Source organism: Nicotiana tomentosiformis, chromosome 1, assembly GCF_000390325.3.
Source record: "Nicotiana tomentosiformis chromosome 1, ASM39032v3, whole genome shotgun sequence".
Classification (NCBI taxonomy): Eukaryota; Viridiplantae; Streptophyta; class Magnoliopsida; order Solanales; family Solanaceae; genus Nicotiana; species Nicotiana tomentosiformis.
Genome location: NC_090812.1, coordinates 145,678,836 through 145,750,924, shown reverse-complemented (window position 1 = coordinate 145,750,924; position 72,089 = coordinate 145,678,836). Strand labels below are relative to the sequence as shown.

The 72,089-nt window shown below is 38.2% G+C and overlaps 2 protein-coding genes and 2 long non-coding RNA genes across 4 annotated transcripts; 1 reads left to right on the top strand and 3 right to left on the bottom strand.

Moving 5' to 3' along the window:
- Nucleotides 1-36,274: 36,274 nt before the first annotated feature.
- Nucleotides 36,275-40,077, bottom strand: LOC104085191 (protein trichome birefringence-like 4). The gene is made up of 5 exons (XM_009589172.4): nt 39,238-40,077; nt 38,275-38,467; nt 37,457-37,650; nt 37,165-37,323; nt 36,275-36,872 (listed from the first exon to the last, which is right to left on the bottom strand). The coding sequence occupies exons 1-5, from the start codon at nt 39,966-39,968 to the stop codon at nt 36,524-36,526; spliced, it is 1,626 nt and encodes a 541-aa protein (XP_009587467.1). The 5' UTR covers nt 39,969-40,077; the 3' UTR covers nt 36,275-36,523.
- Nucleotides 40,078-44,706: 4,629 nt separating this feature from the next.
- On the bottom strand, nt 44,707-48,856 carry LOC104085190 (uncharacterized). Its single transcript, XR_683787.4, has 3 exons — nt 48,833-48,856; nt 47,555-47,666; nt 44,707-44,984 (listed from the first exon to the last, which is right to left on the bottom strand). It is a non-coding gene; the product is annotated as an uncharacterized lncRNA (long non-coding RNA).
- A 24-nt stretch (nt 48,857-48,880) lies between these two features.
- Nucleotides 48,881-49,597, bottom strand: LOC138891346 (probable E3 ubiquitin-protein ligase RHC2A). Its single transcript, XM_070202077.1, has one exon. It carries the CDS (start codon nt 49,595-49,597, stop codon nt 48,881-48,883), a length of 717 nt encoding a protein of 238 aa, XP_070058178.1.
- A 1,880-nt stretch (nt 49,598-51,477) lies between these two features.
- On the top strand, nt 51,478-57,917 carry LOC138903650 (uncharacterized). Its single transcript, XR_011412988.1, has 2 exons — nt 51,478-51,875; nt 57,745-57,917. It is a non-coding gene; the product is annotated as an uncharacterized lncRNA (long non-coding RNA).
- Nucleotides 57,918-72,089: the final 14,172 nt, after the last annotated feature.

Genomic DNA, 72,089 nt, shown 5'->3' with positions numbered 1-72,089 from the left:
AATACAGTTAAGCCTAGTTCCTTGATTAGTTGCAGAACTTCTATTATCTAGCTTCATAACTCGTTCATGACTTTTATTTTGAACGTTGTGAGCTCAGTGCGTAATCAATATAGACTTGGGTTTGATGCCCATGAGTCTCAGTCTAGATTACTCAGCATGTCATAAACAACTGATGTTTCAGTTTTCATAATCAGTTCAAGAATACATGTCTCAGTCTAGTCCTATTTAGTATTCCAGTATCATGTAACTCAATATGATTCAGTATTTCAGCATCACATATTGTAGTATGATTCTCAGCTTCTGAATTTAAATCCCTAAATGTTGAACACCTGTATTGGACTTGTGGCCGTAGTTTATATGCTTTATGCATACTTGGGCCTGAGGCCGTAGTTTATGCTTTATGCATTTTTGGGCCTAAGGCCGTAGTTATGTATACATATACTTGGGCCTGAGGCCGTAGCTTATGCATATATATATTGAGCCTGGGCCCGTAGTTTATTTAGATAAATAGGTTGTTCATCATTCAGAAGAGGGAGTATTCATATCCTTACTTCCTTTGTTCAGTTCAGTTATCATTTCAGTTATCAGTTATCAGTTATCATTTCAGTTTTAGTTTTAACAGTTATCATTTCAGCTATCAATTATCAATTCTCAGTTATCAACTCAGTATAAGTTTCAGCATTTATATTTCTTTCTTTCAGTTGCTTTACATACCAGTGCAATTCAAATTTACTGACGTCCCTTTTTCCTAGGACCTGCATCTCACGATGCAGGTAATGATTTACTGGTTAACGATTCAGAGCGCTAGGATTCTCGTACCAGCTATTTGGTGAGCCCTAGTTCTTTCGGGGCATTATCATTACCTTACAATCTTTAGTATTTTTTAGATAGTCAGTGTTTTCAGTACTTCATTAGAGGCTTCATAGACTAGAGTAACAGTTAGCTACAGATACGTTTCATACTTATGTTAGTATTTTCGCACTTGATTTATATCATTCAGACTTTCAGTATATCAGCATGTGTTAGTTTATCTTCCGCATTCAGTATGTTATGATATTACATGTTGATTTCGCCAGTCAGTTAATTCGCTCGGTCACATGTAGTCAGGCACCGGGTGTCGTATTACGTCCAGGCCCAGGTTTGGGGCGTGACACATAAGCACCAATTCTTACCTTTCACTTTAAAGGAGTTTGTTCTATGAATTTTGCCCTAATTGTTTCAATTTTTGGTCTTCCCATGGTAAATTTGCCGCCTAGTGTCCATTTACAGTCTTCTGCCATAACCCTATAACAATCTGGTGCTTTGAAGATTACTGTTGACTTTCCATTATGAGTCGTCTGCCTCGTGATTACCATCGATTTGCTCGAATTTAGGGTTCCAGAGATAGCCTTTACATAAGATCCTTTCGATTCAATGGCTTCCGTCTAGGCACTATAAAAATGGGGGGGGGGGGGAGGGGTCCTTTGGCTGTGCTATACGCGGCTGAATGTCAGTCGTAGGTGGTTCCATGGAGGTGTCGCGTGTAGGTACGTGTAGAGAATGAGAAAGTTATCGTTGAGAGGATATTTTTAGAGAGAGAAATTTTTTGTTCAAGTGTTAAAAAAGAGCTTAAAATTAGATTTCTCGGGCTTAACCATGGTTAACTATTTTATATATCAACTTAATCATGATCAATTGAAATGTAAATATTTGGTGTGAGTAAGTTTTTATCCCCCTGCTTCCTTTGTCCATAATGTATTAATGTAAAAAATCTTTATGCAGCTAGTTATATAAGTTAAGTTTCATATTCAATGTGACTTCAGCTAAGACTTAGTTTAAAAGAAATTTTTTACAATACATAAAAAAATAATTATAGATAAAGTGGATACGTACCCTAATTAAATTAGGTAGATTTCCTACTACAATAAATTAAATTATATTAATTAGGTAAAAATATTTTACACTTAGTCATTTAATTATAACCTGACTCTGAAGTTTTCTACTAGGTAGAGTGTTTCAAAAATACGTTAGAATACAGTGTGTGATAGTTCAATTCTACATAGTTCTGTGATCCACCTTAAGTCAATCTATCCAAAGAGTTTACCCTATAATAAATTCAACTAAAGTTGCGCTTGGTTTATTTCTCAATTATGAACACGAACTTACTACTTAAATCACAAAAGGCGCTTTTTCTCACTATTTATTCAATTCCAGTGGCGGTGCAAGTGTATATAAGGTAAACCCCAGATATAAATACAAGATCAACCAAATAACAAGTGGGGCACAAAGTTAATTGTATTATTTCCTTATAGAAGTACATCTCTTTGACACACTAGTATATTTCACAATCAATTCCGGAGCAAAGGCAGAGCCATGATTTAATGTTTATGGATTTTAAATTTGCTGATAAACTCATAGCTCGTCTGTTATTGAGTTTGTAATTAGTATATAGTATTATTTAATGAATTTTCTAAATATAAATATAGTATCTAAGGCGCACAAGCTATTGACTTCGTCTGAACTCGTATCTAACATCTAGCTCTACCTCTATTCAGGAGTGTCTCAAATAGGTAAAATCTTTCTAGTAGCACTGTATCTCTTGCAGCTAGTATATCAGCACTGGAAACAACTCCACGGCATGCATCCTCAACAGCATTCTTAATTTGTGTCTATCACTTCGAAACCTCTTGCCGAGTTCAAGTTCGCTGCTGCAAACTTCTCACTTTTGTTACTAAATCTATTGTTTTTTGTTTGAACTTGGAACTATGTATGCATAAGCGAAATGAATTTAAAGTGTACTGATAAAATAAGAGCAGTCACTTTGAACTAACTAACTTCATATATTGAATTGCCTCACCCTTTTTTTTCAAGAGAATAATTTAAAACTATGAGTCTTAGAGGCTTCAATTACCAAACAAATAAAAGGGAATACAGAAAGGAGATTCCTTTTTGGATTTTCCCTCAAACTACAAAGGCCACATCTAATAAGACACGACAAAATATGAGAACACCATATTCCACATAAGATAACAAGTTTAAGTTCTGAGCACTATGGTGCATGAAATGTATATTACAATCAAATTGCTTAAAATGCAATACGGACAATTTTAATTAAAAAGGTATTGATTGATAAGCTAAAATAATTTGTAACTAATCTGGGTTAAAATATACTCATAGTGGGAAAATATTACCTGAATCCTAAAATAATGCATTTTCTAGGAAGAATCGGATACTTAAATAGTGCATCAATATTAGCAGAGAAGGCAAAATGACAAGCTACCATACCATCCCAAGTTATACTTGGCTTTCTAGTATAAAACTTAAAGTTTGAAAATTTACAACTACGTGACATTTAAAGCAAGACGTAAACCTATATTTTAGTACTAGTTCTGGTAAAGAGCACTTCCCCTTTAATGGGTTTTACGCAGCGTGAATCTGAAAAAGTTGGTGTCCTAATGCTCGTACTGGACACCATGTGGAACTCATAAAAAAAAAGGGGGAGGACAATATATTGGGCAAGCAAGATATCAACAATTTTAGCACATAATAATTGGTTATTTTGCAACATATAAAAACTTTAGTTGATGGAAGACTACTTTATTAAGCAAAAAAGAAAGCTTATTTAGAGAAGGCCTCTAAAACTCACATTAACAAAGCAGGCATGGAAGTGAAGGCGAAGCAAAGAAGCTGCCATTCTCATTTCATCTTTGATCGCACTGTGGTCTGTGGACTTCTTAAGTAACAACTTTAAGTAGAGCTGGACATGCTTTTGCATAGAAATCAGTTGTTAATTGAGACTTCACTACTACAAATAGGATCGGTAGAAAATCACAAGATTGAGAAGAAATTATAATCAGTAATCGTGTGTTTTCACATGTCTGACAAAGCCACAAGTGACTGCATTTATACAAAACTAGGTTGAGTATGCTAAATGATAGCTTCTACAAATGACTTAGAGTTCTACTACATGTATGACTATTACATTGAGTTAAATACAAACTCTACAATGCAATCTAACTATTCTTATCTCGTGTAAGCTTATCCTTATCATGATCAGCTTCTTCAACACTTCCCCTCAAGCTAGTGAGGGGTGGAGTTACCACTCCTAGCTTGCTTCGAAAATCTGCAAACATCTACTTAGTCAATGCCTTAGTATGAATGTCAGCTAGCTGATCTTTTGATCTAATAAACCCTTGTGACAAGCTGACCACTAGCAACCTTTTCTCTAACAAAATGATAGTCCATCTCAACATGCTTTGTTCTGGCATGCATTACTAGATTGACTGTCATATATAGTGCACTCAAGTTATCACAGAACAATGTTGGTGCAGTTTTTAAACGAACTTCAATGTCATTGAGAATATAGTTATCCATATCATTTCAGCTGATGTCGAGGCCAATGCTCTATACTCAGCTTCTGTACTAGACCTTGCCACGGTGTGTTGCTTCTTGGATGTACAAGATATGCAGTTAGCTCCTAGGTAGACATTGTAGCATATAGTTGATCTCCTTGTCATAGGACTCCCTCCCTAGTCTGCATCAGAGAAACCATATAACCTGAATGGTGACTGAGACAAGATACTTAGACCATACTTAGTTGTGCCCTTCACATATCTAAGGATCCTTTTTACATCTTGGTAATGAGTGTTGTTTGGACTTTGCATGAATTGACTTGCCAAATTTACTGCATGAGCTATGTCTGGCCTTGTGAGAGTTAAATACTGTAGACTGCCAACAATACTCCTGTATAGTGAAGCATCCATTGGATTATCCACAGCCTATTGTAGACCAGGCTTCTATGCTAAAGTTGTGCTTATTGGTTTAGCAAGTGCCATGTTATTCTTGGCAAGTAATTCTGCAGCATATTTATTTTGATTCAGATGAATGCCTTCAGTAAAGTAGGTGACCTCGATACCTAAGAAGAAGTGCAGAGGACCAAGATCCTTCATAGCAAACTCCTTTTCTAGTTCACCAATGAGTTATGAAATTAGTGCAGTGTGACTCCCAGTGACAATTATATCATCAACATATATAAGAAGCATGATTGTGGCTCTTTTACAGTGCATCACAAAGAGTAAGGAGTCTACCCTGCTATACTTAAACCCAAGGTTATGCAAATGTAGACTGTACCTGTCAAACCTGGATCTAGGTGCCCGCTTAAGGCCATATAGTGTTTTCTTTAGAAGGCACACACTGTCAGGATGTCTAGGATCTTTAAAACCTGGTGGCTAGCTCATGTACACTTCCTCCTATATATGTCCATGCAGAAATACATTCTTTAAATCTAGTTGTCTGATACACCAGTGGCGACTCCCAGCTACTGAGAGAACTACTCTTATAATAGTTACTTTAACAACTCGACTGAAGGTTTCTTCAAAGTCTACTCCTTCAAGCTCTGAATAACCTTTGGCAACTAGTTTTGACTTGTACCTATCAATGGATCCATCATCCTTTAACTTGGTTTTAAACACCCACCTGGAGCCAACTATGTTCATACTAGGTGCCTTGGGCACCAGTGTCCAGGTTTTATTTTGGTGAAGTGTATTTATCTCCTCTTGCATAGCTGCAAGCCATTCTGGTGAGCTAAGTGCCTTATTTATAGTCTGTGGCTCCTTAGCTACTACCAGAAACATGTGTCTCACTAGCATGTGTTTTTTATTTCTATCTTGTCATCATGTGATGCTTATGTGCATTTGATGCATGCTCTGTTATTTCTGCATCATCAATGGATTCTGCTTATGTTGGTATAGCTTGTGTATCCTGATTAGATTCAGTGTTGAACCAAAAGAGACAAGTCAACTTCAAGCTGAATTCCTATGGATCATAAACTGAAAACACATTAGAGTCTGAAGGTGCATTGTCCTGAGCTGAGCTGTTTGATTCTTCACTTGATTCAGTGGACTGAGGTTCAGTTGGGGAATCAGTAGTGATCCAAGAAAAGCTAGGAGTTGTTGCAGTCATGTGATCATCTGTTCCTGCAGGAAATACTACTAAAGGCGATTCAATAGGCTCAGCATTGTAGACAGTTGTTGATTTAGGCTTAGCATTCTCATCAGGAGCATCACCAAGAGCATCAACTGGAGCATCAGGTATGGACCGATCACTTGCTGGTGGTGCATTCACATCAGTTGTAGGCTGATTACCTTGATTAATTAATGGTGATCCATTCAACACTTCCCCTGAATTAGAAGAGTCCACAACTAAGCCTGAGGTATTCTGCAACCTAGAGAAAAACTCATAGAATGTAGCAATATAAGTAGAGTTACGTGAACTGTCTAGTGGTGCACCTGATTACACATAGGGCAATGTGTTTGTAACGACCCGGCTGGTCATTTTGAGTATTACAACCTTACTTCCCCCTTTACTACTCAAATTGTACTTTACAGTTATTGTTTGAATTTTCGGAGTAAATGGTTTGGGTCCGGTGAGGTTATGGAATGAATTGGAACACTTAGTTCCAAGGTTTAAAGCTTAAGTTAAATTAGTGACCGGATGTCGACTTATGTGTAAACGACCTCGTAATGAAGTTTTGATGATTCCAATAGCTCTGTATGATGATTTTGGACTTGGGAGCGTGTTCGAAAAATATTTGGAAGTAAGTAGTGGAATTTGGCTTGAAATGCCGAATGTTAAAATTTTGGAAAGATTGACCCAGGGTTGATTTTTTAATATCGAGGTCGGAATTCGATTCTGAAAATTTGAATAGGCCTGTAATGTGAAATGTGGCTTGTGTAAAAAATTTGAAGTCAATCGGACATGATTTGATAGGTTTCGGCATAGTTTGTAGAATTTGGAATTTTGGAAATTTATTAGGCTTGAATCCGTGAGTAGTTCATATTTTTGAGGTTGTTAGGTATGATTTGAGGTCTCGCGTAGGTCCGTGTTATGTTATGGAACTTTTTGGTATGTTCGGACGGGGTCCCGAGGGCCTCGGGTGAGTTTCGGACGGTTAACGGATCAAATTTTGGACTTAAGAAAATGCTGGAACTGCTGCCTACTGGTGTGATCGAACCTGCGAAGATTTTGATCGCAGGTGCGAAGCCGCATATGCGTGAAATAAGCCGCAGAATTGGCCAAGAGTGGGACTGGGTAGTGCTCGCAGGTGCGAGGAATTTTCTGCATCTGCGATGCCGCATCTGCGAAGGTGTTGGCGCAGATGCGGACTAGGGCTGGCCTGGGGCAAATGCAGGTACGAAGGATTTGCGCATCTGCGAGCCCGCAGATGCGAGAAGGGCGCCGCAGATCCGAGGTTTTGAAAGGTTGGCATTGTCCGCAGGCGCACAATTTGTTCCGCAAATGCAAATGCGCAGGTGCGAGCCCAGGCACCGCAGGTGCGGAAATGCCTAGGCAGTGGTTAAAACGAGGGTTCCGAGATCTTTTCTCATTTTGGAGCTCGGTTTGGGCGATTTTGGAGAGGAAATTTTGCACACAACTTGGGATAAGTGTTCTTAACTCCCTTGTGATTATATTCCATGAATTAATCTTCATATTTGGTGTAAGATTATTGAATCTTCAAGAGAAATAGAAGGAAATTTCTATAATGTCACAAAACGAATGTTTCAAGTTTGAATACCGATTTGGAGTCGGATTTGAGTGAAATTAGTATAGTTGAACTTGTAATTGAATGGGTTGTCGTATTTTGTAAGATTCGTCGGATTTCGAGACGTGGGCCCCACGGATGATATTTGGGGCATAATTTCGGATTTTTGTGGAAAATATTAGCATTTTGATATGAAATTAATTCCTATAAATTGTGTGGGCTGAATCAAATTAATTGTTACTATATCTGAACCGTTCGGAAGATGATACGCGCATAATGGGATTTCTAGAGCATTGTTTAGCTTGCTCGACATTGGATTCGACTCGTTTGAGGCAAGTAACTCTTCTAATCTTGGAGTTGAGGGTATGAACCCTGAATATATATATTTTGTGAATTGTTAGGAGGTGACGCACATGCTAGGTGACGGGCGTGTGGGCATGCACTGTAGAAATTGTGACATAATTATTTCTGTGGAAATTTTATAGTCAAATAATCTTGGTATTTTCCATGTGGTTTTATGTGTTAAAGAAATTGAGCTTAAAAGGATATTAAAAATCATGTTGAGGCTATGTGCCAGTATTATTGGGACCCACAGAGGTCATATTGCTGTGAATTATTGTGTTAAATTGAAAATGCATACTCAGTCATATTCATTTCATTGTGTATCATATCTCAGTCTCTATTGTTATTTATTGATACATCATATCATCATTTTGGGCTAGTTTTCAAGACATTGTGAGCCCGAGAGACTTGAGAGATTGATGACTAAGTGAGGCTGAGGGCCTGATTTGTGAGGATATTTATAGGATTGGGTTGCACGCCGCAGCATATTTCATATTTATGGGATTGTGCTGCACGCCGCAGTATGTTTGACATCGGCCGAGGGCCTGATTGTGAGGATGAGTGTGGATCGGGGTTTCCCGCCTGCAGCATACTTTATTATTATAACATATGAGTTGTCCGTGCAGCACGTGAGTTGTCCGTGCAGATTATAGTGCTTGGGCTGAAGGAGCCCCTCCGAAGTCTGTACACACCCCCAGTGAGCGCAGGTACCTGCTGAGTGCGAGTGCCTAGTGTTGAGTGACGGGGAGGCAAGAGTGATTGTGAGGTATGCCCAAGTGGCAAGAGTAATTGTGAGGTATGCCCGAGTGGCACGAGTGACTTTGAGCTTTCCCCGAGGGGCTGTATATGAGTGATGTTTTGCCCGAGGGGCTTTTTATGATTTTATCACTAAGTTGCATTGCATTGGCATGCACACATGACATACAAGCATAGAGAGATATTTCCTCATGCTGTACTACATCACATCATTCATGATGTCTCACACATTATTTTTACAGATGGGCATAGTGATGCATTTGTTTTACACGGGTTATCCGGAAGGAAAATGAAACATCTTATTTATTATTGAAAAGATTTTTGGGAGAAATTATTGTTTTCAAACTATTCATATTTTTGGAAACTTCGGAAAATGATTTGGGTTTTCACTAATGTATTTGAAAGGAAGAACTATTATTTTTGAAATCATGATTTGGCTGAGCATTTTATCTCTGAGTTACTTCTGGTATTATTTTCTTTATGTTATTATGGACTGTTGTGGACTATTGGTTATGGATTCGACCTTGGTAGAAGCTCGTCACTACTTTCAACCTACGGCTAAGTTTGTTACTTACTCAGTACATGGGGTCGGTTGTACTGATACTACACTTATGCACATTGCGTGCAGATGTTGGCTGTTGTTGTTGTTGTGCTCGATGGTTGCGGGACTTGAAGATGTACCTGCGTTCCTGTTGTAGCTTCCTCTTGTTCAGGGTAGCCTTAGATTTATAAAAGCTCTGTTTATGTATTATTCAAACAGACTACATATTTATTTCATTTCCGCTTTGTATACTGTATTCTTATAAGCTCGTGATTTGTATTACCAGTTCTTGGGAATTGTACAAGATTTAGACCTTTATTCACTTAAATTGCTTTAATAATTATTATTGCAATTTGATAGTTGGTAATTGGCTTACCTAACGGGATGGGTTTGGTGCCATCATGACTAGTTGAATTTTGGGTCATGACAAGGTGGCATCAGAGCTCTAAGTTCATAGGTTCTACAAGTCACGAGCAAGTGTCTAGTAGAGTTTTGCGGATTGGTATGATGACGTCTATACTTATCTTCGAGAGGCTATAGGGCATTTAGGATATATACTTCCCATCTTTCTTTCCTTATCGTGCGAGATTGATTCAGCTTGAGACATAACTCTTTGAATTCCTTCCACGTATTCGTATGCGCACATGAGTGCTTGGTATCAGTTGTGCATCGCCGGCTTGTGATTTTATAAACGAGGTTCAAGATGTGTATTCTGTGTTTTGGTGATGGGCCAGTTTGGAGGACTTGAGGCCAGGTTTAGACCGCAACTTAGGCTCGGTAGCCTTAGTTGTAACCTGTACATTTGGACTCATATGTCCGGTAATATCCCTATGAGTGGAAGTTGTGGCTCGATGAGTGGCAGAATGACTTTGTGATAAGTATGATGTAAATATGGGATGTGTTAAGACGATTTGAATATGAAGAGAAATGTTTCCTTAAAATGTAAAGGAAAGGCCATTGGGTGCTTGATTTTCGAATTAATGTGACGTACAGTCTCTAGTATGAATGTTTTGAAGGGTCTTTCACATTGTTAAATTTTGGGGTAAAACTAAATTCTCACATCTGGTTAATGAGTTTGGACTCAGATAGACTAAGTGATTGCATAGTAATTGTGAATGCGAAAGGGTATAACAAGATACCAGATTGAAGCTAAGCAGGTGGATTATCCCCTGCGGAGTAATCTATGTAGGAGTATTCCTTATGATGTGAGTGAAGAGTTTCTTTTCTGCCAACGGGGTGCATGGGTGGAGATTTGAATCTGAATCTGAATCTGGTTGAGAAAGTTGACTTGTGTGTTAAGAGGATGAATATGAGCTTAGCGGATGATTGAGGTATTTTTATGGTTGGCGTTGTATGAACTTGGGAGGAAGTTTCGTTGGACTGACTATGTCATTATGGCAGTAAGAGAGTATTGGTATTGTGAGTTATGGAATGCTTTAATCTATGGATTTGAGCCAAGTGGGAGATTCTGCTATTGACAATTTGATTTCATGGTTAAGTGTTAAATTTTATGTTTGGTCGGAGGCATACTTGTGAGTTAGCTATGACTTGCAGAAGTTGAGATCGAGGATGACTCAAATAAGGAAATTCCTGATTAGTGCGCACGGAGTATGAATTTGATTGGGGGTATTAGAGTAGAGTTACTTCTTTGAGTATTATTGTGCTAATGGGGCACGTGTCTTTTGACCCATTTGGGCGGTGCAATCAGATGTGAGCAAAGTGGGCGACTCCCGAGAAAATTCTAGTGGGTTTGAGAATGTTTCCATACTTGTGTATGGATTCTACATTTTTGTGTAAGGAAGGTAAGAAGAACAATTTCAAATTCACATAAGGTATTCTCAGAGTGAGTGTTATAGTTGTGGTATTTTTGAAGGTGCTTAAGAAGAATACAGTTGCTTATAGGCCGTAGGGCGTATGCTAAGGTTTGTAGGGTGAGTTGTGGTTAAAGATCGTGGTATTTTAGCAAGAAGAAGTATCAATCTGAACACAAATTCGGAAGGAACTCGGAGAAAATAGAACATATGGGTAGTAGGTTGGATCAGTATGGTAATGGATATGATCGGTTCTTTGGGTGCTTATGACGTGAGGGTTATCTACAGGTGCTTTGTGGAAATACACCTGGACTTGGCGACCTGTGTGGCTTGTCCGAGTTAGAGGAATTTAGTTTTAAGGGCTTGATTATGTGCAAATGGATTCCAAAGTATTCTTGATGGTTTCTACCGGTGTAGAGAACGTGTTGTGTATTGTAATTTTCTCCTGGAAAGAAGCAAGAGAAAGGTTTCTAACTAAAATGGTATGTAAATTATTGGTGACTCAAAGTTAATAATAAGATTCTTGATCTTTTCACATGATGGCAAGATCGATGTTATGTGTTGTACAAAAGCTAGATTTTCATGTACAAGGTGGAAGTACAGTCTTGAAGAGAAGATAACGAATGTTGGACAACATGGACGGTTTCAAATAACTAGACGAATACTATTACTACATGGTGGTATATGAGAAAGGAGCAAACATCAGAAGGTGCATTGTATTTTGACTTACAGATGTATAAATTAGTATTGCGGTACTCACATAGTTGATAGACTATTGATATTCAAATTTTGTCAAGTAGTGCGGAAGAACTTTTAAAGTATTTCTCGTGGGATGATCGTGTATGAGAGAGGTGTTAGTCATTCAGGCGGTGGAGATGGAATCAAATATGGTGATTCGCGAGTTCTATGGATTTGGAGATTGGGAGTTCTTAGGAGCAGATTGTTTCATGGTTGTGGACTGTGAAGTTGTGGCCGGAGCTAGCTAGATCATAGAATGTGTTATGATTCAGTCATTATGGATTTTCGGAAGAATTTTTATCTATTTGTGGGTAACCCGAGTTGATTTGGCGGTCCATTGGTAGGCCCAATTAAGATATGTATTCTATACCGAGCCAGAATGCTTGGCTCCATACTGCTATTGTTGAGGGATGTGTCATTCGGCTGATGTTGAGCTTATTCGTGTTCTGAGATGATCTGTGAGTTACTCCTTTATGCTACGAGGAGTTGTGATTCATTGGTTATGTGCAAAAATGGTGCGGTTCTATTTGAGCTTTATAGTGGAATTTGAGCGTGATGAGTATTTGGGTATTGCATGATCGATTGCGTAATGGTTATGTTCTTTCAGGTTTTATGGGGCATTTTTGTCATTTGCCTCTCCGTGGTTATTGATTTTGAGCAGGGTGGTTTGGGGTATATAATATGGACCAACATTTATATGGGGACACCTATTGCAGCGGAGCTATGTTAAGGTATGAACCTTGTGTTAGAATCGAAAAATGGTTCTATGGTGTATGATGAATTTTCAGCGTTTTGTTGTGGCGGTACTTGTTAATCTTGCGAGGCAGTTCTCTCGTTTAAGTCATTTTCATGACTGAGTACATTTGAATTGTTGCATATTGGTGCACGGATGGCATGGGTTGTGGCTCTGAGTTATATTGGTGCGGCATGTCCGTGGAATAGTTGTGTTTAGTAATATAAGGTCATTAGACCTAGAATGGGTACTATCAGGTTCGATTACGATATGTTTGGAAGTATAATATTGAAAGTCAGTTCAGAAACGGATTATGGTTCTGGTTGGGGCGAGAGAGCTCCGTGACTTGTTGATCTGGTAAGTGGTCATGAAATTTCGCATGTTTCGTTTATTATTAACAGTATACGAAGGTTTTGGGATGAGATTTGGTTCGATATGGATTTAATACTAGTATGCGGTTGGTTTTGGAGTAGTCACTGCGATCAGGAACGGTGCTACGAGCATGCGAGTTATGTAATATGTTGGTTGATTATATCTATGGTTATAGTTATAGCTCGATGCAACTTGTTCAGAATTATACGGTGTGTAAATATAAGATTTGTGTCTTGAAAGAAATTCAAAAGGTTGGAAATTAAATTCCAAGGTTTATGGGCTAGAGTTAAATTAATGAATTCAGTTGGATTGTTTTGTTAAGCGAATAGGGTGACGTGGGTTCACCCCTGGGTACGTGTGTGGTAAGATAGAACAATGATTTGATGGCTTGGAAACAACTCTTGGCACGTTCGAGGACGAACGTATGTTTAAGTGGGGGAGAATGTAACTACCCGGCAGGTCGTTTTGAGTATTACAACCTTGCTTCCCCCTTTACTGGTCAAATTGTACTTTAAAGTTTTTTTGTGAATTGCCGGGGTAAATGGTTCGGGCCCGGTGAGGTTTTGGAATGAATTGGAACACTTAGTTCCAATGTTTAAAGCTTAAGTTAAAATAGTGACCGGATGTCGACTTATGTGTAAACGACCCGGGAATGAAGTTTTGATGATTTCAATAGCTCTGTATGGTGATTTTGGACTTAGGAGCGTGTTCGGAATATTATTTGAAAGTACTTAGTGGAATTTGGCTTGAAATGCCGAAAGTTAAATTTTTGGAAAGTATGACCCATATCGGGGTCGTAATCCGATTCTACAAATTTGAATAGGTCCGTAATGTGAAATGTGACTTAAGTGCAAAATTTGAAGTCAATCGGACGTGATTTGATAAGTTTCGGTGTCATTTGTAGAATTTGGAAATCTAGAAATTTATTAGGCTTGAATCCGTGTGTAGTTCATATTTTTGAGGTTGACAGGTATGATTTGAGGCCTCAAGTAGGTTCGTGTTATGTTATAGGAATTGTTGGTATGTTCGGATGGGGTCCCGAGGGCCTCGGGTGAGTTTGGACGGTTAACGGATCAAATTTTGGACTTAAGGAAATGCTGGAACTGCTGCTTACTGGTGTGGTCGCACATGCGAAGATTTTGATTGCAGGTGTGAAGCCGCATGTGCGTGAAATAAGCCGCAAAAGTGACCAAGAGTGGGACTGGGCAGTTCTCGCAGGTGCGAGGAATTTACCGCATCTGCGAGGCCACAGGTGCGAAGGTGTTGACACAGATGCGGATTGGGGCTGGCCTGGAGCGAACGCGAGTGCGAAGGAGTTGCGCATCTGCGAGCCCGCAGATGTGAGAAGGGCGCCGCTGATGCAAGGTTTTGAAAGGTTGGCATTGTCCGCAAGCGCGTAATTTTTTCCGCAAATGTGGATACACAGGTGCGAGCCCAGGCACCGTAGGTGCGAAAATGCCTGGGCAGTGGTTAAAACGAGGGTTCCGAGATATTTTCTCATTTTGGACATTTTGGATTTCGGTTTGGGCGATTTTGGAGAGGAAACTTTACACATAATGTGGGATAAGTGTTCTTAACTCCCTTAGGATTATATTCCATGATTTAATCTTCATTTTTGGTGTAAGATTATTGAATCTTCAAGAGAAATAGAAGGAAATTTCTATAATGTCACAAAAAGAATTTTTCAAGTTTGAATATCGATTTGGAGTCGGATTTGAGTGAAATTAGTATGGTTGAACATGTAATTGGATGGGTTGTCATATTTTGTGAGTTTCATCGGATTTCGAGATGTGGGCCCCACGGGTGATATTTGGGGAGTAATTTTGGATTTTTGTGGAAATTATATGCATTTTGATATGGAATTAATTCCTATAAATTGTGTGGACTGAATCAAATTAATTGTTACTATATTTGAGCCGTTCGGGAGTTGATACGCGCATAATGGGATTTCTGGAGCATTGTTTAGCTTGCTCGACATTGGATTCGGCTTGTTCGAGGTAAGTAACTCTTCTAATCTTGGAGTTGAGGGTATGAACCCTAAATATATGTATTTTGTGTATTGTTGGGAGGTGACGCACATGCTAGGTGATGGGCATGTGGGCGTGAACTGTAGAAATTGTGACATAATTATTTCTATGGAAATTTTATAGTTAAATAATCTTGGCATTTTTCATGCAGTTTATGTGTTAAAGAAATTGAGCTGAAAAGCATATTAAAATCATGTTGAGGCTATGTGCCAGTATTTTTGGGACCCACTGAGGTCATATTGCTGTGAATTATTGTGTTAAATTGAAAATTAATACTCAGTCATATTCATTTCATTGCATATCATATCTCAGTCTCTGTTGTTATTTATTGATACATCATATCATCATTTTGGGCAATTTTTCATGACATTGTGATCCCGAGAGACTGGAGAGATGGATGACTGAGTGAGGCCGAGGGCCTGATTTGTGAGGATATTTATGGGATCGTGCTGCACGCCGCAGCATGTTGCATATTTATAGGTTCGGGTTGCATGCCGTAGCATGTTTGATATTGGCCGAGGGCCTGATTGTGAGGATGGGTGTGGATCGGGGTTGCCCGCCTGCAGCATACTTTATTATTATAGCACGTGAGTTGTCCGAGCAGATTATAACGTTTGGGCCGAAGGAGCCCCTCCGGATTCTATACACACCCCTAGTGAGCGCAGGTACCTACTGAGTGCGAGTGCCGAGTGTTGAGTGACTGGGAGGCAAAAGTGATTGTGAGGTATGCCTGAGTGACAAGAGTGATTGTGAGGTATGCCCGAGTAGCACGAGTGACTGTGAGCTTTGCCCGAGGGGCTGTATATGAGTGATGTTTTTCCCGAGGGAATTTTTATGATTTTATCACTGAGTTGCATAGCATTGGCATGCACAAATGACATACAAGCATAGAGAGGTATTTCCTCATGCTGTACTACATCATATCATTCATGATGTCGCACACATATTTTTTACAGATGGGTATAGTGATGCATTTGTTTTACACGGGTTATCCGGAAGGAAAATGAAACATCTTATTTATTATTGAAAATATTTTTAGGAGAAATTATTGTTTTCAAACTATTCATATTTTTGGCAACTTCGGCAAACGATTTGGGTTTTCACTGATGTATTTGAAAGGAAGAACTATTATTTTTGAAATCATGATTTGGTTGAGCATTTTATCTCTGAGTTACTTCTGGTATTATTTGCTTTATGTTATTATGGACTATTGTGGACTATTGGTTATGGAACAGACTTTGGTAGAAGCTCGTCACTACTTTCAACCTACGTCTAGGTCTGTTACTTACTTAGTACATGGGGTCGGTTATACTGATTCTACACTTCTGTACATTACATACAGATGTTGGCTGTTGTTGTTTCTGTGCTCGATGGTTGCGGGACTTGAAGATGTACCTGTGTTCCTGTTGTAGCTGCCTCTTGTTCAGGGTAGCCTTAGATTAATAAAAGCTCTGTTTATGTATTATTCAAACAGACAATGTATTTATTTTATTTCCTCTTTGTATACTTTATTCTTAGAAGCTCATGATTTGTATTACCAGTTCTTGGGGATTGTACAAGATTTAGACCTTTATTCACTTAAATTGCCTTAATAATTATTATTGAAATTGGATAGTTGGTAATTGGCTTACCTAATGGGATGGGTTAGGTGTCATCACGACTAGTTAGATTTTGCGTCGTGACAGCGTTCTCATAAAAGACCATATGTCTTGAGACAAACACTCTCCTGGTAGGTGGGTGGTAGCACCTATAGCCTTTATGAAGGTTGTTGTATCCAATAAACAAACAAGGATAGGTCTTTGGGGAGAATTTTATTTTTTCTTTCAAGTAAGGAAAACACCTGCATTCAAAATCCTTTAGACTATTATAATCCAGATGCTCTCCAAAGAGCTTAAATAATGGAGTTACCATTTGTAACACTGATGAAGGCATTCTGTTAATTAAGAATACAGCTGTCAAGAAGGCTTCTACCCAAAGAAACGGTGGCAACCTTGCATGAAACAGCAAAGTTAGACCAATTTCTACTATATGTCTGTGTTTCCTCTCAGAGACTTCATCCTGCTCAGGTGTGTGAGGACATGATATATGTCTAACAATCCCACAGTTATCTAGATGTTCAACAAATGCAATGCTATTAAATTTACCACTTCCATCACACTGATAAATCTTAATAGTCTTTGTGAATTTTTTCTCGACCATCTTTTGAAAGTAAACAAAAGTGTCATAGAATTCAGATTTCCTTCTTAGTAGATAGAGCGAGGTATATCTTGTACAATAATTAACAAATACCACATAGTATTTTATGTGTTAAGATGATTCAACAGGTGTTGGACCGCAAATATCATAGTGAATTTTAAGCAAAAGTTCTTTTTCAATCTTATTTCTCAATTCAAACGGAAGCTTACATCCTTTTCCTAAGTGACAACTAACACAAACAGTAGGGAGTTTATTCCAGTACTTGACATCAATACACCTATTACTACTAAGAATCTTTAAAGACTTTAAACTAGGGTGTCCTAATCTAGCATGCCAAATATTGTTTGTATTCTTATACTCCTTTGATGCAGATAGGGCATAGAAGTTATTGTCCTCCAGTCATATAGATCATTCTTCTTAGATCCCTTGGCCAGAAGTCTCCCTGAGTTCTTGTTCTTTACAAAAAAATCAGATTCATCAAACTCACGTATACAAGAATTGTCCTTAGCAAGCTTACTAACTGACACTAGTTCCTTTTTAATCTTAGGAACAACAAGATTTTCCTTTACTTTAAGTCCAGATTTTGTTGTATTGCCAATATGTGTGATGTTAAATTTAGAGCCATCCCCAACTATTATCTTATCAAGTCCATTATAAGTTTGAAGGTTTGACATATTACCTGCTGTGTTGGTTATGTGACTGCTTGCACCAGAGTCAATATACATTGCTTCATCTTCAGCCTGTGTATTCTGCAGATTATTAGTAGAAAAGGCCTGTGGAAAATCCTCTGTAGCCTGGTATGAATACTCCCACTTGTAGAAGCATTTTAAGGCCATGTGGTTGTTCCTTCCACATATTTGGAAATTTTACTTGCCTTTTGGTTAATTTAAATTTACAGTTTTCTGAGTAGCTTGATTAATCCGATTGTTACCTTGTCCTACAGGTCTAAAACCTCTTCCTCTTGAGGAGAAGTATGAGTTTTCTCTTATGTTAGAGTAACCCCCAAGACCTCTTCCTCTTTGAGAAGAAAAGGCCATATTGTAGCCTTGTTAAGCCATTTCTTCTTCATCTTCTCTCATGTCAATTCCTTTAAGAGCATTGACAAACTGGTTCAGGATAGGATATGGAGTCTTTCCTAGCATGCCAGCCCTAAAGGTCTTGTACTTTTGTCACGACCCAAAACTAAACCCTGTCGTGATGGCGCCTATCGTGGAACTAGGCAAGCCGACTCATTTCAAAACAAAATGATATTTTCGTTTCAAAGATAATTTCAATACTATTTAACATAAAACCTTCATTTAAGGAGTTCAAATCAAAGAAAATAGAAGTGCGGAAAAGAAAATTCCGACATCAGGGTGTCACTAGTCATGAGCATCTACTACAATCTGTCTAACAATATCAAGGCTAACTCAGCCTAGAAAATAGCTAAATACAACTAGAGGAAGATAAGAGGGAGAAGAGCAGGGGCTGCAATCGCCAAACAGCTACCTTGCTATCTCCAAGAAAATCTGCAACCAGAACACTCAATAACCGCAACAGTGTCCAGCTACACCTGAATCTGCACACAAGGTGCAGGGAGTATGTGAGTACGCCAACTCAGTAAGTAACAACAATAAATAAAGACTGAGCAGTAGTGATAAGCAATAAAGCATATAACGTTCATATCATTAAATCGTAGTAAAGTACAACATGCTTTAAAAAACAGTGTTTGAATCAAATCATCTCGTTTAAAGCCGGTTCCAGTAAAAATCATTTAAAGATATTTTTCCAACAGTTTTTCAAATAAAGGCTCAATGCAAAGGTGAGCAAAAATGATGAAATCATAAACAACCCCTCGGGCAAAACATCACTCATATACAGCCCCTCGGGCAAACCTCACAGTCACTCGTGCCACTCGGGCATACCTCACAATCACTCTTGCAACTCGGGCATACCTCACAATCACTCATGCCTCCCAGTCACTCAGCACTCGGCACTCGCACTCAGTAGGTACCTACGCTCACTGAGGGTGTGTACAGACTCCAGAAGGGCTCCTTCAGCCCAAGCTCTATAATCTGCACGGACAACTCACGTGCCATAATAATAAAGTATGTTGCAGCAGGGCAGCCCCGATCCACACTCATCCTCACAAATCAGGCTCTCGGCCTTACTCAGTCATAAACCTCTCAATCCACTCGGGCATTTCAGTAAAATAGGGCATTCGGCCTAAAACATTTATATGCATCAAAATAGAGTCATAAAATTGAGTTATGCGGTAAACAAGTATAAAAATGACTGAGTATAAATTTTAATTCGAAAATAATGAAAGGATAGTAAGAAAAGGCTCGTAAGGGTCCAAACAAGACTGGCGCAAGCCCCAAACATGGCATTCAGCCCAATTTACAGAAATTCTTTCTAAAACATATAAGTATCATATAGTTTCAACAAAGTATGCAACTTTACAGTCTCTATGGGACGGACCAAGTCACAATCCCCAACAGTGCACGCCCACACGCCCGTCACCTAGCATGTGCGTCACTAAAAATAGTAGAATGATACAAAATCTGGGGTTTCATAGCCTCAAGACTAGATTTACAATCGTTACTTACCTCAAACCGGTCAAATCTCTACCCCGCAATGGTCTTACCTTGGGACTCGGCCTCCAAATTCTCCAAATCTATTCACAATCAGTACAATACCATCAATATACGCTAATGGAATGAATTCCAATGGAAAAGCTACAAAATTAGACCAAAACCCGAAATTGGCTCAAACCTGCCCCCCGGGCCCACGTCTCTAAATCCGACAAAATTTATAAAACTAGAAAGCTCATTCACTCACAATTCTAACCATACCAAATTTATCAAAATCCGACATCGTTTGGTCCTTCAAATCCTTAAATTACTTCTTAAGAATTCCAAACCCTAACCCCCTACTTTTACTCCAAAATCCGACTAATTAATGATGAACAAGGCCATACATTCAAGAAATTTATACCATTATGGGTTAGAATCACTTACCCCAACGTTTCTCCTTGAAAACTTTCAAAAATTCGCCTCTCTCCCGAGCTTCTCAAATCCAAAAATCGAAAATGAAGACAAAACACACGAGTTGGGGCTTTCTGCCCAGCATAGTCGCACCTGCGGCCATATGTCCGCTCCTGCGGAACCGCACCTGCGGTCGAATCCTAGCACCTGCAATGACCACTTAAGCCCTCAATTTCGCACCTATGACCCCAGGTTCCACACCTGCGGGCGTGCACCTACGTAACACTTCTGCTTCTGCGGAACCGGCCCAACTCTTCCTTTCCGCATCTGCGCTCAACGTTTCGCACCTGCAGGCTCGCAGATGCAACCTCCAACTCGCACCTGTGCAATCTTCTTAGCCCATCATTTCTCGCACACGCGCACTCCCCACGCACACCAGTGGCCTCGCACCTGCGATACTTTCTTCCGCAAGTGCGAAAATAGCAGTAGCAGCAACTCCAGCTGCAAATTCCAACTTCGACAAATCCGTTAACCACCCGGAATTACCCCGAGGCCCTCGGGACCTCAACCAAAAATACCAACAAGTCCTATATCAACATACAAACTTAGTCGAATCTTCGAATCACTCAAAACAACATCCAAACACCAAATTACCCTCGGATTCAAGCCTAAGAACTTTTAAATTTCCAAATTCGGCAACCGATGCCGAAACCAACCAAACCACATCAAATTTTGCACACACGTCACAAATGACGCTATGAACTCATTCTAACTTCCGAAATTCCATTCCGACCCCGATATCAAATTTTCCACTGCCGACCAAAAATCGCCAAATTTCCAATTTCGCTAATTCAAGCCTAATTCTACCACGGACCTCAAAATCACATTCCGGACGCACTTCTAAGTTCAAAATCACCTAACGGAGCTAACGGAGCCATCAGAATTCAAATCCGAGATCATTTACACATAGATCAACATCCGGTTAACGTTTTCAATTTAAGGTTCTAAATAAGAGACTAAGTATCTTATTCCACTCCGAAACCACTCCGGGCCCGAACCAACTAACCTGGTATATCATAATATAGCTTAAGAGCATAAAGGAAACAGAAATGGGGGAAACGAGGCTATAACTTCCGAAACGACCGGCCGGGTCATTACATCCTCCCCCACTTAAACATACTTTTGTCCTCGAACGTGCCGAGAGTTGTTCCAAAAGCCAAGAAATGGCTGTGTAACTTTCCCATGCACCTACCCGGGTGTGATTCCACGTCACCCTATCCCATACAGGTATGATAGCACATCATAACTGAAATTCCTCAATTCAACCAAGCCCACAAGCCTTCGAATCAAATTTCCGACATCCGAAATTTCTTATAAGATGAAAAGTTTGCATCTACATACCGTGTAAGTCTGAACAAGATGTACCAAAAGACGTAACCATAACTCAAATACTCAAATTCAAATACCGCATAGCTCGAATGCTCGAAGCAATGATTTCAAATCACATTATAGACTCAAATCAACCCAGTGCTGGTAATAAACCTCATATCAGACAAAACCTCATTCTAAAACCTTCATACACTAACGATGAAGAAAGAAACATACCGAATTCATAACCATTCATTAGACCAGCAGGTCATGGAGCTCTCGTTCCTTCTACAAGAACTATAGCCAATTTCAAAGCCGACTTCTGATATTATCCTCCCAATTATACCACAATCAAATCTGATAGCATCCATTCTAGGCCCTATGACCTCGTCTCATTCAACATGACCACTCTAGTGACATGACATATCAATACAATCTAAAGCCACAACCCGCGCAATCCGTGTATCAGATAGCAACATTCCAAATGTATACAATAGTAACAATGGCCCAAACAGGAGAACCATTCCGCAAGCTCGACGAGTACCACCCAGACGCAATGCTAAGAACCCATCACACACCGCAGAACCATAACACATGTATCTTACACAAGGGATCATATTTCCACATAACTCTGCTGCAATACGCGACCCTATCAAAATACTGGTCCATATGAAACACCTCAAGCCACCCTGCTAAAATAAATAACCATGCGCAATTCGACATCAAGTACCCAAAGTGCATTACCATAACCACGGAGAATCAAACGACACCATGCCATATAAAACCCAAAAGAACATAACCAATATGTCATCAACCAAGCAATATCCAATACTATTCTCGCTCAAATTCCGCTATAAGGCCAAAATAGAACCGCACCATATGTGCATGTAACCAACGAATCACAACTCCTCGTAGCATAAAAGATTAACTTATAGATCATTTCAGAATATGAATAAGCGTCACATCAACCAAATGGCACATCCTTTAACAATAGCAGTATGGAGCCAATCAATCCGGCTTGGTGTAGAATACATATCCTAATTGGGCCTACCAATGGGCCCCAAATAAACTATGGTCAGCCACCAATAGATAAACAACCTCCGAAAGTCCACAATGACGGATTCATAACACCTTCTATCATCTGGCTAGATCTGGCCACAAATTCATAGTCCACAACCATGAAACAAGCTGCTCCTTAGAACTCCCAATCTCCAATTCCATAGAATGCATGAATCACCATATTTGATTCCACCTCCACCACCCGAATGCCTAACACCTCTCTCACACACAATCATCCCACGAGAAATACTTTAAAAAAAAATTCTTCCATGCCACCTGGAAAAAATTTGATTATCAATAGTCGATTAACCAGGAGAGTGTCGCAATACCAGCGAAGTACCCATAAATCAAAACACACTGCCCCTTTCTGAAACGTACACTCTCATCAAGATATACCAGATAGTAATATCATTTACCTAGTCATCGGAAATCATTCATGCTGCCTAAGAAGGTTGCAATCTCCTAGTACAGGTTTGGCTACTAGAACACTTTCAGAGGGCAAATTATCGCTAGGAGCTCCTGCGTAGGCCACTGAATGACTATATAGCCAGTCATCATCCAAAGAACTTTACATTCTGTCCTTCCCTTCAAAACTGAACTGTGACCTTGTACACGTAAATCCTATTCCCGCACAACACACCACATCTATTATGCCATCATGTGACAAGCATAAGAATTCCATTATTAACTCTGAGTCACTAGGAAATTACATACCTTATTAGTTAGAAACCTCTTTCTTGCTTCTTTCTAGGAGGAAATCATAACACACAACACGTTCCGTACATCGGTAGAAAATATCTGGTTCAAACCATGGTAGAATCTATCATGAACACTTTGAAATATATTCTCACATAACCAAGCTATGTCGTGATTTTCAAAACAAACCGATATTTTCATTTCAAAGATAATTTCAATGTTATTAAACATAAAAACCTTCGTAAAGGAGTTCCAATCAAAATTAAAGTGCGGAAGGAAAAGCCCGACATCAGGGTGTCACTAGTCATGAGCATCTACTACAATCTGTCTAACAATATCAAGGCTAAATCAGCCTGAAAAATAGCTAAATACAACTAGAGGAAGATAAGAGAGAGAAGAGCAGGGGCTGCGATTGCCAAGTAGCTACCTTGCTATCTCCGAGGAACAAACTGTAACTAGAATAATCAACAACTGCTACCATGTCCAGCTACACCTGGATCTGCACACAAGGTGCAGGGAGTAACGTGAGTACGCCAACTCAGTAAGTAACAACAATAAATAAAGACTGAGCAGTAGTGACGAGCAATCAAGCATATAACGTTCATATCAGGAAAATCTCATTAGAGTATCTCATACTTTTAAAATCAGGATTTGAATCAAAACATCCCGTTTAAACCCAGTTCCAATAAAATCATTTAAAGATATTTTTCAACAGTTTTCAACAGAGGAAAAAAATGCAAATGTGAGCAAAATGACAAAATCATAAACAGCCCCTCGGGCAAAACATCACTCATATACAGCCCCTCGGGTAAACCTCACAGTCACTCGTGCCACTCGGGCATACCTCACAATCAATCTTGCCACTCGAGCATACCTCACAATCACTCATGCCTCCCAGTCACTCAGCACTTAGCACTCGCACTCAGTAGGTACCTGCGCTCACTGGGGATGTGTACATACTCCGGAGGGGCTCCTTCAACCCAAGCGCTATAATCTGTACGGACAACTCACGTGCAATAATAATAAATTATGTTGCAGGCGGGCAGCCCCGATCCACACTCATCCTCACAATCAGGCCCTCGACCGATATCAAACATGCTGCGGCGTGCAACCCGATTCAATAAATATGTAACATGTAGCGTCGTGCAGCCCGATCCCATAAATATCCCTAAAAATCAGGCCCTCGGCCTCACTCAGTCATAAACCTCTCAATCCACTCGGGCATTTCAGTAAAATAGGGCATTCGGCCCACAACATTTATATGCATCAAAATAGAGTCATAAAACTGAGTTATGCGGTAAACAAGTATAAACATGACTGAATATAAATTTTCAATCGAAAACAATTAGAGGATAGTAAGAAAAGGCCCCTAAGGGTCCAAACAAGACTGGCGCAAGGTCCAAACATGGCATTCAATCCAATTTACAGAAATTCTTTCTAAAACATATGAGTATCATATAGTTTCAACAAATTTTACAACTTTACGGTTGCTACGGGACGGACCAAGTCACAATCTCCAACAGTGCACGCTCACACGCCCGTCACTAGCATGTGTGTCATTAAAAATAGTAGAATGATACAAAATCCGGGGTTTCATACACTCAGGACTAGATTTACAATCGTTACTTACCTCAAACCGGTCAAATCTCTACCCCGCAATGCTCTTGCCTCTGGACTCGGCCTCCAAATGCTCCAAATTTATTCACAATCAGTACAATACCATCAATATATGCTAATGGAATGAATTCCAATGGAAAAGCTACAAAATTAGACCAAAACCCGAAATAGGCTCAAACCTGCCACCCGGGCCCACGTCTCGAAATTCGACAAAATTTACAAAACTAGATAGCCCATTAACTCACGAGTCTAACCATACCAAATTCATCAAAATCTAACATCGTTTGGTCCTTCAAATCCTTAAATTTCTTCTTAAGAATTCCAAGCCCTAACCCCCTACTTTCACTCCAAAATCATACTACTTAATGATGAACAAGGCCATAGATTCACGAAATTTATACCATTATGGGTTAGAATCATTTACCCCAATGTTGCTCCTTGAAAACCTTCGAAAATTCGCCTCTCCCGAGTTTCTCAAATCCAAAAATGGAAAATGAAGACAAAACACATGAGCTGGGGCTTTTTGCCCAGCATAGTCGCACCTGCGGCCATATGTCTGTTCCTGTGGAACCGCACCTGCGCTCGAATCCTTGCACCTACAAGAACCACTTAAGCCCTCAATTTCGCACATACGACCCCAGGTTCCACACTTACGGGCGCGCACCTGCGTAACACTTCCGCTTCTGCGTCTGCCCAGGAATCTCATATTTTGCCCATTTTCTGGATATGCCCCGTGAGTCTTTAGTATCATCCGTACATGTATCTACTCCTGTGGGCGATACTATTATTGTAGACCGCGTATATCGGTTATGTGTGGTGACTATTGGGGGTCTGGAGACCCAAGTGGACCTTTTGCTGCTCAGTATGGTCGACTTTGATGTGATATTGGGTATGGATTGGTTATCTCCATGTCATATTGTTCTAGATTGTCACGCTAAGATGGTGATGTTGGCTATGTCGGGAATTTCGATGGTTGAGTGGAGCGGTTCTGTAGATTATGTACCAAGTAGGGTGATTTCATATTTGAAGGCTCAGCGCATGGTTGAGAAGGGTTGCCTATCTTATTTGGCTTTCGTGAGGGATGTTAGTGCAGAGACTCCTGTCATTGATTCTGTTCCGGTGGTACGTGATTTTTCGGATGTGTTTCCTGCAGACCTGACTGGCATGCCGCCTGATAGGGATATTGACTTTGGTATTGATTTGGTGTCGGGCACTCAGCCCATTTTTATTCCACCGTATCGTATGGCACCGGCGGAGTTTAAGGAATTGAAAGAACAACTTCAGGAACTCCTTGATAAGGGGATTATTCAGCCTAGTGTCTCACCTTGGGGTGCACCGGTACTATTTATGAAAAGAAGGATGGTTCCATGAGAATGTGTATTGATTACAGGCAGTTGAACAAGGTCACAATCAAGAACAAGTATCCTTTGCCTCGTATTGATGATTTAATCGACCAGCTACAGGGAGCGAGGGTGTTCTCAAAGATTGATTTAAGGTCTGGTTACCACCAACTGAAGATTTGGGATTCAGACATTCTTAAGACAGCTTTCAGGACCTGATATGGCCATTATGAGTTCTTGGTGATGTCTTTTGGGCTGACCAATGCCCCAACATCGTTCATGCATTTGATGAACAGTGTATTTTAGCCCTATTTGGACTCATTCGTTGATGACATCCTGGTGTACTCTTGTAGCCAGGAGGAGCACGCTCAGTATTTGAGGATTGTATTATAGAGATTGAGGGAGGAGAAGATTTATGCAAAGCTCTCATTCCATGAACGCCCATGAGAAGAACTATCATGTCCATGATCTTGAGTTAGCAGCCATTGTTCACTCCTTGAAGATTTGGCGTCATTATTTGTATGGGGTTCATTGTGAGATCTATACTGATCACCGGAGTCTGCAGTATCTGTTAAAGCAGAAGGATCTGAATTTGCGTCAGTGGAGATGGTTGGAGCTTCTTAAGGACTATGATATCACTATTTTGTACCATCCGAAAAATGCCAATATGGTGGCCGATGCTTTGAGTCATCGGGCAGAGAGTTTGGGGAGTCTAGCATATCTTCCAGTAGTAGAGAGACCTTTGGCATTGGATGTTCAGGCCTTAGCGGGCCAGCTTGTCAGATTGGATATTTCGGAGCCTAGTTGGGTATTGGCTTGTGTGGTCTCCAGGTCTTCTTTTTATGACCGTATCAGGGAGAGTCAGTATGATGACCCCCACTTACTTGTTCTTCAGAACAGGGTTCGGAGAGGTGATGCTAGGGATGTGACTATTGGTGATGACGGCGTGCTGAGAATGCAGGGCCGGATATGTGTGCCTAATGTAGATGGGCTTCGTGAGTTGATTCTTGAGGAGGCCCACAACTCGCAGTATTCCATCCATCCGGGTGCCGCGAATATGTACCAGTATTTGAGGCAGCACTATTGGTGGAGGCGGATGAAGAAGGATATAGTTGGGTTTGTGGCTCGATGTCTCAATTGTCAGCGGGTTAAGTATGAGCATCAGAGACCGGGTGGCTTACTTCAGAGATTGGAGATTCCAGAGTGGAAGTGGGAGCGTATCACCATGGACTTTGTAGTTGGGATCCCACGGACTTCGAGGAAGTTTGATGCTATTTGGGTTATTATGGATCGGCTGATCAAGTCCGCGCACTTCATTCCAGTTGGTACTACTTACTCTTCAGAGCGGTTGGTTGAGGTTTACATCCGGGAGATCGTTCGCCTGCATAGTGTCCCAGTTTCCATCATTTCAGATAGGGGTACTCAGTTCACATCGCAGTTTTGGAGGGCTGTGCAGCGAGAGTTGGGTACTCAGTTTGAGTTGAGCACAGCTTTTCACCCTCAGATGGACGGGCAATCCGAGCGCACTAACCCGGGCCCAAACCAACTAACCCGGTATATCATAATATATATTAAGAGTATAAAGAAAATAAAAGTGGGGAAAACGGGGCTATAACTCCCGAAACGAGCGGCCGGGTCATTACAACTTTGGTCCAAGTCCTCTAGAAAAATTGATCACTTTGATATCTTCATCAACATGCTTGTGTATGGATGAAAGACCATCACATATTCCTTTTAACTCTTTCAGATATTCATCAAGCCTTTTGGTTTCTAGCTTGATGTTATGCAATTGCTTAAGTTGAAATTCATGATCCTTGGTTGCCTGCAGGTATGCTTCCTCCAGGCATTCCCATATTTCTATGGCAGTTGAACATCCCACAATGAGATGCATGCTTTCCTCAGTCATTTTAGCTGAGATCCAACTCCTAAGGAGCATATCATTTTCCTCCCAGTCAGTGTTGTCATCACCTTTGTCGACAACTTTATCAGCACCGACAGAAGTAGATGTACTGCTTGTGTCTGGCTTGCCTTCCTTGATCATATTTGTCACCTTCATTACCTAAATCAACTGGAGTATTTGTGTCCTCCAGATTAAGAAGTTCGATGGTTTCAACTTAACCGGACAGGAGGCAATCGGATGATACAGGGAAGCAGGTGATAGACACAAAGAGGTTGAGGGTGTTGCTATGGCCATGTTTGATCTGGTTTCTGGTGTGGGCAGCATAGCTTCATAAAGCTCTGATACCATGTAGAAAAGCACAAGATTGAGAAGGAATTATATTCAGTAATCGTGTGTTTTCACATGTCTTACAAAGCCACAAGTGACTGCATTTATATGAGTCACAAAACAATCGAAAAACTAGGCTAAGTATGCTAATTGATAGCTTCTACAAATGACTTAGAATTCTACTACATGTATGACTATTACGTTGAGTTAAGTACAAACTCTACAATGCAATCTAACCATCTTTATCCCGTGTAAGTATGATCAACTTCTTCAACAGGATCACCAAAGTCAGAAAGAGAGAATACAAAGTAAAGTTGCATGGCTACTTCATGTTTCAGAAGTAAAATAATTCTAATTAACGGATAGAAAACTTAGCACTTTTGAACGAATAAAGAATGCATGGTGAACTACTATCAATCTTAATTTATAATATTCCCACTTCCCACTTTATGTGAGGCGATTTTGAGTATAAGGTCAAACAATCTATATTTTTTGTGTGAATTCGAGTATAGAAGGTATGAATAATAGGTATGAATAATTTAACTTAAAATATATTATAAGTTAAAATATCAAACAAATTTAAAATATTTAAAAGGTATGAATAAACAATGGTCAAAGGAAAATTCATTTGACTTTCCAAATATAATAACTCAATCACAGGAATAGAAGGAGTAGTGTTTAAGGGCCATTTAAGGAATATACTATCTAAGTGTTGTGATGTATGGCAGCTCCATTTTATATTATTACTCTAAATTTAAGTGGAGATAAATGCATGTTGTTATACTTGAACCCTAATTTATAATGGACTTTTATTTATTTATTAAAAGCCATCACCTAGGAAAGAATTTTTGAGGTATTTGGCTTGACTCCTACCATGCATATAGAAGGTAAAAATAACAAGAGAATGGGGAAATATACCTAAAATTCCATATACACAAGACTGTAGCTGAAACAGCTAATCAATGATTCACAAAACTCTTTTGAGTATGTACTTTTGACTGGCATGGGAGAACCAACACGTTATGATGAATCCATGCAAGATACTCACAAAGATTAGTGTGTAAAAGTCATAGAAGATAAGATGAAGTCTCTCCATGAGAATGTCACATATAAGTTAGTGAAATAACCGAAAGGTAAGAGAGCTTTATCAAACAAATGGATTTTCAAAGTAAAGCAAGATCAACATACCTATGTGCTTAGGTACAAGATGATGTTAGTTGTTAAAGATTTTGGCCAGATGAAGGGATTTGGATTTGATACAATTTTCTCCCCTGTTGTGAAGATGTCTTCTATTCGTATTGTTCTAGACTTAGCTGCAAGTCTAGATTTAGAGTTTTGCAGATTGATGAGTTCTACAAAACATTGGCAGGCATGAAGCATGTCAATAATTCCTCTACTTGATATACATTTAGCCCCTTGGCTGAATAGGGAGTTTGTTGGGATCATGCCCATGTTGTCCAACCAAAGGCTTAATGGCCTAATCCTATTCTATTTGATTTTTATTCCTATTTGGAATTGGATTTATTATTTTTCCTATTTGGAGTTGGTTTTCCCTTTAATAAAAAGCACCATTGGTTATGTATAAATAGAATAACTTTGGAAAATTATTCTAGGATCGTTGATATTAGTGTTTGAAAGACTTTAGGACTTTAAGAGAGGTTTTAGAAAGCGACCACTTTGTGTGAAAAAGAGAGAAAATATTTCTTTGCTCGAGAATTTTCTGTGCATACCAGCCTTCTCCAAATTACAATTATGCTTCGTTCACTATTGGATCGGACTGAAATTTTAAATGAGTGTTCCTAACATCTTGATCTTGGATATAAACAGTGAAAATTGAATTTGGAGGCTTTTAGCTTCAGATTTCGGGTGTGAACAGTAGCTTCATTTTTGGGTGATTTCTCTTCCTTTTTTTTAATTGGTTTCTTGTTGCTATTGTTGCTCCGTGTTTGACTCTTATTGTGTAGCCAATTTTGACAATATATGTAACTCTCTTATTGTTTTTTTGGTAAGAGGGGAAACCAGCAGCCGCTACAATCTCTTCCACAGTCTCTGTCCTTCGGGTGAGCACTTTGTGCGCACTGGGTAAACTCTCTTATTGTTATAGTGGAGTTTTTTGGATCTTTGTGATGCTGTGATTTTTACCTTTGGTTTGAAGGCTTTCCATATTAAAATTTGATGTTCTTTATCATTTCTATTTTCGGATTTGCCTCTTTCTCAACATAACAAGAACTTGGATTACTCTAACTCCTTTATCCAAAATATTATGTATTTAGGATTCACCACCTTAGCAGAGCCAGGGATTGAGCTACTCAAGTCTCGAACAATCGTTATGAAAATGTTTAAGGCTTACCAACAAAGACGAATCCAAAATCTAGCGACAATGGTTCAATTGTTCGAGACTTGAGTAATTTTATTGTATGAATGCTCTCCTTTTTTCCTTAATAAGATGATTAAATCCAAATAAATATCTAAGACATATTTTAGACCACAAGTTTCAAACATTTTTCTTTCTTTCTTAAATTTGTGTCAAGTCAAATTGTGCCACATAAAGTGGGACAGGAGAGAATATTAATTTCCAATTGTTGTTTTTAGTTTACAGTTATGTACATAGTGTAGTGTTGTCCCACATTGGAATATGAGTAGTATGTCCTTGTATAGTATAACTATAAATAAGGACATCTTGTATTATATTGAACATACAATATCAATAATATATTTTCTCTCGTGCTTTCTCACATGGTATCAGAGCAATTGTGAGAGATTTATCACTGTGCATAAATTTCAGTGATTCCGGAAAGAGAAATTAGCCATCGAAAGTCTTTCTCCAATGACCTTTTTTAAGGCTGTTTTGCGTCTGCTTCGTCTCCGTCAGTGTTGTGCAAAATCCAACACTACCATAAGAGTCGTCACTGTCCGATGACCAAACCCCAGTGAAAATCTCCGGCAGCAGCCTCCTCATGCGCCTCCACAAGCCACCAGAAGCTCATGCGCGTGAGCTCACGTGTCGGGGCGCACCACCACTTCCAGCCATTTTTTGAAAAGCTTCCTTCAGAACAGTTGGGTTGCCTGGTAATTTCGATCTTACCCTTACTGTTTTCATTTCATTCCGACTACTTTGAGTTTTTTTCCGGCAGCTACAGTAAGATTCCGACAGCTACAGTAGGATTCTAGCATCTACAGTATTTCCTTATTCTATTTCTATTTTTCGTTACTCTGTTTCAGTGGATTACAATTGATTCTTTTTCTTATTTGGTAATAATTTGCAACCATGTCTTTGGGATTTAATATTTTTGGGTCTAAAAATATGGGTTCTGGAAGCTCTAGTATTATGATTACCTCGGAACCCTTAATGGGAAGTTCAAACTACTTAGCTTGGGCTTCATCTATCGAATTGTGGTGTAAATGCCAAGGTGTTCAAGATGATCTAATCAAATAGTCTAGCGAAGGAGATGAAAAGGAGATAGCAGTTTGGGCAAAGATCGATGCTCAATTATGTAGCATCTTGTGGCATTCTATTGATTCCAAGTTGATGCCTTTCTTTTGTCCATTCCAAACATGTTATTTGATTTGGGAAAAGGCTCGTACCTTATACACTAATGACATATCTCGCTTCTATGATATGATATCACGGATGACAAACTTAAAGAAGTAGGAATTAGATATATCTACTTACTTGGATCAAGTACAGGCAGTCATGGAGGAAATTGAGAAGTTGATACCAGTTTCTGCTAGTGTAGAAAAACAACAAGAGCAGCGACAGAAGATGTTTCTAGTTCTTACCCTCGATGGACTTCCTAATGATCTTGATTCAGTACGAGACTAGATTTTGGCTAGTCCAACTGTCCCCACAGTTGAAGAATTAATTATTCTCTCGATTACTCCACCTTGCTGCAGCACCAAGTCACCCAGTGATCTCATCATAGATACTTGATTCCTCTGTTCTTGCATCCCAGACAGTGGATGTTCGGGCGTCTCAAAGTATAGAGAACAGACGAGAAGGAGGTCGTTTTGGGAGATCTAGACCAAAGTGTTCTTATTGTCACAAACTTGGACACACTCGTGAAATGTGTTATTTCTTACATGGTCGTCCACCCAAAAATTCTTACGTTGATCAGACCGAGACTACAGGTAACCAGGGTTTTTCTGTATCTAAAGAAGAATATAATGAGCTCCTTCAGTATCGAGCAAGTAAGAAGACATCTCCACAAGTAGCCTCGGTTTCCCAGACTGATACTTCTGTTGCTGGTAATTCTTTTGCTTGTGTTTCCCAGTCTAGTACTCTTGGACCATGGGTCATGGGCTTAGGCGCTTCTGATCACATCTATGGTAATAAATCACTTTTGTCGAATATTGTATATTCACAGTCTCTTCCCACTTTTACTTTAGCCAATGAATGTCAAACCAAGGAAAAAGGAGTTGGACAAGCTAACCCCTTGTCTCCTATCACCCTAGATTCCGTTCTTTATTTCCCTGGCTGTCTTTTTAGTCTCGCATCTGTTAGTCGCTTGACTCGTGACCTTCATTGTGGTATATATTTTACTGACAATTCTTTTATTATGCAGGACAGCATTACGGGACGGACAATTGGTACGATACGTGAATCAGAAGGCATTTGCTACCTTAACTCACTCAGTCCTTCCACAACATATCTAGTTACAGATCCTCTAGACCTAATCCACGGATGTTTAGGACATCCGAGTTTATTCAAACTTCAGAAGATGGTGCCTAGTTTATCCAGTTTGTCTACATTATATTGTGAGTTGTGTCATCTTGGGAAACATACCCGAGCCTCCTTTTGGCATAGTGTTGCGAGTCATACAGATTCTATTTTCTCCTTAGTTCATTTTGATATATGGGGTCCTAGTAGAGTCAGTTCAACCTTGGGATTTTGTTATTTTCTTAGTTTTATTGATGATTACTCAAGATGTATTTGGCTTTTCTTAATGAAAGGTCATTCTGAGTTATTCTCTATATTCCAGAGTTTTTGTGCTAAAATCAGAAATCAATTTGGTGTTTCTATTCACATTTTTCACAATGATAATGTCTTAGAATATTTATCTTCTCAGTTTCAGCAGTTTATGGCTTCTCAAGGAATTATTCATCAGACATCTTATCCTTATACCCTTCAGCAAAATGGGGTTGCATAGAGAAAGAATATGCACCTTATTGAGACTGCTCGTACACTTCTAATTGAATCTCGTGTTCCATTGCATTTTTGGGGCGATGCAGTTCTCACATCTTATTATTTGATTAATCAGATGCCTTCATCTCCAATCAGGGATCAGATTTTGCATTCAGTATTATTTCTCCAATCAGCCTTATACTCTTTTACACCTCGTGTTTTTGGGAGCACGTGTTTTGTTCATAACTTAGCCCTTAGGAAAGATAAGTTAGCTCCTCGTGCTCTCAAGTGTGTCTTCCTTGGTTACTCTTGTGTTCAGAAGGGATATCGTTGTTATTCACATGATCTTCGTAGGTACCTTATGTCAGCATACGACACATTTTTTGAGTCTAAACCTTTCTTTATTTCTGCTGACTTCCATGATATATCTGAGGTCTTACCTATACTGACCTTTGAGGAATTTACTATAGCTCCTCCCTCACCTTCTACCAGAGAGGTTTCACCCATACCAACCGTTGAGGAGTCTAGTGTTGTTCCTCCTAGTTCACCAACCACAGGAACACCATTCTTGACTTATCATTGTTGTTTGCGCCATACATCAGGCCCAACTGGTTCTCGTCCTGCACCTGACCCTACTCCTACTGCGAACCCTGCTCCTAGTACACCGATTTCACTTCGAAAAGGTATACGGACCACACTTAACCCTAATCCTCATTATGTCAGTTTGAGTTATCATCGGCTGTCATCTCCCCATTATGCTTTTATATCTTTTTTGTCCACGGTTTTCATCCCTAAGTCTACAGGTGAAGCGTTGTCTCATCCCGGATGGCGACAGGCTATGAGTGAAGAGATGTCTGTTTTACATACAAGTGGTACTTGGGAGCTTGTTCCTCTTTCCTCGGGTAAATCTATTGTTGGTTGTCGTTGGGTTTATGCAGTAAAATTTGGTCCTGATGGCTAGATTGATCGACTTAAGGCCTGTCTCGTTGGCAAAGGATATACTCAGATATTTATGCTCGATTATAGTGATACCTTCTCTCACGTAGCTAAAGTGGCTTCAGTCCACCTTTTTCTATCCATGGTTGCGGTTCATCATTGGCTCCACGATGATCTTGAGGATGAGGTTTATATGGAGCAACCACCTGGTTTTGTTGCTCAGGGGGAGTCTCGTGGCCTTGTATGTCACTTGTGTCGGTCACTTTATGGTCTAAAGCAGTCTCCTCGAACCTGGTTTGGTAAGTTTAGCACGATTATCCAGGAGTTTGGCATGACTCGTAGTGAAGATGATCACTCTGTGTTTTATCGTCACTCTTCTTCAAGTCTCTGTATTTATCTGGTAGTCTATGTTGATGATATTGTTATTACTGGCAATGATCAGGATGGTATTACCAATCTGAAGCAACATCTCTTCCAGCACTTCCAAACTATGGATCTAGGCAGATTGAAGTACTTTATAGGTATTGAGGTTGCCTAGTGTAGCTCAGGTATTGTTATTTCTCAAAGAAAATATGCTTTAGACATTCTTGATGAGACATGGATGATAGATTGCAGACATGTTGACAATTCGATGGATCCGAATTCTAAACTTGTGCCAGGACAGAGGGAGCCGCTTAGCGATCCTTCTAGCTATATGCGGTTGGTTGTTAAATTAAATTATCTCACAATGACTAGACCCGAATTTCTTATCCTATGAGTGTTGTAAGTCAGTTTATGAATTTTCAATGTGATAGTCATTGGGATGCAGTTGCCCGCATTATTCAGTATATAAAATTGGCTCCAGACAAAGAGTTACTGTTTGAGGATCGAGGTCATGAGCAGATCGTTGGATATTCAGATGTTAATTGGGCAGGATCACCTTCTGATAGACGTTCTACGTCTGGATATTGTGTTTTAGTAGGAGGCAGTTTGGTGTCCTGGATGAGCAAGAAACAGAATGTAGTTGCTCGGTATAGTGTAGAAGCAGAATATCGAGAAATGGCTATGGCAACATGTGAGCTAGTCTGGACCAAACAACTGTTCAAGGAGTTAAAATTTGGTGAAATCAGTCTGATGGAACTTGTGTACGATAATCAAGCTGCCCTTCATATTGCATCAAATCCGGTGTTCCATGAGAGAACTAAACACATTGAAATTGATTGTCACTTCGTCAGAGAAAAGATACTTTCAGGAGAGATTGCTACAAAGTTTGTGAGGTCGAATGATCAACTTGAAGATATTTTCACCAAGTCTCTCACTGGTCCTCGTATTGGTTATATATGTAACAAGTTCGGTACATATGATTTGTATGCACCGGCTTGAGAGGGAGTGTTAGTTTACAGCTATGTACATATTATAGTCTTGTCCCATATTGGAACAGGAATAGTTTGTCCTTGTATAGTATAGCTATAAATAAGGATCTCTTGTATTGTATTAAACATCCAATATCAATAACATATTTTTTCCCATGCTTTCTCACAATTATTTCCGATTATTTGGTATACCTATGTGGGGAAGTGGAGAACATCATACTTTACCCAGCCATCTCGTCGGTTGAGAAGGTACATTCCCATTCTCTAACTTTTTGAGAAGCTTAAGCAAAAAAGTCGAGGTGTGTGCATAAGCTTTACGAAAATTATACTAAAGTTATCATTGATACTAATTAATTGCTTGTTGTTTATGTTGCCTAAACCTAAAGTGAAACAAGATATCTCTTTTGTCTCCAACCAAATGCTGAAACTATTTATTTATGAAGTTATATTTTGCCTAACCTGAGATGATAATAGCTTATCTAAAATGTTGAAATCACCAAGTGAAAGCTAGCAGTAAGGATGTGTATGTACTTTTACCTCATATTATAGCACAGTAAAGTAATAGCAACTTGCAACTACATTGTTGCATAAGTAGTTCTATATTGAACTATAGTAGCTAATGGCAATCGTCTCTGCTTCTCATAAGGAAAAGCTACAACTAACAGAGACATCTTTTGCCAATCGATGTCATGTTGCAACCCCTGATTTCCAATCAGGAAAAACTACAACTAACCGAGATGTATTTCAACCCACAAATATCATATCTATACAATACTATAGCTATATTTGCCTAAGAACCTATCTGCTACTGCTGTTGTTTCTGATAATGTTTCATCAATAATTGAGCATATAGTAGCTCATTCCAAGTGTCCGGTACACCAGGAAGGCACCAATGGCTGCAATCTTGGTACCTAATCGTCGTCCTCCTCTCTTCATCTGTCATGTTTGGCTTCCTGTATATCGATGGATGTCCATCCTTGCGGAAATCTGACATTATGGTAACATTCAAATAGTAGACTGGTGTTTTCATCCACCTTATCACATCCTCTAACATTCCCATTATTGGAGGATACAGAGAAGGTGACAAATCTTTCTCATCCTGAAGTGGCTCTGTATCACTATCACATTTTCCACCAGCATACCACTCACCTCCACTGCAAAAAACACAAACAGCAAAAGAAATCTTGATCACTTCTGAATCATTTTCCTTGAATGTTTTGATAACTGAGAAATCTGCGAGGGTCAGTTGGTGCATGATTTGGTGGATAAAAGTCTGTCCTATTATTTTCTACTATTAGGCTTTTGGTCCATGCGTGTCAACTCGTGACATGTATCTATTCCACACATCATCCGTTGCACTATTACTAGTGAACGAAAGTCTTGCAGGCTTTTCTTGAATGTTATTAAGAGTATTAGAAAGTAAAATAGAGACATATTTGAAGTTACCTGAAATGAGAGACTGAATAACCTCTAAAGAAAACGTCAGTCTTCAGAGGATCCACATTGGTCTCAATCCATCTTGCCCATGTTGTCATTGCCTTGCGAAACGCCTCAACAACGTTTAGTTCACCATAAACGTGACTACCTTCTTGATAGTAACCCTTCCTAAAAGTTTGTCCATACATAGTAAATTAGCTTTCTAGAATGAAAATCCAAATAAACATGCTCATCTATTTCACTCTGCCAAAAAAGATGCAGACAAACATGATCGAATGTAGAAACGGACGGAGATATATACCCTTCGGATGTTTTCTCGTGAGTCCACCAATGCCCTGTGTTAAAGACAAGGATATCAGCTCCTTTGTATTTGTCACATGACCTTTCTACCAGATCTAATCTGAGTGTTTCTTTAGTTGATCCATTTCCATCTGGCATTTCCCATTCTTGAACCAGAAAAGTAGAACGGACAAACTCCACTGAACAATTATAGTCCTGCACAAACATTCAACGATCAGCAGATTGTTTCAAGGAATTAATGAAACTACATTGGTACCTAACTATGTAGTATTTCATTTTCCTTTTTCAAAAACCTTGTCAACTTTATAAGGAAACAACAAAGACCAAGGAAAACTTTGGACATATATTGCAAGAGCACTTCATATGTTTTACATATCATTGCACCATTTGGAAGGGGAGCCTTGGAGCAACGCTAAAGTTGTCTCTGTGTAACCTATAGGTCATGAGTTCGAGCCGTGGAATGTCACGGATGCTTGCAGCAGGGTAGACTGCCTACATCACACCCTCTTGGGGTGGGCCCTTCCCCAGACCCCCGCGTAAACGTGGGATGTTTCGTGCACCGAGCTGCCTTTTTACTTTCTCAATCCAGCAATTTAGATGCACCACATTACCTTCATCTTCATTGTTCTGTTTAGACTGTTAATATCCAAAATTTTGCTTCCAGACGCGATGCAGATGCACCGTCTAGAACAGATAAATCCTTAACCTTTTACTCTTTCCTCCAGTCCTTTCACCTCCTTTTACTAAAATGCAACAACATTTTGTTGATAATCTGACATTAATGTAGATGAAAAAGATAAGTGAAACGAAGAAACATACCGCGAATATAAAAGAATAAGCACCCTCTTTCTTGAAATCTTCTCTTCCAGATACCTCAAAAACTCTGCTCTTTTCTTCAACAGAACTTCTGAGGAGACAAACCATTGATTCCCACATATTCCTGTTCAGAGAGTCACCCACATAGACTAATCGCTTTCCTCTCAAAAGTTCCAACATTTCTTTGGCATTCAACCTGAAAAAGTAAAGTAATACTATTTCACTAAAAGAACATTCTCACAATTAAGCCAAAAATTCCTATTATACGCCACCAGGTCTGCCGGACTATATTGGGTTTACTATAAGTTTTTTTTGCATGAAATTGTTTTTGTTGATTAAACATGTGACCTCCTACTCAAACGACAGCAACTATACCGTGAACCAAGGCTCCCCTTCAAGCTTACCAATGCATTAAAAATACAGGTCAGCCCGATGAACTAAGCTATTTTTATGTGCGGGGTCTGAAAAGGGTCGAACCACATTAGCTCTATTGTACAAAGTCCTACCTTGCATTTCTGCAAGAGACTGTTTCTGCAGCTAGAACCCGTGATCTCCTTTGTCACAATACCGAAACTTTATGTCAAGACTCCACTTCCAGCCCAGAAATGCATAAACAAGGGCAGCCCAGTGTACTAAACTTTCACTATGCGTGGGGTCCGGAAGCGATGGACCACGTTGGGTCTATTTTACTTTACGTAGCCTTACCTTGCATGCAAGAGCTTGTTTTCGCGACTTAAAACTGCGACCTCCTAAACACATGGCTACAATGTTTACTGTCGGACCACATTGGGTCTATTTTACGTAGTCTTACCTTGCATTCCTGCAAGAGTCTGTTTTCGCGACTTAAAACCGCGACCTCCTGAACACACGGCTACAACCTTTATTGTTGCGCCTCTACTTCAAGCTGAGTAATGCATATGCAATAAATAAATAAAAACAACAACATCATCAGAAGTAGCTTATTACCTTGGAATGTTACAGTGCTTAGGCTGCCATCTAAATTTCTCATACCCATTATCAGGCCTTCCATTTTTATAACAATCAAATGGCTCATCAATAAAAGGACAAGAACCAGGTTCATACAAAGGGTTAGCATCATCTTTCACCCACTCCCCATCAAAAACATCACAATGGCTCATCACTTCCCACCAAGGCTCATTCTTTTGATTTTCAGTTGATGTTTCATTTCTCACAGAAAATGATGAGAAATTCACCTTTTGTTTCTCTTCCTCTCCATTTTCAGACTCATTCATTTGGCTAGGCGATATTGAAAAACCATGTTGATCAGAAAGAGAATTAGAATCATTCAGTTTCCCAAAAACCCCATTTGTTTTCCTGTTAAATGGGAGAGAATAAACAGTAGAGTTGTGATTATTTGAAGAAAAATAGTGAGAGAAAAAGGTGGAGAACTGTGATCTCTTATTCAGAACTTTCTTGAAAGAATGATTGATAGAAGGATTATTGAAGACAAAAAAGATAGCACATGTAACAAAACAGAAAGTGAAAACATAAGCCAACAACATGGATTTTTGAGACTTGGATGTTGGTGTCCTAATTGTTGGAGTTCTCAATGAATTAGGTGAAAATAGACTTTTCTTCAACTCTGACATTGAAGGGCTATTTACCCTTATCTTTAATGGTGGTGGTGGAAATAGAATTTTTCTTGTTGTTGGTAATGATGGTGGTGAATCTGCCATTTTAATTGACGAGGATAGGAGATTGATATAGAAAGTTTATAAGATCTAAAGATAGAAAGAAGAAATATATGCATGCAAATTCTATATATTTGTTTTTGTCTCAAAATTGCATGTTTTGAGATTTAAGGGGTGGGGTATGAGCTCTATATATAGGTACTTGATGGGCTGATTTGTAAAACAATGTGCCTTGATGGGCTGATTTGTCAAAAATGTTCTCCACCTTTTACGTTATGGAGTCAAAATGTCAATTTCATAATTTCTTTATCTTCTTTCTCCAACATATGATATTTGAACTAACTTCAAAAATTATAATTTCATAATTGTCCAACATATCATTCATCGTAACCCCCGTAGTCCGTACCAATATTCCCAATTAGTTGCAACTTGCAAAATGTCATATTAAAAGGATTCATCACGGAAAGACATGTTTTACGTCGGACTATTACAATATTCCTTCTTTATTCACGCTTGAAATTGGTAATATAAGCAAGTTCATCTAGACTAAATTAATTTAAAGTGCCATACAAAGGCACCGAGATCAAGCTACAAAAATGAGCCTTCTGCTCAGGGTGAAGCTACATGTCTTAAAAGGTGGTCAATTGTGGGAAAATTGCACTACCTACCTATATAGGTAATTAAAATATTAGGGTCTAGAGGTTTATAACATATATTGATAATTCTTAGTTTCGTCACTGCTTCCGCTTATGAAAATTGAACTAATATATATTACATAGGTTGATATTTCATGTTTATTAGAAAATACATTACACTTGGATGAGTGTAAAACGTCTGAATTGCGTTTAAAACATTTTTTAGTTATAATCACTTAACAACCATTTTTAGAGTACATGTTCCTTCTATACTTTGACTTTTTAGCCATATCAGTAAGAGTTTAACTTTTTATACGCAACAGTTTAAAATGTAAAAGTTGCAAGCGAGCTTATGTTTTTACAAGTTTGCTCTGTAAGCAGAAGGTTGAATTGTGCAGTCCAAAGAGCATTAAATTGGTATATTAATGGTACATATACATAGAGTTCAAAGCATGTAATAATAAAAAAAAACTTATTTGAAATAGAAAAGCATTTGGTAGGTCCAGATTTGGTCAAACATTCATTAAAAGGCATGATTATATAAGGTGAATAATGCAATGGCCTCCTATGAATTCTCTCCACTGGTTCGCAATCTTACATAACCTCAGAACTTCTTTTTACTATTTTTGTAGCTTTTACGCATCCTGTGGTTATTATTAGAATGTGTTGATTTTTAGTCAAGGATTTAAGCTTTGTATATTGACACTGTAAAAAGTTTTTATTCAATTAGTATATTAACCTTTTGTAGAAAGTTAATAGCCTTTTGTATTATTGGTGAGATTTACTTGTGATTATCTTATAAAAAAGATTTAATTGTGGAGATATTTGTACGTGGTAACTTAATATGTTGGTGTGGACTAGGGGTGGCAATTTGAGCCCAAACTCATCCAACCCGCCCAGAGATTAATGAGTTGGGCTACAACATTTTAGCTCATGGGTCTATTTGGGTTGAGCCCAAGTTAACTCATTATTTTTTATAACTCATTCTGACCAATGAAGTAGCCTAAATACAACTCATGAAGCTCACCCCAAAATAAAGGTATTTCAACCCAACTTATCTAAAAATTTACTTAGTTGCCACATCATTAATTTTTGTATCTAAGTTTAAAAATGAGAATTAAGGTATTTAAATTTTAGGGTATGTTTGATATTACCCCATTTTCCACTGTTTGGTTGCACAAAATAATTTGAAAAAATTTTTTTGCACCACCCACCTCCCGCAAAAAAAAATCTTTTTTTTTATATTTTCAATTTATTTATTTTTTGGTTTTTCTGAACCACCCACCCACCCCAATCACCACCCCCAAAATAGCAAGGCTGGAAGAAATTTTATATTATGTCGGATGTTAAAAATGTAATTCAAATGCTCAATAGAAGAATGACTTCTTGTACGTGTATAAATACAGGTAGTGAAGATATTTGGCATCTTAAACATTATCTGGATGTTGTTAATTCCTTTTTATGTATATTGGTAGGAAGCGACAAGAGTGGGTTGCTCTAGTGGTGAGCACCCTCTACTTCCAACCAAGAGGTTGTGAGTTCGAGTCACCCCAAGAGAAAGGAGGGAAGTTCTTGGAGGGAGGGAGCCGAGGGTCTATCGGAAACAACCTCTCTACCCCAGGGTAGGGGTAAGGTCTACGTACACACTACCCTCTCCAGATCCCACTATTGGGATTATACTGGGTTGTTGTTTGGTAGGAAGCGTAATATGTAGTCATAGGCTAGCAAAATTCGTCATGTTTCTAGTGAAAACATATCAATGCTGCTAGCTCTAGGTACTTTTTTCTTAATTGTGGTGTCCGGCCTAACTTGCGCGCATTTTAACTAATTTCACGAGACACGTACCATCTTCCACCAGTAAGGTACCAGGTCACTATGTTCATCAAAGCTTGAACATATGGGAATAAATCACCTAAAGCAGTCCGATCTTTTCGTTTATAGATATTGATATATAGGAAGTGTAATACTTGTAGTCATAGGTTAGCAAAATTCGTTTTTTCTCTAGTGAAAGATGTCTCATAGTCATGAGTAACATATTTTATGGCTTGTAAGTGAGGCTGCTAGTGCCATTTTTATAATCGTGGTATTCGGGTCAGTTTGCACATACTTACTATTGAGCATTTGTTACCTCTTATCAGCACAGGTATGAAAAAAATCCCCTTAGAATCTAAGGTACTTTTATCTAGTTTCTTGGCACCAATTGGTTACAACTACTTAGTTAATCAATTAGTACGGTGTTACTTATCAGAGGCTTGGAGGTAAGGTCCATATCCCCCTCCTTTATACTTGATTTTTTGTTTTATATATATACATGGTAGGGGTCCCTTCAGACCTCTCATCATCACAAGGGGTGATATCATTGAATGAATGGTATTATATATATATATATATATATATATATATATATATATATATATATATATATATATATATGTATGTGTGTGTGTGTGTTTCACCATGTCTGCTAGCAGTTTAACGGCTAACAGTCATAACTATCTTTTTACTGCCATAGGAATATGTTTCATCTGCAAATTCCAGATATAAAGTCATTTTCTTGAAACCAAACACAAAGTTTTGAAAATAAATTCTTCATTAAAAGGGGAAAGACGACTTTCTTCGCTTATGTGTTCATATGAGATAGTTTCTAAGTTACAAAGAGTGTTGGATATATAGTGAGACAAAATTTCTTCCGGAAAATATTTCCCTTCGTACAAAAACACACCCAGCTATATAGAAATTAAACTGTTAATAAAAACTTGTTTGCACTTAAACCGAACTCCCAATTGTTTCTTTTCCTTAGTGGTTTTGGTCGTTGACACAATACAATATTTCTAAGATATCTAATTCACTCACCACTATCTCGATCAAATACTAAAGTTATAGTTCCTACTGATTCTTTTTCATATTCAACAGCAGAACATGATATCTCTACGGGACAGAAAACAAAAGAAGAACCAAAAGTGCTAACTCCCCAATCTAATCATAAACCAGCCAGTTTTCATCACAGCTAATAAGTCCATCATGTCTTATATCTGTTAAAGAATTCCCATCCCTTCAATAAAAATCTGTAATATAAGAACATAAACAGAAATTCTTTTCTAATTAAGAACTCAATGATGAGAATTATAAATTTTTTTTTTTTAAAAAGTAATGAGCGAACTGGAGAGGTATGCAATGTCTTTTTTTTTTTTTTTGTGGTCAAAAAGATACTAATATTAGTATCTTAAAGGTTGAACCTATAGAGTTTAAATACTGGATCAACCTCTACCTCCGTTGCTTGTGTCTAGCTTGTCTTTCACTCTTTTTGACCTGAGAGCATTTTTATATTCTATGGCTTTTCTGAAGGTATGACAAATAAGAAATATCATTATTCTTGAAGTTTTCGTTATTCCTATTTAACTATAGGTGACATACTCCAAATTGAAAAACATCCTGCCAATTGAGATAACTGTTTACCATGATTAGAGTTGCTCTCATCTTTCAGCCACATGAAGCAAGCCATATGGTGATATTGGTTCTCAAAGTTTTTTTTGGAGTATAATGCATTTCACTCCAGAAATCTATAGCCACCTTACATTTCAGCAAAGGCCCATAGTGTCGGCTACGGTTCGGCCGAACCCAATAGCTTTGGTTCAAATCATGTATTTGTCTTAAAATTTTATTAAATATATACAAAGTATTAATTTAGAAACTAATAACTTAAAAGGATTAGAATCTCAAACCCATAAGCTTGAAATCCTGACTAATACTTGACAGGTTGGCTATTGATGATACTCTATCAAAAAGATATTGAGCTGTTGGTATACTAGTATGAGAGGACATCCAAAAGAAATTTGGAATCTTTCTACTCCGGTTAGTTGAGACAGAGCATCCTATTTTGTTGATTCTCCTTTCTCAGCGCCTCAAGCTCTCGCTTTTAAGGTGGATACGCATTTTCATATCAAGGAAAACCCTATCTCCTCTTTCAGGTTAGGCACCCTTTGCTCGAACGAAAGAGGGTCCCAAGTACTCCATCTCATAGAGAATATAGAAAGTAAAGAGGAAAAGGCATTTTATCTTGTTCAAAGTGTTCAATCTCCATATTCAATTAAAATTATGTCCTTGATATCTTCTTTCCATACGCTTTTTTCATTTTTTGGCTATAAGGATATTATTATTATTATTAACAATAACAAAAGTTTGGTACAAAGGTGATGCTTGTAGAAGCACACGCATTATATTACAGTTTCATGGTAGTCTCCTAGCATATATACAGAGTTCCTCGTTTGTTTGCCTCCAAAATAACCAAAACATACAAAGGAGGAACTTCCAAAATGTTGATATTACTATGCATCATAGTTCCATTCTTTGCCAATACATCTGTCACTCAATTTTGTTCCCTGTAGATATGATCAAGCTGCGGGTCTCCAACTGGCTAATCAATGACCTGCAATCATGAATTAAGTTAGATCTACCACTCCATTCTTTCCACACAATCTACGTACTACTATGCTTTTTGATGGAATTTTGCAAATGCAGTGCACTTCTTAGTTGTTTATCCAACTCTCCTCTTCTGCATATCTTCAGGAGAACGTATTGTTCAGTTATCCACATTAAGCCATTTGTTCTCATATGGGACTGGACTGATCACTCTAGAATAGACGTCACATAAAATCAATAGTATGAGTCATGCAACATACTGCTTACTTGCTAATACACTCGCTCGAATGTAAGATTCCAGCCACTGATATATGTCCAATGCCACCTTTCACGAAGAATTCTATTCGAGAATGAATGAATTGTGATATAGTGCCGAATAAGACACTCATTGCCATTATCAAATTGATATGAGATCTCCTTCAAATCTACCACATAAAATTTTCAAGTTGTACTTCTTAAGTATTGTTTATAAACACTCGTACAGAGGAATTTTCTCCCCTCCTTACTTAGAATAATTCTTCTATCACTTAAGGAGGAATTGACGTGTTCCAATCAAAGGATACTCATACCTTCCCGAAATCTAGTCATAATTTATTTCTGAATACTCCAACAAAATAAGAACTAGTTTTCTCTAACTTCAACCATATGAAAGCATCAAAAGACTCTGTAAAATTGATAGTAAGATTATAATTTTTACATGGTGATCAAATTTTAAGCCCTTGTAAATTAAATTTATAGAACCAGACTACACTTATTCCTTTGCAGCTCCCAAATTAATGTGGACAATTTACCATATAACCATGGTTTAGATGTTATCAACAAAGAGTAACAATGAATAGTAGCTCAACCAGCATAACATCAGAGGCAACTCTTGCATAATTGCCTGGTATTGTGGAAACTAGCCGAAATGAATGATAGGTTGAATAACAGAACCACCACCACCCACCCCACCGCCAAAGCAGGGGCAGATCCATGTGGAGGGTGTGGGTTCACATGCACATATGCTCCCCTCCCTAATTAAACCATGTATAACACTACTATATCTCTTCAAATTTTACGTAAATATATGTGTGTACCCAAGGTCAAGGAGTCATATGGTGCAATGGTTATGTGCACCTCTAATAATGTGCTCAAAGGTTCAATTCCCATGCCTGCTTCTTCTCTTCTCTTTTCTTTTTCTTTGTTTTATTTTTTCAAAATCCCTAAGTCCGAAACATTGAAATTCTAGTTCTTTTGTCACTGTAAAATTTTATAATCAATTAAACCAAATGTTTATGTTAAAACTAGTAATAGTAGAGGATGCAGCATAAAGTCAACGGGCGGATTTAACTGAATTCAATATTTTCGACATGGAGTATAGCTATATATCTATGAAAAATTACTACGATTTTAAATTTTGAACCCATAATTTCTAAATATAATGGATTTAATGGTAAAAACCTAAAGGTTGAACCCCGTCAAATTTAAATCCTGAATTCACCTATATGTAATAGTGCGCCCATCTTCTTGAAATCCTGAATCCACACCTGCCCCAAGCCCCTAAAAGCTAATGGTAAGATTATGACGCACTTCAAAGCTAAAATCATCAATCAGTGGCAGAACTATATGACTTGGCAAAGTAGAATCCTTACCATTACAACTGCGACCACAAAACATGTCGAAATATCACCCTATGGAATACTATATGACTCGAGAGAGCTAGAACCCTTTGCCATTACAACCACAACACAACATGATGGACCTTAAGCAAATATGCAAGAGCAACAATCTCAGTTTTCTTTCGGTGCAAAAGAGCTACTTTTCAAGCGTGTTTGGAATGACGGAAGTCATTTTCCATTGAAATTGTGTTCCTAAAGAATTGTTTTTCATGAAAAATCTTTTCCTAGAAAATTGCTTTACTTGGTTGACATGCAGAAGATAATTTTCAAAAACAAAGTATATTAAAATTTACAGATTAATAATAATATTAGCAAATTGGAGAGTGGAGGACTAAAAGATTAATAATAATGTCTCTGTCAGTAGAAGCAAGTGATATGAAGTTAGAGTTAAAATAGTTGTAATGAAAAATGATTTCCGCCCATAAGTGATGGAAGTCAATTTCCCCCTTTTGATGGAAGATGTTTTCCTTGGGTAATAATGACTTCCTTATGCAAAACATTTTCCTGAAAAATGACTTCATCATGCACTTTATAAAGAAAACAAAAAAAAAAGAAGATATAACTGACTATGGACCTTTCATCCTGACTGCTTCCAAAAGATGGTTTAATTTCGAGTGACAACTAGTAGAACCCTAATAAATGGCCTGAGCTAATAACTAACAGATCTACAAGGAAACCCTAATGATCAAAAGCAACATAGCAAGATAGAACTCAAAAGAGTGATCACAAGGCAGAAAAGTAAATCCAGGATATCGATTCCATATATAGCTAATCTGAGCATAGCTCCATAGGTTACCATATTCTTGAATCTTAAGCCTTTGGCCTGAAGAAGTTCATGTTTTCAGGGAGAGTATAAGTTTACATATATGGAGAAAACGAGGAAAAGAGACCAGCCTGGTGTTGGCGAAAAATCACTCACCTGCATGATGAGTACAGTTAATGCTGGACAGCAAATGGTGAAAAGACCGACTAAGATCCCACTGCCTACGTGAGCAAATAAAAGTCACTGGCTACCCTGACACATAACTTTCCTGTCAAAGAGATACAATATACAAAGCTGAAACAAGTGAATCAGCAAAAACAAGCTACAAGAAGTTTAATACAACTACGCCTCAATACCAAACAAGTTGGATCGGCGATATGAATGTCCACTTACCGCATTTCTCCATTTAAATCATCTCAGGCCAACATTATACAAGCCATAAGAAGTTTAATATAACATAAAAATAAAAGAAGGTAGAAGCTGTACTTGAGAATGTCCGGAAGAGAAAAAAATATAAAAAAGCATTGTCCTTCCACATTTATAGAAGCAGAAAATAATATTTGAAATCCTAGGTGCAATGGTGCATGATGAAAAACAGTTCATGAATCCAGGAGTTGATCCGTCACAGATACAACTGTTAGCATATTTAGGCTCAAATCTACTAAAATACTTAAAAACAAGTGACTTCATCCTTTATCAACATGCAATAACTTAATTTACATTTGTTGTTGTCATGATCTTCTTTTTCTTTTTTCGTATCAGAAGAAATCCTGTGCGCTTCTTGCCCAACTTAAGTCAGATGCACAATTTCAAAAATAGTGAAACATCCCAACTTAAACACAAGGCTTTGTCTGCGGCCAGGTTCAAACCCCCGCCATGCACCTAACTCAGATCACGTGTTGTGTCCTTACCATTGAACAAGCACTAGGGGCTTGTCACGATTCCTTTCCCTGACATACTTCTAGCTTTGTTAGATAAACACCAAAACTGATGTACTCCCTCCATCACAATTATATGATAATATTTTTATTGGAACACTCAAAATGTTTGACGTCATTCCTATTCTAAAAAGGGCAGCCCGGAGCACTAAGCTCCCGCTATGCGCGGGGTCCGGGGAAAGACCGGACCACAAGGGTCCATTGTACGCAGTCTCACCCTGCATTTCTGCTAGAAGCTATTTCTACGGCTCGAACTCGTGACCTCCTGCTCACGTGGCAGCGTCATTCCTATTCTATATAACTTTTTTCACAACATTCAAAAATTCAAATGCATTAAATTAATTCGCAGTTTGAACTTTGATACTTCATCAATATAAGAGAGATCAACTGTATTACATATAAACTTTATTTCCTACTAAAAATTAAATCCTTTTTGGCAAAATAAGAACACATTCATTTTCAAGATATAATAATTCCATTATAGATAAAATCATACCCAAAAAAGAGAATATTTACAGGTATACACGTTCCTCCTTTGATATCATCATGCATCAACCATCAGAGTATCCCCATCTTCGTCGTGCATTTCCTCAAGATCCCATCCCCTAAACTCAGCATCATCATCATCATCACTAACTTCCCTCGATTCTAAGGAATGCACGAATTGTAGAACAACACGATTCTCCTCAGTTTCTCTATCAATTTCTTCTTGATCTTCTCGAGGCAACTTATGCCGGCAAAGTGGACATGTATTACTCCGATTAAGCCAAGGAACAATACAGTCATTATGAAAAAAGTGCTTACAAGGCAATTCACTCGCTTCCGAATCAACTTCGAATTCCTCCATACAAATCGAACAACAGCAGCTTTTTAACGATTCGATAATTTTGACGCTGGGGAGCGAGCCGAGGAACGATTTAAGAGTCGGTGAACGGAACTGTGTTAACTCAAAGGAAAAATCATCGGAGTTGTTGTCAGTCCAATCTGAATCGGAATCGGAAGAGTAAAAAGTAGTAACGGAATTGGTGGCGGAGGCGGTGGGAGGGGTAGAATTGGAGTTAGGAGATTGAGGAGGAGGAGTAAAAGTGGCAATGGTGTAATTAGGGAGGAGGTGGCGATGGAAGCAACGAGGGCAGCGGAAGGAGGATCTGGCGGCGGAGGTGGTGGTGGTGATGTGGAAGGCGTGGTTGCAGTTGTAGCACCGGTATGAACGGCGGTTGGAAGCGGCGGAGACGGTGGTGGGGGTGGCCTCCGCCGACATGACGGGACTCGTTGGTATCTTCTTCTACTCGGTTTTCGCTAGGCACTTTTGAGTCAACGTTTCTTATTTTTGGTTTTGTTTTCCATTTAATTTATATGTATTTGACAATATTTTCATAGAATTCTTATATCCTATTTGGGCCGGCCGTAAAAATAAACTTATTTTGAGAAGTACTCTTTTTCTCAAAAATACTTTAGGTGATAAATAGTTTGTGTTTGGCTAATTAATTTGAAAAGTATTTTTGAGCGAAAATTAATGTTTGGCCAAACTTTAAAAATTAATTCTAAATGTATTTTTCTCAAAAGTGTTTTGGGAGAGAAACTACTTTTTCAGCTTCTCTAAAAATGTTTCTATTTCTCTGTAAAAGTATTTTTTTTTCTTCCAAAACCTTGACCAAACACATCAACTTTTTTTCTAGAATTTGAGAAACTTAGCCAAACAGGCTATTACACTTTAAGTGATTATAGTAAGTTATTTGTTTCATTTATTTGATTGCCAAATTATGTATTATAACAATTATGAATTCGTGAAAAATTAAGGTAACACTTTAAATATAATATTTATAAGGTTACTTTGGAAATAATAGACTAATCTTCTCTTGAACTCATAAGCACGGTAAGATTTAGCAACTCATTACAAACAACAACAATCTAGTAAAATCCTACAAGTGAGATCTGAACAGGGTAGAGTGTACGCACCTTACCCCTACCCCAAAAAAATAGAAAAGTTGTTTCCGAAAGACCCTCGATTTTTTTTCACAAGTGGGATCTGGGGAGAGTAGAGTGTACCCACCTCATTAGCTTTTGAAAATATAGGTTTTAAAAAAGGCTTATGGAAAGTAATGTTGGAAAAGAATTGCAAGTTTGAATTGTTTTTGCGAAGATATTTTTATAAATATAATTACTTTATTTTTTGTATGAACTATCTTTAGAGTTATTTTTCTTGATACTCGGGCGATAAATCGATTTACATTATGTATTTTATATTGAAATATTAATTTAAATTATTTTTCGAAAAGAACATCTAATTTTACTCAAATGCTTTTGAATTTCATTTTGCCAATTATTTAGAAGAATTATTCTAAGATGACCGAACGAAGTCCGAATATGCCTCATTTTATTGGGAGCGATTAAATCATGAAAACGAATTTATAAGGCTATTATCCTAGGCAGATTAAGGATTTCAAAAAAATGGGTGCACTGCTACCGACGAAAGAAGAGGGACGAGCAATGGCAGATGCACTTTATTTTATAACGAGTTCGTCTAAACTGAATAGTTTCGATGCATAGCATAACGTTATATGTAAAATTTCACTAAATTTATAATAAATTATATTTGAACTCATAGTTTAAAAATATAATAAACTCGGTACTAAAACATAAAGGTCGGAATAGTTAAGTCATGATTCCACCTTTGGGAATGAGTCATGAAAATTGGAGTGTAGGACTTGCAATTTTGGGGATGGCAAGCTAAGGTTTGAAAACCACTAAGATAGAAACAACAACAATAACCCAGTATAATCCTACTAGTGGGGTCTAGGAAGGGTAGTGTGTACACAGACGTTATCTCTACCCTAGGATAGAGAGGTTATTTCCGATAGACCATCGGCTCCCTCCCTCCAAGAACTCTCCACCTTACTCTTGGGGTGACTCGAACGCACAACCTCTTAGTTGGAAGTGGAGGGTGCTCACCACTAGAGCAACTCACTAAGATAGAGTTGGACGAAAAAGGAAACACAAAAAAAATTTAAAAAATTCAGAAGAATTAACTTTATACATGAAATGTGTAAAGATTTTTTATTATCAAGTTATTTGTAGATAATTGATTAGTAGTAATATAGAAATATCTTAAGCAACTTGTGATAAGAGAATAAACGAAATGAAATTTATGAAAATTGCTCGGCGCATGTTAACCATTGCTCTCGTCGCACAATAGCAAGGAATGCAATTGTGATCGAAAAACGATGGTTCGTCGCCGGAAAAGCGTGCATGACACCAATTTGTAGACGGGAAAGCTAATTACTCCAGAGAATGGTATACAGAGAGAATTACCACCACTCACATTTGGGAATTTTCTATCGCAAAAATACCAATCCATTAAGGAAGTTCACGAAACTAGTAGTTCTGATGGCGATGTGCAACTTCAATCTATCAAGGCGGAAGGAGCAACACTACAGGCAGCTCGGCCATTTCAGCACTCTAAATCAAGCGGGTGGGTCGGAGAACCCCAACTCCTACAACAACTGACCTTGTACGTGGGAATCGTAGCTCACAAATGGGTAAACCCTTATCCTTTATTCCTTCAATTGATAGAGATGGTAAACGAATTGTTAAATTGAATAAAGAAGACCTACAATCCCAAGCAAATTATTGGAAAACCTCGTTAATTGGGTATATAATTGGGGAGAATCCTTATGAAAAAGCCATGAACAATTTTATTACGAATGTGTGGAACTTTGTCACTAAACCTCAGATCTTAATTCACTCTGAGGGATAATTGTATTTTCAAACTTCACAGTCGGGGCCATACACTTACAGGAACAAACCAATAATGCTGAGGCTATGAGAAATTGATTTTTCTTATACTAGAGACATTCTAAGCATAGTGCTAGTTTGGGTGAGATTTCCTGGGTTACCAGTAGGGTATTGGTCTACGGAGGCATTGAGCAAAATGGCTAGTGTGGTAGACAAACCCCTATACACAGATAAATTCATAGCACACTATGAGAAGATATCATATGCTAGGGTTCTTGTGGAGGTGGATGTTGTATTTTCTCTTCCGGGCCAGTTAGAGATAGAGTTACCATTTGGACCTTTGATACAGCAAATTGAATATTATTGAGGCATGTCTTCTGCAATGATTGTCTGAAATTTGATCATGACAACTCTGGGTGCTGGAATAACAAAAGTTGTGTTGAAGGGGAGGATAACCGGGAAGGAGGAAGACCAAAGAGAAAGAGAAGAATGACTAGGAAGCAGGCAAGGACTATAAAGCAAGAATGGTTGGTGAAAAAGCCAGTAGAGCATACCGGTAATGCTGCAGTTTCACATGGTGATGAAATCTTGAAATCGGGATCAAATAACCTGACTGAATGCACTATCCTTGCTAGCAACAATCTAAATTTTGTATCACATGCTTCCCTTTTTCCTTGCCATGGCAAAGAAGGGGAGATCACATAGAACACCATATGCTGCAAAAACAATGATGCTGGTGATGGGATGATACAATGCAATGACGAGAGAAGGTAGTTGTTGAGCTAGAACATACGGGGAGAAGAGGACAGCAGGTGGATCCAGGCCCAACATGTTCTTCAAAATGCAACCCCCCATGATTATTGCCACATGTAATACCAGGGGCCTAAACCAGGCCCATAAGCAGAAGAAGGTAAAACTCTTTCTGGCTAAAAATAAAGTAGATATAATGGGATGTGTTGAAACCAGAGTCAAAATACATAAGGTAAAGAAAATACAAAAAAAGATAGCACATGGGTGGAATTTTTGTTGTAATTATCCTCATGCTACTAATGGTAGAATTTGGATTCTGTGGAGAGCACATGTTCAGATTCAGATAATTCAAACTACAGATCAATTCATTCATTGTCTGGTAGAGGATACTAGAACTCAGTTCACATCATATCTTAGCATCATATATGCCCAGATCTACTGAAGTACCAAAGGCGAACGGGGCTCCCAGGCCGGGACGTCTGGCAGAATGCTTGGCTTCCTGCACTGGAAGAGAGGCCCGAAGGGTGAGCTTATGGCGGTTTGCCAAAAAGGGAGACCTTATGGAAGGATCTTAAATAGCTAAATGTTCAGGCTCATCTTCCATGGCTACTTAGTGGAGATTTTAATAATGTCATATCATCTGAAGATAGAATAGGACCCCCTGTAACCATTGTAGAAACACAGGGGTTCAAGAATGTGATTTACTCATTGCAACTTACTCCTCTTAGAGCTAAAGGGTGGCATTCACTTGGAGAAATAAATAAGTTAATGGATCAAGAGTATATAGCAAAATAGATTGGACCCTGGGGAACTATTAATAGATCCAGCATTATAGTCATGTGGAGGCAGACTTCTTAAACTTTTCAGTCTTTGTTCACTCTCCTATTCCAATCAAATGTAGTGGACAGAAACTGTTACATCCTAATCCATTTAGACTATAATAGAGGATGTACGAGGGAGAGGATGAACTAATTTAGGATTACGGCAAATATAGTCTAACAATAGCTATTTGTTTTCTGGTCCCTCCAACTTGTTTTTAGGGTTACACATGAATTACAAAGAAGAATTGAAAAAACTATAAAATAAAAAAATTAAAATTAAACTATCTTTAACCTATCTAAATTGTCTTATTTCCGTATGCACGATACTGAAATAATTGATTAGTTAAAGTATTTACCCGTAAAATGGTACAGTTAAATTTATACGTGATTTCTAGATAAGTGAATTAATTTGATCCTGAAATAAATAAATAATTGAAGAATTATGCAACACTAAGCCTTAAGATATAGACGAAATAACAGAAGCAACAATTCCGGAAACAAGGTTTCCGGGCACAACAACAAAAGAATAGAGAAATAAGAAGCTAAGATTGGATTGAGCTTTGTATAAAATATAGTCTAAATTTGCCAGAATAATCGTGTCCCTCTACAATAAAAACTGAGCTCATTATTTATAGCTATGAAGAAGGTCCTAGAGTCGTGCCCTTCTTTAATGTCAATTATGAGGAGCATTGATGAAGATGTAACGGTGAACATAAATGCCAAATTTCCCGTAACGGGTAACTACTCTTAATGCCATAAATATTCTCTACTGAATGCTACCGGGAGAAAAGCATTTATCACATCTCTATGAGCATTATTCTTTCCGGTGACAAACGAAACAGTTATTTTTAGTCTTCAGTCATCCCCGTCTTGGGTTCCACGTATCCCTTTCTCGGATGACCACGTGCCATAACATATTTTACCCAATACAGATAGTCCCCCTACTTTCCAGTGACATAACTTTGTGTTACTGGAAAGTTGGTAAAAATACTATTTTGGCAGAAATTCCTATAATTCCCTCTTAAGGCTATTGACGGTTGATTAGACGCATGTCTCTCCGCATTTAATGTCTCGAACACACGGCTTCCCATGATTCAGTACATCTTTTGCCAATTATCGAGGTTGTAATGACCCGACCGGTCATTTTGAGCATTTATGTTCTTTTAACTATTTGAAATCTTGAATAGATTCATATGATGTATTATGACGTGTGTGAGTCGTCGGTTTTAGTTTTCATGTACTTCGGAATTAGTTCGGAAGAATGAATCTCATGTTTGAAGCTTTAAGTTGGAAGAGTTGACCAAATTTGACCTTTTAGTATTCGACCTCGGATCGGAGTTTTGATGATTCTGTTAATTCCGGATGGTGATTTTGGACTTGGGCGTATGCCCGAAATTTTATTTGGATATTTCTAGAAGGTTTCGACACCAATTGGCGAAAGTTAAAAATTGAAGGTTTGGAATATTCATAAATTTTGGGTTCAGATCGTAGTTCCGAAAATTTTAGTAGCTTCATTATGTCATTTATGACTTGTGTAAAAAATTTAAATTCATTCCGGATTGATTTGATACGTTTCGGCACGAGTTTTGAAAGTTGGAAGATTCAAAGTTCATTAAGATCGATTTGAGGTGCGATTCGTGATTTTGATGTTGTTAGGTGTGATTTGAGGCCTCGAGTAGGTCCGTATTATGTTACGGGACCTTTTGGTATATTCGTACGGGGTCCCGAGCAACTCGGGTGTGTTTCGGGGTGAATTTTGAACGAGTTTAGGCATTTCAGCACTCTAATGATGTTCTGGGAACAGTTGGAGTGTGGGGGAACATTTTGGAGTGTTGAGGCAAAGCCTCATGTGCGGACCTTAGAAGAAAATTATGGACCACAGAGGAAAATTGTGGACCATAGAGGAAATATGCGGACCGCAGAAATCCTCTTGCGGCCGCAGAAAGGAAAATCTGCAGGTTCGATGGTCTGACTTCGGAAGCTTATATCTTTGGATCTATAAGGAATTCGGAGATGATCCAAATTTAAAGTTGTAGCCCTTTGAGTCTAGTTTTCATAAAAGTAAAACATTCATCATTTGGACATTTGTACAGAAAGTTATTGTCAATTTGCTGAAGCTTGGTAGTGCAGTCACTGCTGGACTGCGACCGCACAATTTGGGTTGCGGCCGCAGAACCTGGAATGTGCGGACCGCACAAAATAATGTGTGGTCAGCACAATGGGAGATCATATTTTGTACTATATGAACGAGGGTTAGAGTATTATTTCATATTTGGACTTTGGGAGCTCGGTTTGTGGCGATGTTTCATGGGATTTTCACGAAATTCATCGGGGTAAGTGATTCTAACTCGGATTTGGTTAATATACATGAATATATCATTATTTTCATCATTTAATTAGTATTTTGAGATGAAAATTTGGAAAAAATTGTAGAAATTTCATAAAATGAATTTTTGGGATTTGATTGTCGATTCGGAGTCGGATTTGAGTGAAACTAGTATGGTTGGATTCATAATTGAATGGGTTATCGAATTTAATAAGTTTCGTCGAATTTTGAGACATGGTCCCCACTGCCGACTTTTCGAGCGGAGTTGGGAATTTTTATAAATTGTTAAATTGTAAGTATTGAAGTATATTTTGATTAATTTGCACGTTGTTTGACTAGTTTCAAATCGTTTGGCTTGGAATTGAGGAGATAGGAAGGCGTTCAGAGGTTGTTACGTGTGGAATGGAATTTCTAGAGTATTGTTTATCTTGCTCGGTATTAGATTTGGCTTGTTCGAGGTAAGTAACATTTCTAAACTTAGAGCTGAGGGTATAAACCCTGAAAATACGTGTTATATGATTCGTTTGGGGGTGACGCACCTGCTAGGTGATGGGCGTGTGGGCGTGCACAGTAGAAACTATGACGTAATTGATTCCATGAAATTGGGTAGTCATCATGTTTAGCCTAATGTCGCATGTCTATGTGTTTTAACTCTTACTTGCAATTTGTGCAACATGCTTAGTTGAATTACATGTTTCCTTGATTTCGTATTCAGTCTTTAACTATAGGATTCCTTACTATAAATTCATCATTCCATAAGTTATGAGTGACATATTTAGTTTTGGGACTACGAGGCGGTACCTCATGAGCTCCCTGTTGCATATTTACTTTTGGGACTACGAGACAGTACCTCGGGAGCTCCCCTGTTGCATATTTACTTTTACTAGAAGGCGGTACCTCGGGAGCTCTCCTGTTGTGTATTTACTTTTTAGGACTACGAGGCGGTACCTCGGGAGAGCCCCTGTTATTTATTATCCAGATAGTGATACTATAGCACGTGAGTTGTATGTGCGGATTATAGAGCTTGGGCTGAGGGAGCCCCTCCGGAGTCTGCACCCCACACAGTGAGCGCAATTGATTTTATATTTGTGGGATGGAATTCCCTGGGCATGGATCTTACCCCAATCATTTATTATATTTAGGATGGAGTTCTCTTGGGTGGATTGGCCCTATACAGTACTAAGTGACTGAATGTCAGTTATTATGTGTGTGTGTGTGTGTGTGTATATATATATATATATATATATATATATATATATATATATATATATATATATATAGGATGGATCTTCCCTGGGCTAGATTGGTCATATAGAGTATTGTGAGATTGAGTACTCTGAGAGTGTGAGTACATGAGTTCATCATTGTGATGCATTGCATTAGACATGCATACTTGATATGTAGGCGTAGAGAAGTATTTTTCCTCATGCCATCTGATAATGAGATTTCTTATCTGTCGTTAAACGTTTTTGAGAAAAATCACAGATTTTAGGCTTACTCATTCTTTCGGTCATTTCGGCAAAAGATTTGAGTTTTACCGTTATACTTGAAAAGAAAATATTTATTTTCCAGAATTGTAAACGAGTTGAGCAATTATTATTTGAGTTATTTCTTGTACCATCTTTATTATATTGTTATGAACTGTTGTTCGTTATTGGAGTTGGACTCTGCCTTTGTCCCATCTCGTCACTACTTTCAACCTAAGGTTAGGTTTGTTACTTATTGAGTATATGGGGTCAGTTGTACTCATACTACACTTTTGCACCTTGCGTGCAGATTTTGGATATTGATGTTGTTGTACATGGCGGGAGCTGGATCAAAGATGTACCTGCTTTCCAGTCATTGCTGCCTCTTATCATGGTAGCTTTAGAATTTTAATCTGTTCCTGTATATTTCAAACAGATGACATATTTTTATTTCACGCCAGTTTTTTAATTCTAATCTTAGAAGCTCATGATTTGTACTACCAGTCCTTGGGGAGTGTATTAGAGTCAGTTAAATATTAATTGAATCAGATTATTGTTATTTGGCTTATCTAGAGGGTGAGGTTAGGTGTCATCACGGCTAGTTGGATTTTGAGTCATGACAAAGGTAATCATGGCCATGAATTTAGCCGCCAAAACTTTTACTTATACGTATCAACTTCCACCATTATACTTCATAACTTTTCAAACTTCCTTCATCTAATCTTGCACATTGTTTCTTCATCTTTTTCCTAATTCTCTTATAACGAAAAACCCTTTCTTTTCTACAATGGCCTCTTCCTCAAAATGTATCAGTTCCTCAAAAAGCAAGAACAAAGCTGAGGACTTTGCTCCTCCAACAGTGGGCTCCTTTATCCCTATAAGTCTTATTACCACAAAAGACTTCGAAGAGAAATTTCCTACTGTTAATTCTCGTACATGGGCCATTAGCAGGTATCCTTCTTCCATACGTCCTTCGAGCACTCCTGCTGTGAAGGAAGAATGTCGCTGCCATGACTTAGAAATTATCGCTCCCGGTCTATCGGAGCGAGTCACCCTTCCCAAGGAGGTTTTTACATATGTTTACACGTATCCCTTTACTTTGGGTGTGTTTTCTTTGAGCGGAGAGCTTGACTCCGTGATTGCAGAGTATTACCTCTATTACCAGGTGTGTTTGGCACAAGTAAGTCCTGTGTGGAGGACGGTTGCTTGTCTTCGACGTTTGTGCCAGGAAACTGGGGAGGAGCTAACCTTAGACCACATGATGAATCTTTATTCTCGCAAAATCTTTCGTGGGGGAATGATAAACCTTTGCAAGGATGGCCACCATGCCTTATTGTCTAGCATGGATGATGACAACGATCGTGGGCGGATGGAACGATTCGTTGCAATTGCCACCGACAATATCATTCCATTAACGGTTTCATCCTTTCCGGCCGCTTAGAACCGCACTCGTAAGCTCTTTGTTTAGTATTTCCTTTTACTAAAACATTTTTAATAGCCGTATTGATCCTCCATCCTTTGTTTGTTTCAGCAACTCGATGGGTCCCACCGGTGATTGAAGGTTTGTGTAAGGCCCCGTAAAATTTTGTAAAGGAATTTAAGGTTTTGTGGTACCGAGGTAGGCTTACGTATTTGAGGATTGTAGCTCGGACATTTTGGGTTGATCAGTGCGTTGGGAAGTTGAAAACAAAAAATCTTCGAAAGTGTAGAGCATTTCAGCGGTTCATTCTGCGATCGCAGAATCACTCTGCGAGCCACATAACTACCGCAAAGTGAAGCAGAAACTTGAGCTAAATTTTAGGACCATTGTGCTGTCCACTATACGGCCGCATAACCGTTTTGCGGGCCGCAGATACCATCACAAAACCAACATGAGAAATTTTTGAAGAAGGTTTTGCGGTCCATTATGCGACCGCAGAAGTCAGAATAGGTCTGCGGACTGCAGACCGGTCGCAGAGTAGGGCGGTGTTGCCCAGTTACGGAGGGCCATTATGCGGCCCATTTCGTGGACCGCAAAAGCATTATGCGGTTGCATATGCGACCGCCGATCCGTGTCGGGGCTTTATTTTTATGATTTTTATAACCCGATCATTTTTAAGGGTTTCATCTGATATTTTTAGAGAGAGGTGAGAGTATCTTAGAGAGAGAAAGAGAAGACCTAGCCATTTTGTTCATCAATTCTTGCTCAAGGCTTGAAGATTTCACAAGGATCTTGCTAGGGCCTCAAAGAGGTAAGAATTTCTTTTCCCATTTCTTCAATTTCGAGTTTGGGTAAACGATGGATAACTGGGAGTATGATTCTTGGACGTGAGAGTATTATGTATACATGCATGTACCAATAAGGTTTGTGAGAAGATTGTGAGCTCAAATAAGTAAAGATTGGGTTGTGGAATGAAGGAAATCTTGTAGAAGAACCTTGTAGCCAAATTTGCACACCTAGTGTTTGATAAAATACTCAAATGAGCTGAAACCATGAATATCTTCCTAATTTTTGTTCAAATCAAGGTATGTTGGCTAAACTCTTCTCTTAGAATTAAACTCCACATTACCCTTGTAAGTTCCAAGTTATTCATCATAAATCGACTATTCCAAATAAGCTTTGTGACAAAAGATATATGTTTAGTGCGTGTTCCAAATCTTATTGTTATGTTGTGTTCCTATTTTGAGAATGTGTTCAAAGTATGGATTGCATATCTAAATGTTATAACTTCAGGTCATGTTTCAAATGAAAGCTATGATGCCGCTTTGTGTAGAGTTTGTGGTATTGTGATTACACCTCCACCCGCAGACATTAGGGTGAGGCGGCGGGGCCGCTTTGTGTAGAGTTTGTGGTATTGTGATTGCACCTCCACCCGGAGACATTGGGGTGAGGTGGCGGGGCTGTGTAGAGTTTCTGATATTGCGATTTCACCTCCACCCGCATATATTGGGGTGAGGCGGCAAAGCCGCTCTGTGTAAAGGTAGTTGTAGAGGATCCCCGACTTGAAACTTATAAATGTTATTGGAAGTTTTTAACAAATCTGTTTGACTTTTATAGCTATCTAAGCCCTATGATTGTTACCATGATTCATCATTTTCATGTTGTATTTCCAAGTCCTTGAATAGATGTTTTGGTTTTCATTCTAGTACTATTCGACATGTACTAACGTCCTTTTTACCGGGGGCGCTGTATCTTTAATGGATGCAGGTGGCTCCATAGAATGAGGCATTGACCAGTGATAGCGGTACTGTCACGACCCGAAATTCCCACCTTCGGGACCGTGATGGCACCTAACATTTCACTTGCTAGGCAAGCCAACATTACAATAATATTAGCCTTTTTTAAATAATTATAAATTAATTAATAACAAAGAAACAAATGCGTAAATAAAGTCTGAAATAGAGTGAATAATCCATAATAATAGCGATGTCTAAATACCATCCCAGAACTGGTGTCACAAGTGCACGAACTACTAGAATAATACAAATAAAGGTTTGAATGAAAATGAAGTTGTCTGAAAGAAATACACAGCTACGATAAAGTGGAAGGGGACTTCAGAATTGTGAACGACATACAATTATACCTCAAGTCTCATGCGAATAGCTGAATCCGAGAAAATCTATTGTACGTCACTGGGACCAACTCCGGTATCCGCACAAGAAATGCAGAGTGTATTATGAGTACAACCGACCCCATGTATCCAATAAGTGTCGAGCCTAACCTCGACGAAGTAGTGACGAGGCTAAGGTAGGTCACTTATAATAATAATAATAATAATAATAATAATAATAATAATAATAATAATAATAATAATAATAATAATAATAATAATAATAATAATAATAATAATAATAATAATAATAATAATAATAATAATAATAATAATAATAATAATAATAATAATAATAATAATAATAATAATAATAATAATAATAATAATAATAATAATAATAATAATAATAATAATAATAATAATAATAATAATAATAATAATAATAATAATAATAATAATAATAATAATAATAATAATAATAATAATAATAATAATAATAATAATAATAATAATAATAATAATAATAATAATAATAATAATAATAATAATAATAATAATAATAATAATAATAATAATAATAATAATAATAATAATAATAATAATAATAATAATAATAATAATAATAATAATAATAATAATAATAATAATAATAATAATAACAACAACAATAATAGAAATAAAACAGGTAACTCATTTCAACAGTTGAAGCCTACTTGGCAGTCATAACTAATTATTATTTCAATCAGTTTCTGTTGCTGCGTGCAACCCGATCCCACAATATATTCATATTCAATTTCGTTGCGGCATGCAACCCGATCCTCAATATATCTTTTCAATCAATTCTATTGCGGCGCGCAACCCGCTCCTCCAATATATTCATTTCAATCAATTTTGTTGCGGCGTGCAACCCGTTCCTCCAATATATTCACTTTCATATCTGTTCCGACGTGCAACTCGCTCCTCAAATAATATAATTTACCAATTTTTATAAAAGAAATTACTCCAATAAATGCAACAATTAATATAAAATTATAAGACAACAAGCATACAATAATTATGATTTGTTTAGAAATAAGTGATGACAAATAGCAATTAATTGTGAAAATTAAGGAGGAAATATGCAATTTAATAATTAGTATGCTAAATGTCAAGTAGCAATTACGTCACACAAATCAAATAAGCATGTAGCAATTATAGCATGGATTCAATGTATAATATTGAGCAACAAATATGAGAGAAATAATTAATATAATAATTAATTCATGATTTAAAAAAATTTATGATTTTCAAATAATTATGCAAACAATTAATTTGACGACAAATAGACACTCGTCACTTCGCCTATACGTCGTTCACATGAATTTCATATAACAAATAATTCAAGGATTTTATTCCCTCGAGTCAAGATTAACCACGACACTTACCTCGCTTCGCAACCAATTTCAAGATTCCAATAAATCTTTGCCTCACGAATTCGTGTCCGAAAGCTTCAAATCTAGTCACAAACAATTCAATATGCTCAACACGAATCGTAGGAATTAATTCCATATGAATTTACTAATTTTTCGGATTAAAATCCGAAATTCATTTTAAAAATTGACAGTGGGACCCACATCTCGAATCCCGAAAAACTCACGAAATCCGAACACCCGTTCCGATACGAGTCCAACCATACAAAAATTATTGAATTCCGACATTGGATTGTCTTTCAAATCCTAAATTTTTGTTTTTGAAAAGTTTTACAAAAATCCAAATTTCTTCCATCTAAATCCGAAATAAATGATGAATATTGACATGGATTTATGAAATACAATCACTTGCAGATAGAGAATACTTACCCAAGTCAAATTCGTGAAAACCCCCTTTGGAATTACCCAAATCCGAGACTCAAAACTCAAAAATGAGTAAAAATAGCAAAACTCCCCGTTTTATGGGGGTTTTATGTCTGTAGCGCCACAGGTGGCATGGGGCGCTGCCTGTGGCGCCGTTTCTAGAATTTCCAAAAGTCCCAGCGCCAGGGATAGCGCCCCACGCTACCCTGAACGCTCACGACGTTGGGAAATATTTCCCGACACGGAAATGGGCATAACTCTCTCATACGATGTCCGAATTCAACGATTCTTTTTGCTATGGCTCCGAAATTTCAATATGGATCTAGTGCTTCAATAAAACTTAATTTGGAGCTCATTTTATTAATTTTATACCACTTATTCTTGAAGAAACGACGTCAAAACATTCTAGAATATCCAAATTAAATTCCGTCAAACATTCGAAATCCACCCGAGGCCCTCGGGACCTCAACCAAATGTAACAACAAGTCCTAAAATATCATACGAACTTACTTGGGGTCTCAAATCACGTCAAATAATGTCGAAATTGCAATTCACATCTCAATTCGGACTTATGAGTTTCAAACTTTTTCACATTACAAAACTTGTGCCGAAACCTATTAAATGAATCCAGAATGATTTCAAATTTGGCGCACAAGTCATAAATAACATAACGGAGCTATTCCAACTTTCAGAATCTCAATTAGAGTCCGATATCGATAAAGTCAAATTCACGGTCAATTTGAAAATCTTTAGCCTTTAGATTTCTAGTTTCCGTTAAATGCCGATAATTCGAGGTAGGGACCTTCGAATTCGATTCTGGGCATACTCTCAAGTCCCAAATCATGATACGGACCTAGCATAACTTTCAAAATATTGATCCGGGTCCGTTTGCTCAAAACGTTCACCGAAGTCAACTCAAATGAGTTTTAAAGCTCAATTTCACATTTTAATCAATTTTTCATACAAAAACCTTCCGAAAAAATTTACGGACTGTGCCCGCAAGTCAAGGGATGTTGAAGGGTCCTATTCGAGATCTCATAATATAGAAATGAATGTTTAAAATTAAATATAATATATTGGGTCAACACAGGTTCACTCTTTTCCCAGCTGACGTGGTGAGCCCCACTTCATTCCGGGGTTGTACATCTTTTATTTCGTGTGTATTATGTTTTGAGGTATATTCGGAGCCTTGTTGCTGGCACTATCATTATACTCTTTTATATATATTAGAGGCCCCGTAGACATGGCGTGGTTATGTACTGGTTGAGAAAGTCAAGATAGTAATGTTGTATGTGTGTTACATCTTCCAATTCAAACTATGAAAGTGTGTGTATTGAGACTTTACAAATGAAGTTTATATTCTCTCTATTTATGGGTGAGTTGGGTAGAAGAAAATCTGGCAGGCTTGCTCGGCCGGGTTATCTCAGTTGAGCGTCGGTCACGCTCCCTGAGGTTGGGGCGTTACAAACTTGGTATCAGAGCCTAAGGTTTTAAAGTATCCTAGGATATCTCGGAGCCGTGTCTAGTAGAGTCCTTCCTAGCGGTGTGATATCGACCACATCTATAATTAGGATGCTACTTGGGCATTTAGGAATAATTCCTTTCTTTCATGTTCTCGATCGTGCAATAGAGTTGATTGTAAGATTGTTCCTCCTTTAACTCGTGCTTTGCTCTAACTTTCAGTACATGGCGCCTAACAAGAAGGCAAGAACTGGCCAAAGAGCCAATGTCACCCCAGGAGTGGCAGTTGATTCTATATTTGATGATGTGGGTGATCAATGTGTTGGGCAGTTGAAAAAAAAGATCTTCGGAAGTGTAGAGTATTTCTGCGGTTCATTCTGCGATCGCAGAATCACTCTGCGGGCCGCATAACTGCTGCAGAGTGAAAAAGAAACTTGAGCTAAATTTTAGAACCATTGTGTTGTCCACTATGCGGCCGCATAACCGTTTTGTGGGCCGCAGATCCCATCGCAGAACCAGCATGAGAAATTTTTGAAGAAGGTTTTGCGGTCCATTATGCGACCGCAGACCGGTCGCAGAGTGGGCCAGTGTTACCCAGTTCCGGAGGGCCATTATGCAGCCCATTTCATGACCGTAGAAGCATTATGCGGTCGCATATGCGACCGTAGATCTGTGTTAGGGCTTCATTTTTCTGATTTTTATAACTCGATCCCATTTTTATAAAAAGGCTTTGGGGGTCATTTTTAAGGGTTTCATCTGATATTTTTAGAGAGAGGTGAGAGTATCTTAGAGAGATAAAGAGAAGACCTAGCCATTTTGTTCATCAATTCTTGCTCAAGTCTTGAAGATTTCACAAGGATCTTGATAGGGCTTCCAAGAGGTAAGAATTTCTTTCCCCAATTCTTCAATTTTGAGTTTGGGGTAAAAGATGGATGATTGGGAGTATGATTCTTGGGTGTGAGAGTATTATATATACATGCATGTACCAATAAGGTTTCTGGGAAGATTTTTGAGCTCAAATAAGTAAAGATTGGGTTGTAGAATGAAGGAAATCTTGTAGAAGAACCTTGTAGCCAAATTTGCACACCTAGTGTTTGATAAAATGCTCAAATGAGCTGAAACCATGAATATCTTCCTAATTTGTGTTCAATTTTGTTATGTCTCAAAATAGATTGGGTTCGCTACGATTTTTTGAACGTTGTAGTAATTTAAGGAAAGCTCAAATCGAGGTATGTTAGTTAAATTCATCTCTTAGAATTGAACCCCGTATTACCTTTGTAAGTTCCAAGTTGTTCATCACAAATCGACTATTCCAAATAAGCTTTGTGATAAAAGATATATGTTCAGTACGTGTTCCAAAAGTTATTGTTATGTTGTGTTGCTCTTTTGAGAATGTGTTCAAAGTATGGATTGCATATCTAAATGTTATAACTTTAGGTCATGTTTCAAATGAAAGTATGATGCCAAATTGTGTAGAGATTGTGATTGAGATTACACCTCCACCCGCATACATTGGGGTGAGGCGGCGAGTCCTCTTTGTGTAGAGTTTGTGGTATTGTGATTGTACATCTACCCACATACATTGGGGTGAGGCGGCGGGGCCGCTTTGTGTAGAGTTTCTGGTATTGTGATTGCACCTCCACCCATATATATTGGGGTGAGGCGTCACAGGCGCTCTATGTAAAGGTAGTCTTAGAGGATCGCCGACTTGAAACTTATAAATGTTATTGGAAGTTCTTAACAAATCTGTTTGATTTTTATGGCTACCTAAGCTCTATGATTGTTACCATGATTCATCATATTCATGTTGTATTTCCAAGTCCTTGAATAGATGTTTTGGTTTTCATACTAGTACTATTTGACATGTACTAACGTCCCTTTTGCCGAGAGCGCTGCATCTTTAATGGATGCAGGTGGTTCCACAGCAAAAGGCATTGACCAGTGATAGCGGTACACTCTTTTCCTAGCTGACTTGGTGAGTCCCATTTCATTCCGGGGTTGTGCATCTTTTGTTCCGTGTGTATTATGTTTTGAGGTATAGATAGAGCCTTGTTGACTAGTATTCGAATGCGAAGAATGCGAATTGAAACACTGGAATTTGTGCTCGTGTATGATTAGATAACCTTTGCTCAATAGCAAACTTAACTTCCTGGTGGGAATTTGCTATAGAGCAAAAGATTGTCTAACCATCCCCGAGTGGATGTTTGCTTGTGTGCCTTGCTATTAAAGGTCTTATTGTTGCTGTCTTCGTAGTATGCTTTCTGTTGTTGCCACGTTAAAAACCTTGCCAGAAAAACCCAAGTGGAACAAAAAGTAAACGAAGGAAAAAAGAGTGCAACACCTACTTTCTGATCGGATAATATTTATGAGCAATAATATCTTTTGAGGTGTACCACGTTCCAATTTCTGGGCAATATTTCTCTATTTTGGTTTTCTAACTCGTATGAACCTTTACAGGTGATAGCTGAAACCCGGTAGGGGCCTTCCCACATTGGACCTAGCTTCTCAGCGTTGAGATCCAGGGTATTGTGAGTTACTTTCCTTAGGACCAAGTCACCTACTTTGAAATAACAAAGGTTGGCTCTTCGATTATAATATTGCTCCATTCTTTGCTTTTGAGCTACCATTCTTACATATGCCAATTCCCTGCGTTCATCGAGCAGTTCCAAGTTGACAAACATTGCTTCGTTGTTCGATGCATCTTCTTCCTTGAAGTATCTCAAGGTCGGTTCCCCTAACAATTCTTTATCTTGCAGTGATCGATTATTCCGACTGCGATTGGGAACCTGTTTGCTGTCCGGAAATCTCTGCTGCGGCCTACGGTTCGTTCATAAGGCAAAAACCGGCCCCTAGAAGTTTGCTTGTCCGCGTCATAATCATCCTTTGATTTTTCCTTATTTTTTTCTCGTCCTTTGGTCGACGATGGAAAACCAATGTGATCATCTTCGATCCTTATTTTTGATTCATACCTATTGTGGACATCCGCCCAAGTCGTTTCTTGAAACTCGAGTAGGCTCTCTTTCAATTTTTGGGAAGCATCTGAACTCCTCAGATTCAATCCTTTGGTGAACGCCTCATCCTCCCATTCATCCGGGACAGCCGGGAGCAACATTCTTCCCTTATGGAATCGGGTAACGAATTATCGTAGCAGCTCGGACTCTCCTTGCGCTATCCTGAATATGTCGCACTTTCAGGCCTGTACTTTCCTTACCCTGGCATGAGACTTGATGAAAGAATCAACAAGAATTTCAAAGGAATCTATAGAATACTCGGGTAACAGCGAATACCATGTCAAGGCCCCCTCGTGAGGGTTTTCCCAAATATTTTCAGCAGCACAGATTCAATTTCGCGAGGAGCTAAATCATCCCCCTTTATTGATGTTGTGTAGGTGGTAATATGCTCATAAGGGTCTGAAGTTCCGTCATACTTTGGCATTTCAGGGATTTTGAATCGCTTCAGGATTAACTATGGTGCCGCACTTGGCTTGTACGGCAATTGAGTATACTTCTTCGAGTCTGGGCCTTCAGCACTGGTGGCGCCCGGGGATCTGGTCCATGTAGGCGTTTATTTCCCTCATGAACCGTATAAGTTCATTCTTGAAAGAATCATTCTTGTTGTTGAGACCGGATTTGTTCCCCCCTGCCCCATCTGAGCCAATTTTACTCCTGGGAGTGTTGTTGTCGATCCTCTGCGTTGTTTGATTCGTGGGAATCCCGCGAGGGATCGGATCTCGTATGTTTGCATTATTTGATGCTTCTGACAACTCTCGCTTCAACTCCGTCATAACTTTATCATATCGCGTGAGGTGGCCTAGAATGATCGGTTGTTTCTCTTGCAAGACCCTTACCACGTCGACAACATGCTCTCCATCAGCGTTATCGGGAGTGGCCCCCTGAACATGTTGAGGATACTGCCTGGCATGCACTAGTGTGGCGTCACTCCCTTCGTTATGGGTGTCACTGATTGAGTCTTCGTAATGAGGCTGATCCCCTCGAAACACGTTAGTAAAAAAGGCAAGGATCAATTTAATTACACGGCTATCTAGGCCCCACGGTGGTTGCCAAACTGTTTATCCGTAAAATAGTATAGTTAAATTTATAAGTAATTTCTGGATAAGTAAATTAATTTGATCCTGAAATAAATAAATAATTGAAGAATTATGCAACACTTAGCCTTAAGATATAGACAAAACAATAGAAGCAACAATTCCGGGAAACAAGGTTTCCAGGAACAACAACAAAAGAATCGAGAAATAAGAAGCTAAGATTAGATTGAGTTTTGTATAAAATATAGTCTAAGTTTTCCAGAATAATCGTGTCCCTCTACAATGACAACTGAGCTCATTATTTATAGCTGTGAAGAAGGTCCTAGGGTCGTTCCCTTCTTTAATGTCAATTATGAGGAACATTGATGAAGATGTAACAATGAACATAAATACTAAATTTCTTATAACGGGTAACTGCTCTTAATGCCATGAATATTCTCTATTGAATTCTACTGGGAGAAGAGTATTCATCACATCTTTATGAGCATTATTCTTCCCGGTGACAAACGAAACAGTTGTCTTCAGTTTTTAGTCAAAATCTACAGTTTATCTACAACTTGAATATAATTTTTTGTACAGAATCCGGTAAAAACTTACAATATACATACACATTTTATACAACTTCTATATAATTATGTTAGTTGTATATATATATTTTGTATGTCGTTTCTATACGTGAAATACAAAATATATACAACTTGTTTAAGTTTTCTTCTTCGACTTTCGATCTGAAATTCTAACCAAAACAACCTCAAATCTTCATCAAGTTCTCTCAAAATTAAGATATAAACTTCAAAGGATATTCCCAATCATTTATACACACCCAATCCGAACAAATAATAATTTCACAAATTTTAATTTTTTGAATTCAGAGCTTCGGAACTTTTTAATGCCTATCAATAAAATTTTTAATTGATTAACAGGGTTTTCAATTCAATCTACTCGCTTTTGATTAATACTATTTAGTTTATTAATTTCAAAAAGCTAAAAGAGACCTACTTAGAGAGATTAAGCTAGCATCATAGAATTAAACCAGCTAATCTGTAGAGTACAATAAACAGAGTGTTACAATTTAAAAACAGAAAGTCGATTGAGCTGAATTGCGAATTGCAATGCTCTAACTTCTCCGTTTATATAGTACAATTAATTTTGTTATTTAGCATTTGGATTAAAAAAAAGATTTGATCTTTGTTTTACTTCGAGGATGGTTGATTTCATTTGAGTTGGAATAATAAGCATACTGTACTTTTTAATGGAAAGAGAAGTCCATTGTCCGCAAGATGAATTGGAGATGCCCAATGGTATTTGCAAACTTTTGTATATAAATAGTAAATTATCTATGCTAATATAATTAAGTGATAACCTCTCTAAGAGGGGTAATAAGTTTATAATGTGGTATAGATAATTAAAAATTCCTTAAAAAAAGGATTTGCGTAAGCTTTTCAAAGAAAATCAAGATACCTTTTACTTCTTGTTATTGTTGGTTGACCTTTGAAATTGAAAGAGATTATGGAGTCCAGAATCTAAATAATTACTTTTTGGACTCAAGAGGCCAAAATAGGTGCATAAAAGAATGGGGTATCGTTAGCGTATAGCACATGTAAAATATTCGTTATACTGGATATAATGACTACGATGATAAGTAATAGTATAATGCATGTAATACATGCGCTATGTGTATAGCTCATGTAATATATGTGCTATACTATTATTTCACGTACCTAAGAAATTTATAGTTGCTTACTTAAAGTCGAATGTTCATTCTTGGAAAAATCATTCTTGAGTGAATTTGAACCAATTTGCTTTTGTTCTTCAGCATCCGTTATACATCCCTTCATCTTCATCAATATATACAAAGTTCTTTTTGAATTTCTCTACAATGTCTGATGAGCGAAAAATTAGGGTTGCATTATATTGAGGCGGTGAGGCTGTGATGGAGAATAACTCGGTACACTATAGTTGTTCTCCCCAGTGTATTGTTAAGTTGCCACTCATATTCAAGTACCTCACGTTGGTATCTCTAATTTGTAAAAGGATGAGTGTGAGTAAACGTTTGGTTAATCTTAAGGTAGCTAGAAGATATCCGTATTCGCTTACTCCACAGGGTATGGCTTGTTATGCGAGTTTAACATCGATGACGATGAAACTCAACAAGATTTTTTGAGGACTCCGGATGAACACATGGATGTTCTTGTGTTAAGCATGCTGAAAATGTACGTAAAGTCCGAAAATGTCAGTAGGACTGATGCTCCACAAACTACGGCTACCACTTAACCATCTAGTAGTGTTTTCAGAGCTGTTTTATTCGAACAGGTTCCTTATAAAAGATTCTAGCATGATCTAAACTTATCTCCACGGGTTAACAAGAAGAAAGGATACAACTTCTCACCAATGCAGCAGCATGGAGGGTCGCCAAATTTACAAAATGCACATGCCGAGTGGTAAATTGCAACTTATCTTAATGTAGTATAACTATTTGTTTTAAGTATAATAATAGTAATAACTCTTATTTATTTCGTAGGGGTTACCGGTCATATATAAATTTTATAAGTTATGAGCGAACCAACAGTGGGAGTCTACCTACTTTTGGAGGGCTGGATCATGTTGGTCAATCCTCGAGTCATCAGCAATTTGATAATATGCATCATGGGCTATCTACAAATTATGAATGGTATGTTTAAGCATTAAATTTAATAAACTATATTGAGATATACAAAATATTAATTATTTGATTGGTTGTGCAGAGAAAATGAGCAACATGACGGTCTTGTTCTTACTCAGTTGGGAGATGATGATATTTTGAATCAGGATATAGTAGATGTACAGAGTGAGGAAGATGATAGTGATTATGGCAACAATGCTGATGAGTCAGGTGTAGAAGCACCCTTCTCTGATGAAAGCGATAATGAGGAACTACATATCACATATGAGAGTGACAATAAGCAACCAAATTTGACGATGGAGCATGATGCCCCCACTCAGCATGCTCAGTATATGTAAAATCCACCTACCGTTAGACAAGCAATGTACGAGTCGCGTGTACCCTTTCATTCAAGGGTGATTTCCTAACTTGAACATTTTCTAAGTATAGCGTGTGTGGATGCCCTCACAAGGGATCTTGATGACATTCGTACAGCAATGTGGGATGAAAGTAGACCATCGGAGCGCTACAAAAATATGCTTTTTAATGACAAGGCTCGCCTCAGTAGGCCAGTGCAAATTTACAGCATAAAAAACTATCGTGAGATCGAGGTTGTTGAGTCATCTAAAAAAATATATAAGGTGATTTGTCATAGATGGGACCAAGGTTGTAAGTGGATGTTGCGTGGGAGAAAGTTAAAAATTAATATGTGGGTGGTGGGGAAATACATTGGCTAGCATACTTGTAATATGGACACATTCAATGGGAATCATTTTAACTTGAACATTAATTTGATTTTCCTTGTCTTGATTCCACACATTGAATCGTTAATAAGGTACAAGATGAAGGAGTGCATAACATCAGTTGTGCAGGTATATGGGTGTACCATTTTCAAAAGAAAGGCATTTCTCAAGCATAAATGTGCGGTTGAGATTGTTTATGATAACTGGGATAAGTCATTTGAGGCTCTACTAAGGTACATGGCTGCTTTGCAACTCTTTAATCCCGGGAAAGTTGTTGAATGGAAGCACGGACGATGTCCTGACACACCAGAAAACATATTCAGATATGTGTTCTGGCATTTAAACCATCCATTGATGGTTTTGTTTATTGTGGCCGGTAATCTCCATAGGTGACACACAT

Excerpts from the sequence above, each read along its gene's own strand:
- LOC104085191 (XM_009589172.4), bottom strand. The coding sequence starts at position 39,968 with ATGGCAGATTCACCACCATCATTACCAACAACAAGAAAAATTCTATTT. Across the intron at positions 38,468-39,237 it reads AAGCACTGTAACATTCCAAG|GTTGAATGCCAAAGAAATGT; the intron begins GTAATAAGCTAC and ends TTACTTTTTCAG. Across the intron at positions 37,651-38,274 it reads CTTATTCTTTTATATTCGCG|GACTATAATTGTTCAGTGGA; the intron begins GTATGTTTCTTC and ends ATGTTTGTGCAG.
- LOC138891346 (XM_070202077.1), bottom strand. The coding sequence starts at position 49,597 with ATGTCGGCGGAGGCCACCCCCACCACCGTCTCCGCCGCTTCCAACCGC.